Below are 70,849 nucleotides of genomic sequence, written 5' to 3'. Positions count from 1 at the left end.
TTTATTTGCTTTCTCTAGGATTTGTACCCTTCCTCATCCATTTCCTTAGCTTAGATTGAAACCGTAGCTCAATATAAAACCTTAACTCAATTGAATCCTTAGTTCAATTATTTGTCCTTGATGAGATTCGAACTCATCGTCTTGCCTCATCTGATTCTTTAGCGTAACATTTGAGATCCTTGGCTCAATCTTAAATACTTAGCTTAACACTAGAACCTCATATAAGGATGGCAATCTGGCGGGGTGGGTGCGGGGAATACTCCGCACCCGCATTCCCAACACACTCTCCACACCCGCATTCGCATCCGCACTCGCGCGGGTAATAAAATTCCTACGTCATACTCGTCCCGCGGGGATTTTGTGGATGCGGGTAATACCCAACCCAAAATTTTAATTATTAATATTACACTTAAATCTAATAACAATTTTATACTACACTTCTAATTATCACATGAATTTTTTTTATAAGTTTGAACTTAACTCTAAAATTTAATAAGAGCCAATGAAGTTAATCCTTAATTGGAACTAAAATTGTGTTGGTAGTATAAATTGTATTAAGTGTTTACTCATTATGTTATTTATGTTGTTCCTATTCAATTTTTATTAACAGAAAACTAAGAAGTTTAATTCATTATGCATTTTTAATTATAAATATACATAAACTTATATAATAAATGAATACTAATAACAATATATATATAAGTGCGGTGCGGGGATACCTCCCCCAGCACCCGCCCCCATACCCACGCGGGTATACAAAATTCCCTTCATACCCGCACCCATTACTCAAATTGTGCATGTATTTTAAAACCCGTAGAGCCTTGTGTTGCACAAATGTTATATGAGCTCTAGTAGAACCATAAGATTATTGTACAAGATATTTACTCTAGTGACAATCCAGAAGATTTGTCAAATTCATCTCTTCAATTTTGAAATATATGTAGAACTTGAAGATTGTTATCTTCATAGGGAGACGGGAAGTACATTTACTCGAATCAATCCGGAAGATTGGACGTAAAATCCTAAAGATTAAGTCATAAAAGACTAACAGTTGCGCACCATTTGCAACACATAAATACATAAATATCATGTACTCTTTTCCTTACTAGTTTTCTCCAATTTGGTTTTTCTAGTGTGGTTTTTAACGAGGCATGAGTATGATATAATGATGTAATGGGGAAATGTTGCAAAATAATTGCTTCAGTAGACAAACCCCAAAATCCTTAATATTATGCCTTGAAGGCTTATTATCGTACTTTTTTTTTTCCTTAATTAAGCTTTTTCCCACAGAGTTTTCTTAAGTTAAGGTTTTTAATGAGGCAATCAGTACAATATATGATTTTACAAATATCATGCACTCTTTTCTTCAACTAGGTTTTTCCCACGTGGTTTTCCTAGTAAAGTTTTTAATGAGGCATGAATGTATTCAAATATGCTATCCATATACCTTGTACTCTTTTCTTGTTTAGGTTTTTCCCATAGAATTTTCCTAGCAAGTTTTTAATGAGGCAAGATCGTGGTGTTATAATGTCCAAGAGGGAGTGTTATAAATATAGTTAAGTGTGTATATTATGAGTTGATTATGTAACTGATGTAACGGTCACCTTTATGTCTACCATTATTACTTTCCGTTACAAATGTATACTAGTACTCCACCCGTACGATGCACGATATATATATATATATATATATATATATATATATATATATATATATATATATATATATATATGAGAAGAATAGTATAGCTATTTACAACTTCCAAACTATAAAATCAAATATTATTAATATTTTGTAAATAATAAACAGTTAATAATATACAGAGTAAAAATTTTATAGATTATTAAACAACTCTGATCTTTATATACAACATTTAACGTTGAAGAAACATAATCTCCATTGTCATTGCAAATAAGTAACTTAAGACAATTCGGATTGCTAACTCTAGACAAAGCAACATACAGTTGTCCATAAACAAAAACTGATTTTTTCAACAATAGTCCAACTATAGAAAGCGTCTGACCTTGATTCTTGTTTATTGTCATAGCATAAGACAACATTAGTGGGAATTGTCTTATTTGAAACTTAAATAGTAACCTTAGATCGAAAATGGTGTAAGCGACAATCGCGGGATCAAGACCTTTGTATCTACATTAGTTCCAACTGATATAATTAAAATAACATACCATTCTTATTTTACATTTTCACTATAAACCCAACAAAAATTATTAAAAATCATAGAACAATATAATATATTGAATTAAATAAATAAACACCCTATAATTCTGGGCCAACCTAAACATATATGATATATATGATATATCAATATAGAGGATATTTTATATATATATATGGCCCATTTCAGCTACCACACACTCCAATACGCCGGCCCAAATCAAGACCTGCGGCCCACGTATAAAAGGCCAAAATACCTACACTAATCAGACATTGTTGCCGATTTCCTCGGCAAATTATGCTGTGCATCCGTATGCACCAAGCATGGTGCATACGGATGCAAAAACGACGTCGTTTTTATAAAACGCGCGCCTCCCCTTAAAAAAAAAAATAGGTTCGAAACTCTAATTCCATAATCGATGAACTATAATTCCATAATCGATGAACTATAATTCCATAATTGATGAACTATAATTCCATAATCTAATCTATGAACTAAAATTTTCAGAATGAATGAACTAAAATTCCAGAATCTATGAACTAAAATTTCAGAATCGATGAACTATAATTCCATAATCGATGAACTATAATTCCATAATCGATGAACTATAATTCCATAATCCATGAACTAAAATTCCATAATGAATGAACAAAAAAATGTTGTTACTAGGAATCGAACTTGAAAATTCCATACAGATGCACAGCATAACTATTCGATTTCCTCTCTTCTCGGCTGTGTCTTTTCTCTCTACAATCTATCTAACGTTTCTGGAAACTTCACACACATGCATTCCTCAATCTATAACCCCTCTCCTTCAATTCTTCTGTCTCGAACTCATTTTTTCGCCATTTCCTTTCCTAACCGATTACCTCTGAGCTTCTATGTAATCGACTCACAACTCGTGATCGATTACCCAGAACAAAACCCTAACCTACTTTTCGTCTATTTCAGCTATATCAAACACTAACCAAGAAATAGATCGGTTGAACATTTTATACGATCGATCTGTAAAAAAGCAAACAACAGTATTCATCGAACACACACTACAACAGCTTTAAGGTAAAACCTAGACTTAGCTTGTATGATTTTGTATTAATTAAAGTATGTTCTTCTTGAGACATATGTATTCTGCGATTTTATGAATATTTTACAAATGGTTTATTTTTTAGATGTAGAAATTGATGTCTACATCAAGAAATATTTAGCACTGTTTTTTTTTTTTTTTTTTTTTTTTAAATCCCTGTTCTGGCCAATATTTTTTAATATGTGACTCTTTTACATCTAATTTTTTACCTGCATGTATATTCTAGGAAAAAATTTAGGATTTATTAAAGTATGTTTTTCTTTAGACGGACCTGTATTGTTCGATTTTACGAATATGTTAGAAATGCTATATTTTTCAGATGTAGAAATGTATGAGTATATCAAGAAATATTTAGCTCTGAAAAATTCCTTTTAAAAAAAAAATCCCTGGTCTGTCCAATTTTTTTTTTATGTCACACTTTTACATATAATTTTTTTATCTGCATGTATATTATAGTCCAAAAATTAGGATTTATTATTATAATGTCCATGTTTTAATCCACTTTTTAATACAAATTAAATCAAAGAAAACACAAAGAGATCTAGACTTCCCATGCAAAGGAAATTTAAAAAAAAAAAAGTTAAGAAATCAGTTTTGGAACAATGAATAATTACTGACACAAAAAATAAAATTAATAAAGTGAGAATAAAACACAAAGTAATCTTTCTATACTATAAACTATGCAAATTAGATGGAATGTCAAAGATTTATTGATGATTTTAATCTGTTTCAATTGCATTTTTTTTCCTACACTTAACAGTACTTTTATAAATATGCTGTAGATATGCCACACATGTGCAAAGCAAATCAGAAACACATTGCAAATGAAACAGTAAGTCAGTATTTGATAGAGTTGGAATGTAGAACAACAGGTATGCTTCAATAGTTCAATTGTAATTTTTTCTTCAACACTGTGTTTTCTTTTTCCACGTATGGTAGTTGACACCTTCAACTTTTTCATTGTTGTTGCAATTCTTAAGTATGCACTTGCAAATGTTCTCTTTTAGAATGGATATGCAGTGGAGATTTGTGTTTCTTAAATGCCATCTATATTTTTCAAAAAAAAAAAATGTCATCTATATATAGATACCAACTTGCAGAGATCTGAAAAGTCACTATCAAATATTAGTATATAGGAGTCAATGTTTACCATCACCAATTAATGCCTAGTAGTAGGGCTAGGTGTGTGGGAAAAGTAGTATTGAGGTGTGTGGATATTGTGTAACTTGTATTGTACTCAAGATTGAATATTATCACATTACTGTTATTTTCTAAGACCTCCTTATCACATACTAAATATACTATATACAACTAAATATACTATATACTGCAAGACTATAACAGATGTACTCTAAATATACTATATACAACTAAATGTTGTCTGATAGAACTTGGATTTTTAAGTTGTTCCTATATTATGATTTCTTTAATAATATGTGTATGCATTATACATATATCTAAGTACTACCTCTCTGTCTATTTGCATAGGAAAAGCACCATAAAACCATAAATAGCTGACTTTAACTTAAAATAACCATTACATTACAATGTCAAATGGTTTGCCACGGCAACAAAGGTAGTTTCTAAAACATAACCATCAAGCACACCAAACACATTCTAATGGTTAACAGTGCACTGCAACAAATGCAGTCTTCAAAACATAACTATCCAAAAACAACATTAAACACAAAAGAGAGACATAACACCTAGCCTTAGTACAATCCATTTCCAAACGCACAGTATTAGATTACTTTTCCTGCTTCACCGCCACCTCCTTAGCCTTCTTGGACCCCCAACCACCCCCCCCCCCCACACACACACACACACATATACTGCAATTATTTAACCCAGCTTGCAAGATCATACCTCCCAGTCAGTTTTATTTTCACCCAAGTAGTTTGTGAAAGGCTTCTGGCCCCAAAGACAGTTCACAGGTTTCACAATTGTAGCAGATGTTGACACTAACTGCAAATAAACAACAGTAATGTATCAACAAAAGGAATCCAAAAGTGTCTAAATCTCTTTCTGGATAGTGTTGGTTAACCATTTAGGGCAGCTTAACCATGGAAAACTATACCAAATGTGATAGGCACTTGACCCATTCCCTTCCTCGTGTAATTTCGTTCACACACACCATGTAAATGTAGTGAAGATGTCTCAAAACTGTGATTAATTAACACGTATGTATAACACACTTGACCCATTCCCTTCCTCGTGTAATTCCGTTCACACACACCATGTAAATGTAGTGAAGATGTCTCAAAACTGTGATTAATTAACACGTATGTATAACATGTTTTGTTGCAAAGGAAATGAGTAACCATTTATTTTGTTCAAGAACATGAAATTAACTTACCTTGTACTTGTCCAAGTTTTTGAGGTAGATTGTTAGTGCTCCATACCCACCCATTGAGTGACCAGAGATGGATGCCCTTGATGTATCAAGCTGAGGATGAAGCTGTGCACCACACTGCCCAGATTTCAGAAACTTGTATTTTCTTTTTCTTCGCTTTGTGTTTGCATAGACGATCAAGACTCTCAAACTTGTATTTTCTTTTTCTTCGCTTTGTGCTTGCATAGACGACGATCAAGACTCTCAATATGTATGTATTTATAATCGTGGAAGTCAAATTGTGTAAATATAAAATAATACAAAATCTTTGTACTCCCATACCCATGTACACTAAAATCACATGCTTCCTAGGCACATTAGGATACCAACTCTGCAATAGCCCACTCCCCTACTTTTCAGGCCTAAGAAGCTAAGATACACACTAAATAGACGGGAGATGGATGAGTTTGATTTGCTGAACAGTAAACCAAAAAAACGGCGTCGTTATAACTGGGCGGGAAAATGCTGAAATCTGATTGGCTGAAATCCTTTGGCTTTAATATATATATAGATATAGATATAGATTTTATATATATATATATATATATATATATATATATATATATATATAGTGTTGTAATATGTAATGATATATGGATGAATAAGAGATTCTCCCTTTCGTCCCTTATCTCTCTATTCTTTTTTTTTTTTTTAAGAGGCTTATCTATGAACATCTAAGCTGATTTGTAAAACCTTGCTCATCAATTTAATTTGTTCACTATGAGATTCGAACTACTTATCATTTTTCCTTGGCTCAATAGAAAAAAACGTAGCTCCTTAAATGCGCAAATTATGATGTGGACACGAGTCCAAGACGATGTTGTTTTTAGGGAAAACGCGGCATTTCAGTTTAAAAAAAAAAATTGATGTTGTCTTGCCGTTAACGGTGTTAACGGCGTTATTCATTTGTGGAGTTATGAATGTACAGTTATGGAATTATGAATGTATAGTTATGGAATTATGAATGTACAGTTATGGAATTATGATGGTAAGTTATAGAATTATAAACGCAGAGCTCTGACATTATGAACTTACAATTATGAACATATAGTGATAAAATTATGAACATAGAGCTCTAAAATTGTGAACATAGAGCTTCGAAAATTATGAATTTACAGTTATTGAATTATGAATGTACAGTTACGGAATTATGAATGTACAGTTATGCAATTATGAATGTACAGTTATGGAATTATGAACACATAGCTCTGACATCATGAACTTACAATTATGAATATATAGTAATAGAATTATGAACATATGCTCCTATAACAAAACGGTCTGAAATTTAAAAAAAAAAATGGTGACAGATAACAGTGTCACTAACAACACCGTTGATTGGCTCCATTCCAAATTTGAACATCTTCTCTTATTAAAAAAAAAAAAAGCCGTATGGTCATTTATTGCAACCTCATCTCATCTTTGAAACCTTGACTCATAATAATTCCTTAGCTCATTCCTTTGCTTTTGGAAAGCTTAGCTCAATAATTTCCTTTGCTCAATATTTTCCTTCAACGTTAACAGCTGCAAATTTCTTCTTCATTGTTCATCTTTTGATTGACTCAAAATATTTTCATTGGACTAATTTTCTTGGCTATTATAAAATAAAATTACCTTTAAAAAAAAATAAGAGTTTAAAATTACATCTTACCTCGTCAAAATCTATACAATTATTCCTAACAGCCTGTTTGCTCAATAGCTTGAGACCGATCAGGGCCGGATTTTAGGCTATGCAAACTGGGCTACCGCACAGGCCCTCAAATTTTAGAGGATTCAATATTTAATTTTTACCTAGCTAGTTTAGAAATAAAAACTAAAAGTTTTCAATTAAACTTTAAAGGTTCTATGGAGGAATGGTAGGAATATGTGTTTATTGTATTTTAATTTGGAGGTCAGAGGTTCGAAACTTGAGTGCTATTTTAACTTTGAACATTTTTTTTAATCTTTTTGCATTCCGAGTTGCGCACACTATTATTATTATTATTATTATTATTATTATTATTATTATTATTATTATTATTATTATTATTATTATTATTATTATTATTGTAATTTATTCCATAATATGTTTTTTGTTTTGTTTTTTTTCTTTGCGCACAATAACATTTTATCACCTTATTATTAAAAAAATACTGTACTGATTTTAAAGATTATGATTTTGGTAGGCCCCATTTATTTACTAGAACGGGACCACCAAAATCTAAAAACCGACCCTGAAGACCGATATGTAGAGCCTCGTACGAAGCCAGTATGCACGTACGTACTTGGCTCATATGAGCATCCCTATAGACCCGAGCAGTGGCCTTTCTTCTGCTTAAAACTCTTCCACCTCCAATTCTTGGTCAAAATAGCTTAGCTTGTGGGCAAGTCAAGGTATGAGAGTACTTGCATTTTCTCTCAATTTCTCTCTAGAAGTGTAGCTTCAAAAGCATATATTCTTCCCCTATTCCTACAACAAGGTATGTTGCTTTAGTCCCTTTGATTTAGGCATTATTTCATAAATTCTTTGCAATGTATGGATTATAAATAATTGCAATGAATGTCTATAATTCCTTGCTCAAGGGTAGCACTGTTCTTTTTGTTTTTTGTTTTTTTTTTTTATTTAACTGGTACGGTTGAAATTATGAAATAAAATTACTAGAGTTTACGAGTGACCAAAAAATACATTTTTACTGTATTAAAATTTACGTATTGTTATGCTTTAGAACGAGTGGTTGAACGGACGGAGCATGATTCTTATATCTGAAAGTGTAAATTTGATTTATTCTAACACTCTTTCGATAGAATATGTTGTACAAGATCTTTCTAGTAGTGGCTTAAAACATCTGTAATCTGACCTCTCTTTCTAGAATAACATTTTCCAAACTTATAAAAATAGACCGTTGAATATATAATTAATCGAATAATAAATATTATTTACCTTAATTGAATAAAGATAAGGTGGCTGAGGATAAGGTGTGCGGCGAAGGCTTATGATTAAAAAAATAATTATTTACATTATCATATTTGCAGAAAGATGATTTCGTTTGTGGGACAATGATGCTTAATTATGGTTTAAGGATTAGATGAATACGGATGTGAAACAAATGGATATTATTGTTTTCTACAAGTTATGAAGATAAGTCCAATATAATGTTAAAATAATTACAAGATCTTCTATGCATCAAATTCTAGAAGAAAAAAAAAAAAGTAAGGCAGCAAAATTAACCTTATTTTGTAATCAATATCAAAATTTTAATTATTGATGATTGACTTTATTAATTCAATTTTTTACAAATTTTAAATGGACAAAATCATCTGATTTTGAATAAAACTTAGTGATTTTTATTTATTTATTTATTTATGAAAATAGCATTATCTATGATCTAGTTTGTGACAATTGTTTATATTAATTGATCAATTTTAATACAAGTTTATAAGATAAGTGATTGTTATTTGAAATATTTGTAGACGACGTAGACAAAAGCAAAGCTAGGAGAGAAGTGTCTATATCTTTGTACTATTTAATTTGTAGCATATCTCGAGCAGTCCAAATGCGATATTTTTTTATGCAAATAATTGCTTGATAGTGAGGAAATTGGAATATATTTTTAGTCGTTTTAGAGAGACCAACAATATGGATAACGAAAATTGTTCTCACTTTGCTGAACAGGGTGACTTGGATGATAATGACGATGGTCATACAAGATAACATTAAACTAATTTTCATAATATTAAATTACTTTTGATAACTATATGATATATTTGGTCTGATTCTTTTTACAAGGCAAGCATGATATTAATTTACTCTACACACTTGTAATCACTATCTAAAAGTATGTATTAAGTAAACCTTATCTTGTGACACTAACCAGCAAAGAAACACAAGGTAATAAATCAGCTTAATTTGCCTATAATTAATCGGTTCAAACAAAAAAATAAAATTAAAAAAAAAAAAGAAATAAATGCGGCTCTCAATGCGAGTCAATCAAACTTAGACTAATTTCATTTTGTCAAGCCACATATGAGGTTTTAAATATATTGACTTGGCAGAGCTCTAGTAAACTTATTCTTCACCAGGTAGCTAGGCATCAATAACTAGCAAATTCTACTACCTAGACTCCCAAATCTTACTCCTTAAATTTTATTTTTTGATGTGACGCATTTTAATAAGTTACTTTTTTCATCTGAGTCCCAATACAAATATCTCCATCAATATGTTATGTGTGAGAATATAAGTTGAGAGTAAAAAATAAGAGTACACATAATATTTTTCATAACTAGCTAGCCTAATGTGGGAGATAGTGTCCCAAGACACAACTCAATTTGATGACTAATACTCTAGGGTAAGGGCAATGGGGCACTCAGAATTGATGTGTATTAATCTTTTTTTAGTATGGAAATATTTAAAGAAATTGTTATCCTTTTGTCATAATTGACATCTAATTTTTAAAAATAATTGCAAGAAATTTATCAATATTGAAATTTAATTGCACAAAATTAAGGGTGTGTTTGGTTCATGGGTTTACACACTAGGAATAGTAATCAAAATCATAGTTAGTGTTCGGTTGACAACTTTTTAAAATACAACTATGAGATTTGATTACTCCTTTAATTAAAAACCCCATTCCCTAATTAAAAAGGTATCATTCAATATTATTGGTAATATGATTTTTAAGTTTGTATTAGTACTTATAGATTTTTTTTTTATTTTTTTTGGTTCATATTGATACTGACTGTAATAACATTACCGGTAATAATAATATAATAATGCTATAAGAGAGTAACAATAGTTGTATTGCCTTTTGTCTCAGTATAGAAAGTACTGTGTCTTTGTCCAGAGTATTGAACGTCCCCCTCCAAGCTGAGGGGAGTCCCTACTTATACAAAAGCTGCTAACCATAACAACATGAAGCATAAATGGAGAGCTAAGCCTTTAATTCTCTCTCATCAATGGTGACATCAATGGTGGCTTCAATGGCAGTAAAGGTGACAGCCGTTGGAATTCTGCCCGTTGGAGTTTTGCCCGTTGGGTTTCCATGTGGTGTCGGGTCAGATGCTGCTTATGATCCGGGTCGGGTGCCAGCACCGTTATCCTGTCAGATACTTTGAATGTAATTATATATTAAGATCAATTGTCTTGATTTTTTGTTTTTATATTTTTAAAAACTTTATTCCCATTATAGGGTCATACATAACCAACATCAATATTGGTAATTATTCCAATTCCACCCTACTACCAAATATGTAAAATACTTTCACCAAAACTCATACAATTACCAAGTATTTAATTCTCATTCTGATTATGATTTTTATGTGCAACCAAACACACCCTAAGAATTTATGGTTATTTTTTTTAGAATAAAAATTTACAGGGTGTTTGGTTGGAGGGATTTTAAATTCTCTTCCCACTTAATTCCCACCTAATTCCAAAGGCTATTAAATTCCGTAGTTTGATTGGAGGGAATTGCAATTCCCCCATTTTCATGGAATTAAAATCCCATGTCCCCTGGGATTTTAATTCCGGGGAAAAAAATATAGTGATGAGTCAAAATTACCCCTTCCTTTTTTAACTTAAAATTAATGTCTAACAACAATAATAGACATTTTTGACTTTATACTACTTATTCCCTTTAAATTCCCATGTATACCAAACATTGGAATTGAAATTTTCAGTAATTCTATTCCTGTCAACCAAACACTGGAATTTAAATTCTCACTTTATTCCCAGTAATTCAACTCCCATAGAATTACAATTCTTTTCTCACATAATTCCCTCCCTCCAACCAAACGCCCTGTTATGGTTTTTTTTTGGGAATAAGAATTTATGGTTTTAATTGCACAATTTTCAATCGATATAGTGAATCTTGCTTTTGATAAGAATAAGATGACATATTCGATCATTTTGTTCCCTTTTTCGTTTGATCCTGAAATTGGCTAAGATTGGAATTGAAACTCAGACACTCATCATACAAACGTCAAGAATTTTATTTTCATACTAATCTTCTATGAGATAAGACGATTTTTCTTTTCATTTGTTTCCTTGTCCTTTAGTCAAGAATTGAAATAGCATTTCTCTTATGAGCTAGGAACCAAGTTGGGCAAAAATATCCAACAAAAAACAATTAATTTCCATCCAACCAATCATATCTTCTCTAGTTGCCAATATATGCCATCCATTTTCATTACCCCACTTCTATAAGAGAAATACTGTGTACTTTCCCTTTATACTCCCAACTTTTATTCTTATACACAAAATATTGAAATAGACACTTATATTGGGATCCACATAAAAAATATATTAATGTAGACACTTGTATTGGAATTCACATAAAAAAATAACTGAGCCCGTCACATCAGGAAGTAGAATTGAAAATAAGATTTGAGAGTACTACATATACAAGAAATCCTTCTATAAATGTAAATAACCAGCCCTACCCCCTCCCTCCCTCTCCCACACCCCATTAATTCCTCAAAGCTCATTTCCTTCATTTTCTGGTTTTGCAATTTAGGAAGCTAAGGTAAGCTCTCTGCAGATCTTTGTCTGTGTGAAAATGGGCAGAAAGTGTTCAAAATGTGGGATCACAGGTCACAATTCAAGAACGTGCACCACTGTCAAAGGTTGTATTATTAGTAACACTAATAATAATGTTGTTGTTGGAGGATTAAGGTTGTTTGGAGTTCAGCTTGAAATCTCTTCTTCTTCTTCTCTATGCTCTTCTCCTTCTTCTTCTTCAACCAACTCTTCTATTGCAATGAAGAAAAGTTTGAGCTTGGATTGCCTCTCTTCTTCTCCTTCTTCATCTCCCCACTCTTCCACGCTAGTTTCTGTTCATGAAAACTGTGAAATAAAAACATCCATTAATGGATATCTCTCTGATGGTCTCATTGGCAAAGCTCAGGAGAAGAGGAAAGGTAGTATTATTCAAATTCATTTTGTTTTTTTTTTTTGTTTTGTTTTTTTTGTTTTTTTTTTTTTTTTTTTTTGTTTGTTTTTTTTTTTTTGTTTTGTTTTGTTTTGTTTTTTGTTTTTTTTTTTTTTTTTTTGTTTTTTTTTTTGTTTTTTTTTTTTTTTTGTTTTTTTTGTTTTTTTTTGTTCTCAACCTTTATATTATTAATTTTGGAATTTTATATAGGAGTTCCATGGACAGAAAAGGAGCACAGAAACTTCATGAATGGACTAGAAAAACTAGGAAAGGGAGATTGGAGAGGAATTTCAAGAAAGTTTGTAAGTACAAGGACTCCAACCCAAGTTGCTAGCCATGCTCAAAAGTATTTTCTTAGACTAGCAAGCCTCAACCACAAGAAGCGTCGTGCAAGCCTCTTTGACATGGTATATATGCATACTATTCTCATAATTTTAAATTTTCATTTTTCATTTGATTTGAGTGCTTATTAAACAATTTGACATAAATTGAGAACAAATTTGTATTACCTAATTTTGGGGAGGGGAGGGGATTAAACATAGGAGATGGACCATATGAGAACATGCACTCAACTACCATTGTGTTGATGTACACTACACAAAATTACAAAGTGCATCCGATGATATGTGTAGAAGTACAATTCAATATGTACACTTTATAGTTTTGCACAATATAATGTATTTTTGTATTTGAACGTTTGCAGCACATTCTCACTTGATGCAATACGTGTGTGTGTGTGTGTATAGGTATTGGATAAAATGAGAACTAATCCTTAAGAGAAAGCTAAGAACTAATCCTAGCCTTACATTTGGAAAAATCGAACGGATCAAATTAAATTTTAAAAAAATATATTGTGGCATTTCGTAATTATCATCAATTTTACTGTATATCTTTTAACACAGGAGTGCATTTTTAGTTGTTATAAAGTGCATTTTAAGTTGTTACTTGTGAGCATATAGCCATTAACGTGCAATCCAACTATCAGCTTAGGCTTTTAGTTGAGATGGAGCACATGTTTCAATTTGGTATCAGAGCTAGACTAAAGGTCATGGGTTCGAATCTCAACGCCACTCGTAAGCGACAACGATTTACCGGTCCACGTGTTGGTTGGAATCCACCGTACACCTGAGGGGCGTTCGAATCTCAATGCCACTCGTAAGCGACAACGGTGAGCATATAGCCATTAACGTGCAATCCAACTATCAGCTTAGGCTTTTAGTTGAGATGGAGCACATGTTTCAATTTTACTAAGTACAGTTTTAGTATTAAAAATTGGACTTTTGTAAAATGCAAAAGTGCAATGCGTTTACAGCATGTTTGGTTCGCGGAATGAATTTTGAGGGAATGGAATAGGTAAGAAATAGAATAGAAATTGTATTCTATTGTTTAGTTCGGTAAAGGAATAGATAAGAATGTTATTCCAGTGTTTGGTTGATTTAAGAAATAGAAATAGAATATATGTGTAAAAGACATAAATATCCTTATACAAAAAATATAATATTATTATGATTATTATTATTAGGATTTTTGTCCCTTTCTACAAACAAATCAGAATGTGGTTGTTCCCCGACAAGGCGATGATGATGGAGGCAATTGTACATCAAAAGGGATGCACATTGTCCCAGTTGACAATTAAGCATCTACAGGCTGGTGACGGTCTTCCGAGAGCATTTGAAATCCTCATCTTGCCGTCTGATGATCATTGCAATCTGCTATCTGAAGATCGGACGACAAGAGAGACGATTCGCAAAAACCCTACGTCTTCATCTCCCGCTCCTTTGCCGGCAATCCAACCGGCTGATCAACGATTAGGTGGAGGGGATGAAGTCAGGGAGGTGTTTAGTCCATTCGCTACTGATCGGAATCAAGATCGGAGGTCATTTGCGGTTTTCGACAATCTAGATGAAACTTCATCATTGGCGACTTTGCTGGCGACTGGGCCGTTGCATGAACGATCGGAGGGCATGGTTGGAGTTGGGGATGCGTCGAGGTCGTTCTCCAATGACCGGATTGTCGATCGAAGGGCTCTAGTGCTGTCCGACAATTTGATCGCACCTTCGTCAATGGAGGTGTTGTCGGCGTCCAGGTCAATGCAGGGAGGACTTGAAGGTCTAGATGATGTTAGGGATGCGCATAGACCACCTGCCGCTTCTCAAATTGATGATCGGGGGTTTTCGGGATTTAACACTCAGCCGGTCACCGTCCTGCGAACAGAGGATGGGTAGGTAGTGGCGGTCTCGACTTGGCCATGGTTTCATGTCCATCCAGGGTGGTTGTCGCTGCAACTGGCGATAAACTTGTTGACCGACGAGAGGACGCAGTGGCAACTGGAGGAGATGTTTCTATACCGGTAGTCTCATCGGCACTGCCTGAGTCTGTTGCTATGGCAGGGAATCAACAACCTCGATCCAGTTCTGACTGTTCGGATATAGAATCTGAAGCGTCGAAAGAAATGCAACGACAGAGAGAAAGAGAGAAAGGGTAAAATAGAAAATAAAATATAAAAAATATTCCTTAGAACTCAGGAATAGGTTAATACCAAGGGGGGCCCTAGTAATAGATATTCCCCTTGTAGGGGGAACGAGCCATTCCCCCTACATTGTTCTTGGGAATAAAAAATTTTACCAAACAAAAGAATATACCTATTACTGGGAATGCTATGACATTCCAGGCCTATTCCGCGAACCAAACGTCCCATTAGTGTTTGGATTTTAGAGTTTGTGACTAAGTTTTTTTTGGTTTTATTTTGCTTACGGGTTCACTTTTTATTACTAGGGGTTTAGTATTTATGATTTAGGTTTAAAATTTAGTTTTTTTACTGATTTTAAAACATTATCCAGAAAAGTACTTTGTAACAACTAAATTTGCAACTTTGTAACAACTAAATTTGCATTCTTATAATACATACTGTGTTACAAGTTGCAATGTAAAGTTAGTAGTACATATTTACAAAAATATCACTGTATTTTTTAAAAAATTTGATATGATCCGTCTAATTTTTACAAAATGTATATATCTATATATATATGTATATATGTAAATATAAATACATATACATATACATGTGTGTGTGTGTGTGTGTGTGGCATAGAAAGTGTCTATTCTGTGGTACAAATATATGTGGGGTCCACTTCCGATTTAGGTCAGGTCAAAGTGGATTCGGGTTCTTCGCTGTGAGATGAAGAGATTGATATATTGTACGTTCAAAATAGATAATCGGTGAATGAGAAATTAATTCTTAAATTTGTTCCATTTGAGTTAGAAAATGGAGGTGAAAAGGCTTTAAAGTAGCCTTTGTCCCACATTGGTTTGGGAAGTGGGTTTGCACCACTATATATACAAGAGCCTTTTAAAGGTATATTGAATTGTATAGCATAGAGGCTCTCTTTCACATTATGTGTAACTTTAATTCCCTGAAAGTGTGTGTGATCCACATGACATCGCTCATGTACTAGTTTTATTATTGGGATTATTTTGTAAATTATAAATCCTATTGTGTTTGAATTATATATATTTATATATTTTCAAAATTATTAATTTTTGTGTATCTACTTTTTCACCAACACCAACAATATATGCCACTAGATAAGGATGTCATTGGTTTTGTTGGTTTAAAAAAAAAATAAAAAAATCTATGGTAACAATGTCTTCGGCCATAATTTGGGATTTTTAATGATATGATATAGGTAAGGAGCCATAACCACAAAGCAAACCATGAAGATGATCAAGAAAATGTGCATTCGTTGATAGACCTCAATTCATTTGGAGATGATGATCAAGAGATGAGGGTGATGATGATGACAACTATTAATGATGATGGTGATCAAGTTAAATGCAAGACTTCATCAAATCATCACCATTCTGCAGAGGCACTTGACTTGGGGCTGGCACTAGGTGCTCCAAAAGATGTGGATAAACCTAAGCCATCTTCCACTTCCACGTTGTTGGGACCAATTAGTGTTACTTGACTCAGTGTTCATATATATCATCATAAATTAAAGACAAAAAAAAAAAAAAAAAAAAAAAAAAAAAAAAAAAAAAAGAAGAAGAGGAAAGTAGCTCCTTTTTAGATGAATAGTTTAATGGATGTATTAATATATATATAATATTTTCAATATTATAATCGTCAATATATATCCTATATATTAAGCATAAATTTATATTTTCTACAAAAATGAATGTTGGTTTCATGACCAGGGGTAGTCACTCGGCAGGCCAACATAACCGACTGAATCCATGAAAGATAAATAATCAAGAGGAAAAAAAAATAAGAAAGTTAATTTTAATGTAGAAATCGAAAGTTAAAAACTACGGACCTTTTTGGGCGGTGACAAGCAAAATTTCACTATCTTTGTAGGTTATTTGTGTACATGTACCGCGGACTCATGTAGTGCTTATCTATAGAGAAAATGCCGATTGGCTATCCCTTTCCACCCCACACCCCACCCCCCCCCCCCCCCGCCCCCGTTCCCCCTTTTGTTATTCTTGATTCTAGCTTTTATAGTAGTAGAATGAGTAGTGTAGGCTCCCTATAGTAATTATATATTTAATGTGTGTCTGCATGGGCAACTCAGTTGGTCATAAGGGTAAAATTTGGGAAGAATGGTCAAGAATCGAGTCTCACCAACGGCAGTGTGGGAGCAACCTCTCAAAGTGAGGAGGGTTCCTTGTGCGAAGTAAGCGAATTTCTAGCCTCTGTGGTTCAGCTGAGTTACCATGATTTACATCCTCCCAGATGCTCTGTCGGGCCGGGGTGTAGGGGGCCCTTGGGGTTGGGGATTCAACCTTTTGGAAAGAATATTTAATGTGTTGATAAGTGCCAAAGAACACATTATTTGAGGGTCAATTTAGGGGTTGATTGTGCCTAAGTAAGGTTATTTGTGAATGATTCATGCTATAAATGCTATTAGAATGCTAATCTGCTGTAAATGCCTATACCTGTGTTCATTCAAGTACTTTTGAAGGCTTTGAGCATAACCAGGGGCGTATGGATCAAATCGCGAAAAATCGGAGACTAGTGCAAGGGAGAAAAGCGTCCGGAGGCCACCCACGAGTGTCCAACGCGCGTTGGGCGATTCCAGAAAGTTCAACTCAAGGAACCAACGCGCATTGGAGAGGAATTAGGTGGACGTACGCACACGCGTACGTGCATACGTACACTCGTACGCGGGCCAGAGCTGAATCGCGAAATTAAAAGGGCAACGCGAGATTTTGATTTAGAAATTCCTTTTTCATTTTCCACTTTACATTCTCTGCATTTGCAGAGCTCTTTAGACTAGGGTTCATGTACATAGGCTTAGATTAGAGGTTAGATCTTCAATTTCATGTAAGAAGTTTGCAATTGAGGATTCAAGCTTGGTAAATTCTCTATTTCATCTTTCAATTCATCTTTTAAGCTTTCCATTCCATTGTTCATCTTTGCTCATCTTGAATTACTTGATTGTAATCCTAATTCATGATGCTAGGTTTTCTTAGGAATTGGATGATTGCCTTGTGTTGTATGCATCTATGCTTTGTATTGTTTGATTGATGAGTTGCGCGATGTGATTGCTTGACCTAGAATACCTAGGTTGTGGATGAGTGCATAGTGATTCTCTCTTCATAAAGGGCCCCTATGGGAGAGGAGTAAGGGAGTGTGGAAGTAACAAGAGATTAAGCTTCCATTAGTCCTACTCATCCCAATCACCGTCCTTCGATCCGTGAGGGCAAGGCCCGAGAGGAGAAGGTAGACCGCCCATTACGTGTTTGATAGAATGCCTCCACCGACTTAGGAAAGGAGAGACTAGGTTCTACGTAGCCTAGTGTTTGTGCCATTAGTTATTCCTTAGGATAGTCTTGCAATTGCCTCCTTACTTGTCTACCTTAGACCATTAGATGCATGAACACAAGTCATATATATCCAATTCCTATTTTCTACTTGTTTGTAGCTTTTTCATTCGCATTCCTTGTTCATTCTTCTCTCCACCATTATACATGCTCTCTTCCATGTTCTTAGCTTGCACCTAACCCTCTTGTCAATACATTGTGACAACGAATTGTCTTGCACTCTATTCACTCCGATTTGCCATCCTTGAGTTTGACACTAGGTGGTTACACTTCTCCACAATCCTCGTTTAGACTTCACAACCTACACATTCCATCCCACTAATACTATACACGTATCATGTGTAACCAATGGAATTTATGGATAATCAATGGGAAGTTACAATTAATGAGATTAGAGGTTATGGAAGGATAATTAGGGAGCTAGGACTGACTGGTCACGTCCTGAGTGCTGACTACCGAGCATGAGTGCCCTGCCCGACTGCTTGCTAAGTGGTACCGACTGGGTACGCATGTTGGCTATCCATCATCAGCCCCTCACTTTCCTGTGTCTCGCGAAGCATGGCACATGAAAGTACATTGTCGCGTCTGAAAAATCAACTCAATAGTAGAATTACGAATCAAAATTTGATGAGTCCTTTTACAAAGCCATTTACAGGCCTCCAGCCAACCACAAACACATAATTTTACCAACTCCTTTTACAAGGAGGTACGGTTAACTGAGTGTCAACTCCTTTTAAGGCCTCCAGAGTCCAGCCAACCCTAACACTAACATTTTTTCCCGACTCCTTTTACAAAGAAGCGTGATTGACTAAGCGTCAACTCCTTTTACAGGTCTCCAACCAATCCCAAACCCCCAATATTATCTCGACTCATTTTACAAGGAGGCGCGATTGACTGAGTTCTGACTCCTTTTATAAGCCTCCATCCAACCATAACACCTAATATTTTACCGACTCGTTTTACATGGATGTGCGAGATGATTATGCACTAACTCCTTTTACATGGAGGTGCGAGATGATTAAGTACCGACTCTTTTTTCTTGCCATATTTCTATGGCCAACTACTTAGACTAACTACTTGCAGAATCTGTGATATTAATTCATTAATTAAATAAAAAGCATCTGCACAAGATACGTCCCCTCGAAGGGGTATGTTCTGGACCAGTTAGGGTGGTTATCCTAAGTTAGTTGACTTCTTCCTACTTCTAAGCGGTAGTCCCTCAGTATCTCGCTTCACGTTCTCAAACCTGCTTGGATTCAAAGAAGACTAGTAAAAATCAGCCAACTGTCTCGCGTCCAAGGAGTGCCTGACTACTCAGATTTACTGCACCATTTAGGGGCTAGCCGACACCCAAGCTAAATTGTATCATTTAAAGGGCTGGTCAAGACCCAAGCTCAATTGTACCATTTAAAGGACTGGCAGAAACCCAAGATTAACAGTACCATTTAGAGGGTTGGTCGATACCCAAATTTTTCGTACCACTTGAGGGGCTAGCAGACCACCCAATTTTATTGTACCATATAAAGGGCTAGTAGACCACCCGAATTTGTCGCACCACACAAAGTGCTGGTAAACCACCTGAATTATTTTGAGCACTCTTTCTCTTTTTTTTTTTTTTTTTTTTTTTTTTTCGAGTACGAATATATATATATATATATATATATATATATATATATATATATATATATATATATATATTACAATACAATAAGTACACATGTAAAATAACATATAATATCACTCCTATTCTTGGGTTCTAGATCGACTTTTGGAAAGCCTACTGGGGTCCAACACAACCGGAAAAGATGAGAAATAAGAGCTATGCTTTATCAGAAATTCTTGTGTATATTAGAAAGCTTAACCCGGTTACTTGAGAGGCTTTTTATAGGAGTTCGAGTGACCCCCGGACTCTTGACACAACGGAATACAATTAATGAGCTAAGAATGAGTATTAAATGCTTTTAAATGCGTATTAATCATGGATGGCCACTATTTTCCCCACGACTTGGCTCTTAATGGCTGCTTAATTCTCCATTAATCACGAGTTTTAATTGATCTCAACGGTATCCTTAAGACTCTTCATCTTTTGACCCCTCACCGCCGACTCCTTATGTCACTCGATCTCGGACGTCTCCCTTACTTATCCCCACCGGTTCCTAGTGGCCTTCTTCCCTCGAGTCCTTGGAGTCGGCTTGATTAATGGAAACGGCTCGTTCGGAATTGATGATTCTAGCAAGATCGGTATTAACCATTTTAGGTCTACATATCCCTTCTTCTTCTCAGCGGTAATCTCCGTCACCGGTTGACCAATCGTCGTCGCCGTGTGGTCTCCGGGGTGCATATCCCATCACATCTAATACTATTCTAATTTAAGAGACGAGAGGAAGAGGGATAAAGATAGTGCACTAGAGAATAGCAAATCAAGCTACCCAAATTTATACTAGCAATGAAGGTTTTATTCCCAATTGTTATACCATGGGCCACAATTCACCTTGCATAATGAACTCTGGTTCAAAAATTGTGTATGCAATTAACACATATGTTATCTACATATTATGTGCATATATTTAACATATTATATGTCTTCAATTTATTTACAAGCATATAATCTATTATCTGCACACACATAATATGTTAATAACAAGCACATAATTTGAAGGTCATTTTGAACTAAGGCCTACAATATATGGTGAATCTTAATCCATGGTATAATTTGCATTTTATTCCTACTTGGATCATCATTTATAAGTTTAGAAATGATTTAAATGTGTTTACCTTTATTTCGTGCTAGTAATCCATTTTTGCCACCCAATTTCATTTTGAATCCAAAAAAGATCCATGATGACATTTGTTGCGTTTGAGGATCAGCATACTACATCTCACTACCTAACTCTGTGTTGTTCGGCAAATTATACGTTGCGGTTCACAATGCATTATGGTCCAGACATCAAACATGCACTATAGTTTTATTTCAACACAATTACAGTATCATTTTGATATAATTATAGTTTCACTAGATAATATACAATAAAATATGTGAAATTGTTATTCAGTTTATTTTGTATACACTACAGTTTAATTTCAATTCAATTGCAATTTCATTTGATAATATAATAAAAATAATACATGAGATAGTGTCAATTTAGATATAATATAGTGTCTGTCGTTTTGGACCATGATCCAGAAAAGCTTTGTGGACCGCATAATTGCTGGTGTTGTTCATCTGTATCTTCTATCCTCTTGGACCATCCATAATCACATTTCTTGGGCTCCAAATTAAAGTATTATCTAAAGCAAACTAATTTGCAAAAAAAAAAAAAAAACAATTTATGTCGGTCAATTGAAGGACAAATTATATTGTGCCATATTGCAATATGGGCTCAATGTTAATATATTAAATGTACTCATTCTTAACTAGTATACTTTAAGAAATTAGTACTTGGGATCCCCATATCTTATCTGATATTTTTGACCTCTAAGATGTGATTCGTATTTTTAAGATTTCAATCAGTTCAGATTACGATGATTCATGGTTCTGGTATAAGGATTCTAGAGGTTGCTACACGGTGATGAAAGGAGGTATAGGCATATTATATTATTATTGATAATTATGAGATACTCTGGGTTTTGATAAATGAATTTCTATCTGGAAGCTACATGTTCCCCTAAACGGAAGACTTTTCTCTAGAGAGCTCTTAATGATATTTTTCCTACCACTATGAATTTGATTTTAAAGAGAGTATACATTGATTCAACTGTCCAAAATATGGTCTTGATCATGAAAATGTTATGCTTGCTTTAGTTTTGTGTGAATACTCTAATCTTATTTGGTATGAGTCTTCCATCCCCAACACAAATTATGTAGCCGATTCTTTTCCCATGTGGATGCGAAATATTTTGTGTACATTGCCTAAGGATCATGTTGAACTTATTGTGGCAGTGCTATATCAGATTTGGTAGGCCAGGAATCAGTCCGTGTGGGAGATGTCTTTGTCGCTGCCGAGTACGATTTGGAGGAAAACATCATCGGCGCTGTTGAGTTGGAGACAAGTGCATCAGCGAAATCAGCAGGAGCCATGCACTGTCGTGCCGCCGTAGCCTTCGCTCCGTCCCAGGTGCTATGTCGATGCGGGCTTCAGGCATGCTACAGGGACGACTTCCGGAGTGCTTCTCACTTCTTATGACAAAATCCCTAGTCTGCAAGGAAGTACTATCTTGGTTGAAGGATCAAAATGTGGTTGCAATTGACTTATTCACGGATTGTTTGGAGTTTCGTAACAACCTATTATCAGCACAGGTGTCGACGCTATGTCGGGATTATTATTGATCAGTGTAGAGCGGCTATGGCCTTGTTTGATTACTGTTCTGTTAGTTTAATTTCTAGAGCTTTGAATTTACATGCTCATACTCTTGCTGCAACAGCCTTTGTTCAGGCAATTTCGTTGTACTGGGACTCTAGAGCTTTGAATTTACATGCTCATATTAAAAATAAACTTGTATTAGAGTTCATCTTCTAGGGTTAAATTCATGGAGCACGGTATAATTTGTCGTAAAATATAAGGGTGTTAATATAGTTGAATATGAATATTCAATACATTCAAAATGAAAAATCAAAAGTTAATAGTTTACCTGAGCCATTAGTTCATTAAAGCAAACAATTTCTTACATGTACAGCATACTTGTGCTATTTCTCTTCCAAAGGCTTTATGATCGAGCAGCATAGTTGTGACCCCTCTAATGAGAGGTCTCAAGTTCGAATTCCATTGTGGGGGCATTGACGATTTAGAAAGTATGTATGAACAAATACTACATTGTAATAGTTTCCCTTTTTCATATTTTACATTGCGCACTGCTACAAAAGCTACCATGAACCTTATTACACTCTGGGTGAAGAATCGAGAGAAAGCAGCCCTGAAATAGATTACATCCCGGGTCAAGAACCGGGTGTAACTCTGATGCAGTTCAGAAATGATAATGCAGCAGCTAGAGGATACCTCCTATCACAAATGAATGACAATTTGTTCGACATCTATGTCAAACAAGACCTGACAAAAGTCATTTGGGAATCACTGTCAGAAAAGTATGGTGCCAATGATACTGAAAATCAAAGTGTCAAAACCGTCTACAACAAAGGAAGATGTTTTATGTGCGGAAAGCAAGGACACCGAACATACCAGTGCTACCATCGCAGGAGCAAAACTAACAAAAGTCAATCTAACAGAGCAAGATGAGTATTGAGTCTCTTTAAATAAGTAGTTATTTTGAGTAACTATAATTGCTCTAGCTCTAAGGGCTCGCATGAAGTATGATTTTCTTAGTACTAAATACTAGTTGGTTGTCTAGGTTTTGATTACTTAGTAGTACTTATTTCTTTAGTATGTTGAATACTAATGACATTGATTGAAATGATTTGTGCATAGATATTGCTCAAATATTTTTACTAAAATAAAATAAGAGCATATATCAAAGGCTTCAATTGCAATTTAATGAGAACATGAAGATGTCATCATTCTTGAACAGTCTGCTTATGAAGATGGTTTTTTAGTAAACTTCAATTTCACCACTCGACTTGGGAGTGCTTAAGAAGTAGGGTGTTGATCATGAAGGCTAGTTATAGGGCCACTTGATCTCCACCTGAAATTAGGCTACCTTTCATATGTTGTTAAATAATCAAAGCCTTGCAATAGAAATTGTTGAAGTAATGCAATAGTAATATTGATCTGCATCATATGAATGCTTTATATGAGTTTTAATTTACTCAAGCGAAGGAAAAGTTGTGCAGGTGGCAACTTTGAATTCTCCTTGTTGAGAGATATTTCTTAATAAATGTTAGTTTGAACATATTCTTTGTATATGAGATTAATTTCTTGTAAGAATATGATGTGAAGTTTATGATTATGCTGTTCAACTTGAAATAGCATGAGGACAACACTATCTCTATAGCTTACTAACAATGAATATTTGTATATAATATCATTATTTAAATTTTTGGTTGAGTCATCTTGAAAGACCTATAATTCCTGTTTAAAGAGAAATTATGATGGGTTGAGATAACCAAGTTTGTTAAAATATATTCAACTATTGAGTGTACATCAGACAAAGTGCGAAGCTACAATAATGCTCCACAAAGTAAATCGGCAAAACTCAGTCTACAAAGGAGCTAATGTTAGGCACCAAAGATCAGTCTGGGTAAGAGATCAAATACATTTGACAAAAATATTTGTAAGTGTTGCATTGTAGGGGTGATTAAGTCCTTATATTTTCACTAAAAGTTTCCCTGTGGTATTAAAAATAATGATAAAAGAAAATGTTTCATGTTAAGCATGAAAATCTCAAGGGATTATTCACGAGTAAACGAAGTACTCGTCAAAGTGCATGTAAGTTTGATCAATAGAATCAACTTACTTGAAGGCTAAGTATGAGGATTAGTCATTAGAAGGACTTAAAGTCCAAGTGGTAATGAATTCGTAGTGGATCCCACTTTTGTGGTCAAACGAAGCCATGAAAAGAATTACAAAATAGTACACTAGTTGGTCATTCCTAAAATGTGTACTTGTGAGGCTGAGCTACAACTCTTAATGAATTCATAACTCTTTGAGAAGGGCGGTTTTGTTGAGACAAACTTAATGAATTCACCGCATAATGACTTGAGTACAAAAGTGCTCTTAATGTCTTATACTCAATTAGGGTGGTCTATTTCGAGGTAGACCTAAAGAGATCCCTGACTTAAGTGGAAAATGGTTAATCGCCTCTTATGAAAGATAATAGGGGTATCCCAATAAGCTGAGTGGCTAAGAAATATGCTGATAAACATGTAGTTGTGAGAGTGTCTAGCTAACACCTTCACTACATATACATTGTGATTCACAAACTGTCGTTTGCATTGCAAAGAACAATGCTTATGATAGAAAGAAAAAGACTTGCAACTGATTTATGTCCTTAACTACTCTATAAGCCTTTAAAAGTGGTCTATACTGAGATAGACTTGATAGAGTTAAAAGTCTATATTGAGATGGACTTTACAAGACATAAAAAATTATAATGCGATAAGACTTGTCAGAGTTAAAAGTCTATGGTGAGAGAGACTAAGACAGGGTGAAAGTCTATATTAAGATAGACATAACAGACTTGTATAAGCTAGATCAACAATGGAGAATGAATTTATACTTCTTGACTTAGTTGGGCAGGAAGCCGAGTGGCTGAGAAACTTACTGGCAAACATGCCATGGTGGGGTGTGCTACACCGCCTGTGCCCATACACTGTAACTCACAAAGAAGGCATATAAGGGTCAGACATGAGTCTGTAAGACGGTTGATTACGACTGGATCACTCACATTAGAATATACGGAGTCCAAGAAGAATATTGCAGATCCTCTCACAAAGGACTAAATAGAAAGGTCGTCCACAATACATCGAAGGAAATGGGCTTAAAATCAACAAAGTCAAGCTTACATAAAGCAACTGAACATGAGATGTTCTAAGTTAGAGTCAAACATGAGATATATATATATATATATATATATATATATATATATATATATATATATATATATATATATATATATATATATATATATATATAATTCCGTGTCTGCCTATTAAAGTCTGAGCAATAGTGAAGTTCGCCTACGTGATTGCTAGTGCAAGCTGTCCATAGTAGGTCTGTGTAGCCTATCGAAAGCGTGTCAGGTTCTAATTGCACCGTTACCGGGCAAATAACGCTTTTAAGGTAGTGTTATTATAACACGACACAGATTTCTCTTCTACCATACACCCGTTGTGTCCGTGCTTCTTAAAAGGTTTCTCGCCCGTGCGTTGACGTTGCGAATATTCTCCAACATTAATTACCCCTTTAATTGAAAAATTCATTCCATAATAAGATAAAGATTTTTCATTCTATTATTCCTCATCATACATAATTAAACAGCAATATTGATAATTATTCGCATTCCATCCTACAACCAACCATGCAAAATTCTTTCACCAAAATCCATTACCATTATCATTACCAAGTATTTGATATCCATTCCGATTCTGATTTTCATGTGCGAACCAAAGACACCCTAAGTAGTAATTGTAAACTTGTCCCCTCCCCCAAAAAAAAAAAAAAAAAAAAGAAAGAGTAAAAGTAAGAGAAGAAAGGTAGAAATGGTATTGCTTTCCCAAAATAACCACAAACCACAACTAGAAATCAATTCAACCAATTCAATTTAAGCATTTACCCCTTGTTTTGATAGTTAGCATATACTCCGTAATTAGTTTTGAGCAGACAAAAGCTAGGGCTTCTAGTATAACTAGGGCATGAGCAATGGCCAGTTGACTACTTAGTCATAAAAAGTAATGATTCACAGTTCAGCCACCAGAGAATATAATCCCAATTTTCTTCAATAAGGTTGGTCTGAATGACCCACAAGCATTAAATCCTTTCCAATGTGCATAAACTGCCCATAGTTTAGCAAAACCAATGGCCTTATATTATGAAAGGAATTTAAGCAAAGTTTCTCATTATTAGGTTAAGACATAAAATAATTCCAAGTTGGCATGTAGAAATATATAGAGAAAAGGAAACTCACATGAAAGGAATTCTGGGGTGTAGAAGCAGCCAATCAGGGAAAATTAATGAAGTTATTAATTTACAATCTGACAATAATGTTTCCTTAGTTCAGTAGATTGTGCATGCACTTCCATTATACTTTGCATGGTACATGCCTAAAAGAAATATTTATCATTATTATGTGCATCATATCATTAAAATTATAAGTTATGCTCATTATAATACAGTAATAATGTACTTGAATGAAATGAAGGTTATTCGTTTACAAATTACAATTATGATGAACATACCCCAATCACATGGTTTATCAGGAACTGAACTTGGACATATTAGGCTATTACCTATTTCCAATGCACCAAATAATTTCTCTTTTCTTAATTTGCAACTACCATTTCTTCAAATCTAACTGAGTAAGAATATTCAACCAACTTGCTTATAGCTATATATATTGCATTTGGACTATGCATATTCATTCATTCATTCATTGCTAGAGAAAAGGTGATGGAGATACCTGTAATTGACTTCAGTAAGCTTGCTGGTGAGGAGAGACCTGAGACTATGGCTCTCCTCCATCATGCTTGTGAGAAATGGGGATTTTTTATGGTAAGCAATTGTGACTATTTTGTATTTAAGTTTAGTATTTGGTAAATACATCTTGTGGTTTGATGGCATAACTGTTACCATTCCAAATGGAAGGTCACAGGATCCCAATCAAGGATGTTAGCATAATCATGTTGAGCAAATAAATACTATAGATAGGGTTAGATTGTAGTTACCAAAAAAACAAAAATGTTTAGTGTTTGGTACATCTTCATTCCCTAATTCAAAGATTTTCATGAATGCAGGTGGAGAATCATGGAGTCGAGAAAGAGTTGATGGATAATGTGAAGCAAATGGTGACACAGCATTATGAAGAGAACTTGAAGACAAGCTTCTATAATTCAGAGATTGCTAAGAGTTTGGAGAAAAAAGAAAATACCAGCAAAGGTGACTGGGAAAGCACCTTTTTTCTTTGGCATCATCCAAATTCCAACGCCAATGCATTGAGAAGTCTCCCAAATGGCTTTTGGTAACTCCACCACCTGATTGGATACTGCTTCAATGCTAGAAAAATAAATAAATATAAAATTCACATCAGCTATTATTAAAATATTTCATCACTACTGAGAAAAACTCTGCATTATGGTCAATGTATCTTATCTAAAATGTATGTGCATATGCAGCAAAACAATGGACAAGTACATTGAACAACTGATCGCCCTAGCAGAAAATCTTGCTGAACTCATGTGTGATAACCTTGGTCTACAGAAGACTCACATTAAAGAAGCATTTTCGGGAAGCAAGGGTCCTTCTGTTGGAACGAAGGTGGCAGTATACCCTCAATGCCCTCACCCCGAACTAGTTAGAGGACTTCGAGAACACACTGATGCTGGTGGCATCATTCTCTTGCTCCAAGATGACCAAGTCCCTGGTCTTGAGTTCTTCAAAGACGGAAAATGGGTACAAATTCCACCCTCCAAAAACAACAGAATCTTTGTGAACACAGGAGACCAGATAGAAATACTAAGCAATGGAAGGTACAAGAGTGCTTTGCACCATGTCCTGGCTACAACTGAGGGAAATAGACTTTCTATTGCCACCTTCTATAATCCTGCTGCTGATGCCATAATTTCTCCAGCTGCAAAGCTCTTATATCCAAAACAAGTTCGCTTTCAGGATTATCTGAACCATTATGCCAAAACCAAGTTTACAGACAAGGGCCCCAGGTTTGAGTCCATGAAAAAAATTGTCAATGGGAATGAAAGAATCTGTGCCTGAAGGGGAAACTCATTACCATACTATTTGTACTTTTCATTTACTTGTGTGTTTTGCCTTTCAAGGCTGAGTATAAGAGATGCTAATGTATTACAAATATTCAATAAAATATACGTTTAATCATATGCAATTCAGATGTAGAAATGGAATTAATTCAGAAATTATATAGGAGTTTGTAAAGAAGAAAAACTATTTACCAGCATCAAGGAATATTCGCAGCCAAGATGATGAAGACTAGTTCAAACAACATAATAGGCAAATCTATTTCCAGATTCTATCCTGAGTGACTAAAGCTTGTAGTTAGAAATGTTTAGAAACTCATCATCACTCACAAGCTAGATAGCTTTGATAGTATAGATTTGGTTACAAGTGTACTTGTGTGTCGAACAGCATCAGTCAGTGCTAGTTTTTGTGACTTCAACAAAGGTGCACACTTGTTCACAAAACATAATAAGAAGTTGCAAAATTTCAAAGACTTTGAAAACTTTTCCGTGGACTTGCAAGACCAATGAACAAGTTGATCGACCGAGTCTTGAGTCAAATGGATATTATAATTCAAGATATTTTGCATCAAGACAAATAATGACTCTGTCCATACCAATTCTTTGCCAATCAAATATCGGTGACAAGGAAGGCAGAAAAACTTAGGTGCATCTTTCTGTTCACATAGAAGTCTCTGAACGAGGGCAGAAGCGTGGCCAGGGTGCAAGCATTCTTTCATAATCCTTGTAATGACATCACAAATGGGGTTGTTTATGCCTCCAACTTTTAGTATCAATGGAGACAACAGAGCATACTCAGCAGCCTTCTGATGAACCTTGCAGTATTCCACTATTGCTGTCATTAGCACCCGAGAAGCAGGTTCTAGGAGACTTAAAAGTTTGGGAAGAACAATTGAGCAAAGAACATAACTTGGCCAACCAAGCTCATCCTCCTCCCCATCCACCAGGTGAGAAATTAAAATTGAAGCAGTCTCATCATCTGCTTCCCATGGTTCAGTTATATGGAATAATGCCAAAGCATTCCCTCCCCTGCAAAGCTGTTGAACTTCCCTGGCTAATTCTATGGTTTTAACTGTAGATTCAAAGTTTAGTATCCTGACTTTCAGGCAAGCTGCCATTTTTTCAACTCCAGGGTCTAAAGAATAACCATCTTCAGAAAAACCTGCACCAACTTCTTCCATTCTTTCATCTAAATCTTCTTCTTTATTCTCTTCAACTCCAACCAACAAATCATCATTTTCACCATAACTACTGAGTTGCATTCCAGAAATGGGTTTGCTTAGTGACATAGGCAGCCAAGGAAGCACTAAATTATTCTTACTAGCTGCATCTTTAAGCCAATCCGGCAAAGACCCAAATTCATCCTCCATTTTCTCTTCTTCAGCATCCAAGTGTAAGCAAGAAACCCCCTCACATTTTGGTTCTGACACTACATCAAACAACTGCTGTGCAGCCCTCTGTACCCAAAAATCAAGCTCCTTTCCCTCGTTCAAGATCATCTCAGCAAGCTTACACAAGTCTCTTTTAAAAAACATCCTGCTATCATATAAAAGAAACGACAGTATGCGAGCTTGAACTGCATTGGGCAGCGTCCGTATCCACATAACCCTGGTCACAAACAAAAGAAAAAAGTGAATCTTGAAAGCACAGCATAAGAAAATATAACAAAGAAATTTCAAAAGAAAAATTACCTTTTCCTGTGGTTAGATGGGGGTGACGATGGAGAGGAAGGGTCTGTGAGATCGATGTCAATTGCCTTTGTGAGTAGTGAAATGAAAGAAGTTGTTGAAATGGATGAAGAGGCGGGATCGAAAGATTGTTGTAGCCAAAGAGAGGCGTCGGCTTCTGGGCATGTAGAGTTCAAGAAAATCTTGAATAGGGGAACCCAAAACTCCATTTTCATTCGCAGAGGTGGTGACTGAGGATCGATGGGAGTGCTTTCGGAGATCGATAAAGCGCGGGAAAATGTTGTGATAAATTGCACTGCGGTCCCTTGAACTTTACGAACTTAGAAATGTGTCGCAATTGTATCAATGCCGACAATGCGGAGTATATAAGTATGTTTACAAAATATAAGTCCACATGGGTAGCTCAACGGGTCATAGAGATGAAATTTGAAAGAATGACAGGATCAAGTCTTACCAGTTTCAGTGTGGGAGCAACCTCTCAAAGTGAGGGGACTCCTTGTGCGCAATGAGCAAATGTACCAGCTCCAGTGTAGGACCTTTAGGGTTGGGGTTCAACCTTTTTGGAAGAATGTTTACAAAATATAATAAAAGAAATATAATAAATGAATCAGTGATATAATAAAAGAAATATAATAAAAGAATCAGCGTTCGAGAATACATTTTAAATTGGATTCTAATATGGAATATTTTGGGAAGTGGATAAAACAAAGAAAAGCGGCTCTCAGGAAGTCGTGTTATTCATTTTTTAAATTGTGTAACACGGTTTCAAAAGAGTTGTGTTATGAAGATATGAAAGATGTCGAAGAAATATTCAATCTCAGCAAGCTCTTCAGCTGCCCAAACTCTCTAGGAATCGGACCGGTGAAAGAATTAGATGCCAAAATCATCTCCGAGAAAAAATGAGCTGAAGGAGTGGAAAAGAACCTCTAAATCTCCCAACAAGAGTTGATTTGAAGGTGGGTTGGTGTTTCGAAAAAAAATTGGCCAAGTTATGACTTTGGGTGATTTATTAATCTTTTTGGTTTGAGATAGTTTATTTTATTTTAGTTTAGAAATTAGTTGTTTTTTCTATAGATTTTTTAAATTTTTTGGTGACAAGAAAAACTCGGAATTTGATGCCGCACACTCTTTTCAAAAAGTTGAGCATAGGCATCCTCAAGCCTACCCATATATGCATCCAATTGGCTGATAAATCTATCAACTACCCTTGTGGTATTGTGGAGGATGTCTTAGTGAGGGTGGATAAGTTTCATCTTCCCAATTGATTTTGTTATTCTAGATATTGATCCTGGCGTAGAGGTGCTGCTCATTCTAGGGGGCCATTTTTTGCCACCACTTGGGCCCTCATTGGTGTTGGAGAAGGCAAACTAGTGATTCATGTCAGGGACTAATCCGTTAATTTTGACGTATCTAGATTGACAAAGTACCCCATGGAAGGGGACAATGAGTGTTTATATGTTGATGTTTTGCATAAGGATGCGGATTATTTTTTTAATTTGTCATGTGAGAAAAACATGTATTCTACGACTTGTAATTTTGAGTGCCCTATTGAGCATGATGATTCCCAAATAAACAAGGATTTGCATGAACTATTTGTTAACTAGAATTGTGTGGTTATTTTGATGCATGTGACAATTTGTGTGATACTACTTGTGTTGATAATGCATGTAAATGCTCTTGGTGAAGTTGAAGAGGAAATGATTTGCGGTGATAGGGTTGTTTTTTAAGAATATTGTGAAGAGAGATCAGAGGTGAGAGTGAAGGTGAGAAAAAGAATGAAGGTGAGAAAAAGAATGAGGGAGAGTTGAAACCTTTGCTCGAACAGTTGGAGTATGCATACTTGGGGGAGGATTCAACCAAACTGGTGGTGATTTTGGCAAGACTTAGTCTGGATCAAAAAGAAAAGTTGGCGGGAGTGTTGAGAGAGAAATGGGAAGCCGTGGTTGGAAGTTGACTAGTTTGAAGGGTATAAGTCCCACAATATGCACCCAGAAGATTTTGCTTGAAGAATGATCCAAACTGGTGGCACAATCGCAACGAATGCTAAATCTGAACACATATGAGGTTGTGAAAAATGAAGCTATCAAGCTTCTTGATGTGGGAATGATCTATTCCATTTCAGATAGTTCTTGGGTGAGTTCGGCACATGTGGTACCAAAGAAGGGGGGATCACGGTAGTAGAAAATGAAAAGCGTGAGTTAATACCCACAAGGAAGGTGACCGAGTGGAGAGTTTGCATTGACTACTAGAGGCTTAACGATGTAACTCACAAAGACCATTTTCCACTAGACCACTACTTTTTGTGGATCAGATGGTTGAGCAGGTGAGTAGTTATGGCTTCTATTGTTTCCTAGAAGGGATGAGCGACTGATTTCAAATCCCAGTAGCCTTTGTAACACCCCAAAATTTTAACTTATTATACTTTCTTTTATTAATATTAACATACATCCTGAACTTACCATAAATAAAACTTACCAAAAATAGATTTTTGACATTCATTTCTTCTAAGTTCGATAAAAACAAATCATAGTTCAATACCTCAAATTCATCTAGGTGTTACCGCCACATCTAACCTACAAAAGACTAAATGTAAGGCTAGTCTAACTTTATTCAACAATAAAGAAAAATTTAAAAATTAATAAAAACAAAGTCTTAGAGAAAATCACAACATCCCTTTTATTTCAAAACTTTTCCAATCGGGAAACTGTCGGTATTACTTTATTGATTCTCTTCATCAAACACACTTGTTCAATCCATGCTTTCATCAATCCCTGCTAAATTTAACAAGGAACTTATAACAAAACAACGAGGATTAGCAAAACATGCTAAGTAAGAGTTTACTTGCCCGAAAACAAAAGTTAAAATATAATAAGGTACATTTACTTTCAAAAATAATTTTCTTTCAAATTTACTCACAAAACTTTCTTCACTTCTCCATGAACCAATCACCATATCAATATGTACCTTTAAAGATTTAAATTCATTCCAATGTAACATAGACATATTATGGAAAAACACAAATCACATAAATGGGCAGGGTCCTTTATACTTAGGCGCTAGTGAACAGCATCACGCTGAACACTCCACAAAATCCCATTTCTAGTGGAATCTGGACCTAGTCTTGCTAATGTAGTCAACTGCGGACATGTCACCTTGATGAAGTGTTTGTAACTGTTCGAGAAGGTTCAGGTCACGAGAGCGAGAAAACGATGCAAGTGCGCTAACGATGGCAGTTCAGACAGCCCGGCTGGTACGGTGTCCAATGGTGAGCAGCACAACTTCATTAGAAAACGACGATATTAACATAGATAAAAGGGCTTGATCTTTCCGAATCCATGCAAGGTGCGCAGGGTTGGGCTGTGTTGCTGTCGCATCGTCTCTGTCATCGGAGAGAGAGGCCGGCGGATACGGATTTGTTTTGTCAACGAATCCAAGAAGATCATGACCATCAAGAAACGGGACAACCTGAGCTCTCTAAAATAGGTAGTTCTTGTAAGTCAATTTAATGCTAATGAAGTTCCGCCAGTCATTGGAAAGAAACTCTAGCTTAACTAATACCAGATGAGAACTAATAGAGTTGTATTGAATGAATGTGATTACAATTGTACAGATTACAGGTATTTATAAGGAGTGAGTCGGAGACTGAGATAGGGAATCATAACCTAACTCAAATACATAGAGTCCTAATAAACAATGCAAATCAATTGAAAAAGAAATCAAAATAGGAAAGCAATTAAATTTTACCAATTAGAATGTAAAATGTTGTCTTCTTCTACAATGGATCTTGAATGGAAGGTTGTCAAGCTTCTTCTCCAAGATCTTCAAGCTATGTGACTCTGGAACCCTAAATTCTAGAGAGAGAAAGTTTGTAATATGAAAATTATCTATATCAAATGAAAATGTATCCAAAAATCCCCTTCCTAATTCTAATCCAAGCCCTTAAATAGTATTTCCTTCCATTAAACTTCAAAGTTACCGAGTTGTCCCGTCCATGCATCCGATCCACGTGCGTGGATCGATCACTTAAGCTGTCTTCGGCTCGTTCCACACACGTCGGTCGGGTGCGTGGAAGTTTTTGTTTCCCTTCCATGCACCATCCCATGTGCGTGGCTGGTCGCCTGGAACTTTCAGTTCCACTTCCACGCATGCCTCCATGTGCGTTACTAGTCCCAGCCTGGCTCCGATTTTGCCCTTTTCTTGTGATGTTCCGTTTCATGCTCATATGCCTCCTTTTCAAGCAAAACCTTCATAAATCATAGAAACACGAAGTAGAGTGGTGTTTTGAAGCACATTAGCAAATACAAGCATAAACAACCATAAATCCTGGACAAAGCTAAGGATATCAAATGAGTATAAAATACCCCTTAGACCCTAAAAGATGTGTGTCCTTAGCACTTATCAATAAGCTCTACCTGCGCTCCTACAATAGCACGTTATTGAAATGTTTATACCTGGATGAATCTGAGCTAATGATGAAAGAAGTACACAAAGGGGTGCGCTCCGCGCACCAGGGGGCGTACACCATCGCGTGACGCATCATGCTGCAAGGGTTCTTTTGGCCCAAAATGTGGAAGGATTTCACTGAAAATGAAAGACGGTGTCTTAAGTGCCAAGAATTCCAAGTATTACCGGGCCGACCTGTAACCAACTACACCCTGGTGAGTACCGCAATTCCTTTTTTAAGATGGGGAATTGACCTGGTAGGGGCCCTTCCCACAGGATCCGGAAGCAAAAAATACATCATTGTGGACGTCGACTATTTCACTAAATGGGTGGAGGCCGAGCCCCTAGCAAACATCACCGTAGTCAAGTGCAAAGAAAAAAAAATATTTTGCGTCGCTTCGGTGTCCCCCTCCAGGTAATCACATATAATGGTCGTCAGTTTGAAGTGATGATTGTAGAAAGCGGTGGATGGAAAGAAGGTTGGGAATGAAGATTCCTGGGATGTCGTTCTCAAAGTATAGACAATTTGGAATTGACTATTGTGTTGTCAAGCTCAAACACACGTTTGCAATGGGAAACTAATTGAGAGCATTCTATGGGGGAGAGAATGCAAGTAAGCAAAGAATTGAAGTTAGTAAGGTGGAGTTAGGTGAATTGGATGACTATCAACTAGTGGTATATAGCCTATGTGAGATGACTTCCAATACCGCTCACCTCTCGGTTTACTAGGCATTTCCTTGGTATGAAGCACCTTTAAGTGACCATGGTCCTAAGGAGCATTTCATCAAACATCGTGTCTACATCTCATTCCCAACTTAGGCCCCTCAGATCTTAAAGAAGCGAAATGCAAGAAAGATGAGCTTAGGATTAAACTGCAATCTCTTGTTAGCTTAATCCTTCTCAAACCTACATGTATGTGGTGCACTCACATACAATGATGAGTCCATACAAGGTCCTCTTACAACAAGGCAACAACACATATAAGCATAAATTCATAGATCAATACACATTCACACAAGAGAATAGGATCCAATTCATAAGGGATTCTATCCAAGCATAGCTAAGTAACATTGCAATATGAAATCAATCAACAATTAAATAATGAAAGCTATAAGAAAATACCAAATTAGATTGCAATAGTTGATTACTTCTACAATTGCTTCTTGAATTGAAGGTTGTCAAGCTTCTTCTCCAAGAGTCTTCAATAATGAGATTGGCTAGAGATGACCTAGAATCTAGAGAGAGAAAGTCTAATCTACCTAACTCTAATTGGAAGAATGAAAATGAAAGAATAGATTCAAAGTTAGATTGTAATTGTTAGCTTCACAATCCCACCACAAGCCCTTGTTTATATCTTGAAATTTCCGCGCTGAACCAATCCACGCACGTCCCACGCGTGAGACGGATGTATGGGACTTTCTGCTCCCAATCCACGCACGACCCACGTGCGTGGGATGGATGCATGGGACGCTCTGATGGGAATTAGCCATTTTTGTCTTCATCAACGTTGTAACCCTTGAAGTTGTCGTTCCATAGCCACATAAATCACTTCATTTGGACACTTCTAGCTCAATATATGCCCAAGTTACCGAACTGTCACCGGAATGCCCTATAAATGACAATGTTTTGCTCATTTATACAAAGGCAACCACAATTAGTCTTTGCTCCTATTTTTTTTTTCAAAGTAAGCTATTCTAAACATGTAATAGGGTCAAAGGACTCCAATTATAGCACAATATGCCTCACAAAATGTAGCATCTTTGGCACTTATCATGAAGCAAGGGAGTTCTCAGAGTTCTTAGTAGGGTGGGGTATCAAGCATAGCCTAGTAGTGGTCTTTTACCCTCAAGCGAACGGACAAGTGGAAAACGCGAACAGAACCATCCTTGATGCTCATTGGTGGAGCTTGGGTGGAAAAACTTGACAGCATTCTTTGGGCCTATCGCACAACACCAAGGAGAGCCACCGGAGAGACTCCATTTGTACTCGCTTATAGATTTGACCGGTGGAGGTGGTCATACCTATTAGGAGGGTGGAGGAGTATGAGTCAGGGCAGAATGAACTCCAACAAAGGGTAAATATGAATATCTTGGATGAAAAGAGAGAAACAACATTTTGTAAAATGGAGAACTATAATCGTCAGTAGGGGTGGAAATAGGCCGAGCCGAGCCGAGCTTTGAAAAATTAGGCCGAGCCGAGCTTTGGAAAAATAGGCCGAGCCGAGCCGAGCTTTAGAAATGTACCTAATGCAAAACTAATACATAATTACATAAGTATATCACCACAATGCAAACATAACAGTATTAAAATAAAAAATAAAATAAAACAAGTCACGACTTCAGCATACTCGTTAACTTGTTTAGAAATAAATTCAATTGTATTATTGTTTGTTATCCTATATAACAATTAACAATCAACTCACATAATTAAGTAGTGACATTTCATTAAATATTATGATAGTTAGAACAGTTAATAAAAAAAATTACACAATAAAAACACTTATAGCAGGATTAACATCAATGTTTATAGTTGAATCAAAATTTAGAATGAGATTTTGGGGGTGAAGGGATAGAGTTTGGTAATTATATATACTTGGGGTTATATTGTAAATATACAAATATTAGGTATCATATATATATATATATATATATATATATATATATATATATATATATATATATATATATATATATATATATATATATACACACACACACACACACATATACATCTACTATACTAATAAGAGCCTAAGAGAGTTAGGCCTATAATGGGTAGAAAAATGGCGGTCAAATTTTTTAATCAAATGAATGGCTCAGATTGATCAAATTTTTATTTTTCTTTGAGATTTACTAATTTATCCTTAATGAATATGATTATCCGTTAACTTTTCCGTTAAATATTATCTTTTCCGTTAATCTCTGTTAGTTCACTGTTAACTTACTCATTGATTTCAATAAGAAAGGTCTTAAGTTCGAACCACATCCCAATCAAAATTGACATAATTAGTACTCTGTTTTACTCTTATTAAATAAAAAAATAATAATTTAGTAGCTACAACAAAAAATAATACATATGTATTTCTTTAATTTAGAATTATGTGTCTAGAATGTCTTTATTCAAAAAATATTATTCATTATCAATAAATTAAATAAGTGAAATAATTTCATTAGTTATATTGTCTTTATTTTTCTCAAATATAAAAATTCTTTACATTCAAAATTCAAATTCATCAATTGATTATATTCGCTACATTATCCTATAATGTCTTTATTAAAAAAAATTATTCATTATCAATAAATTAATTAAGAGAAATAATTTCATTAGTTATATTGTCTTTATTTTTCTCCAATGTAATAATTCTTTACATTCAAATTCATCAATTGATTATATTCATTACATTGTCTATTATCGTTTTTGTGCACTATTTTTTAATTAAATATCAAAGTTATAATATAAAATAATGATATATATTTATTTACCAAGTATTTTATTAAAACCATGAAAAAATTTAAATTAATAAAGCCAATTATATTAACTACTTGAGTGATTTGTTGACAAAGAGAGCATTCAAATCACACAACAAATTGAAGTGAGAAACTACCTCTCAATGTCCTTGTTTGACAATCAGCAATTAGCGGATTATATTAACGAATTTGACAAGCGAATTATATCAATGGTTGGTAAAAAGATATTTGAAAAAATTAACTGTTTAAATTAACATTTAAAATGACCTAAGGGTATAATAATAATAATAATAATAATAATAATAATAATAATAATAATAATAATAATAATAATAATAATAATAATAATAATAATTGTTTTAATAATAATTTTTAAAAAATATATATATATAGATGTGTTTTGGGGAAATCATTTTCAAAAACGTTAAGTGAAAATATTGTAAATTGCAATGTTTGTATTTTCAGTGGTTTGGAAGAAATTGTTGCTTTAAACTGTTGAATAACCAAAACACTTTCTTTAGCATTTTGATCTTTGGGTTACATCATATTTACCAATCGTCCAATATCTTTTTGTTACATTATAATTAAAATTTTTAAATTTTTACTACATCTAAATTCCTTAAATTAGGAATTTCTTTATCCATAATAATTTATGCAATAATAATGGTTGAACTAAATGAACACTGAGCAAAACACCTAAAGGACTGGTACCGTTGATTCATTCATTGATCTTGTATATATTTGCATTCATTAAATATATTAGAACCCTTTGCAACAAAAATACTTGGTTACTATTTAAAAAAAAAAAATTAGTACCAATTATAATGAATCTCATATATATATTCATATTTTATAAATTACATATTTAAATAAACAAATTAGACATTAAATTACTTATGTTGAACTTCTCATATATAATCTTGTATTTATATACTTTCAAATATTTATTTAATTATAAACATTGGGTAGAAAAAATGACCGTCAAATTATTAAATCAAATGAATAGTTTAGATTGTTCAGATTTTAATTTTTCCGTGAGATTTCCTAATTTATCCTTAATTATATGATTATCCGATCCGTTAACTTTTCCATTAAGTACCGTTAATTCACCGTTAGTCTAATTCTAATATTAAAGTCTAATATAAAATTATAACTACAACATTAATCTAATTCTAATATTAAAGTTTTAGAACTCTAACCACAAAACCTACCGCCGGAATCTTCTCAAACAATATTAGTATATATTTAATATTTTATGCTTTAATTTTTATTTACTCTCCCTTATGTCCCGTATTTGGTTTCAACCATACCCATGCATACAATTATTTTATTGACAATTATAATCAATCTTGACTATATTATTTTGCATTTGTAAACTTAGAATTACCAATTTAAATACACAAATTCAAAATTCAATTATCTATGCATGAACCATTCTAATATAATCTTGCCTTGATATACTTTAAAATACTTATTTAAGAAAAACATTGGGCATTATCGCAATGCGCGTAAAAAACTAGTATACATATACATATACATATACATATATATATATATATATATATATATATATATATATATATATATATATATATATATACATATATATATACATATAATATATATATATATATATATATATATACATATAATATATATATCTATATATATATATATATATATGTATATATATATATATATATATATATATATATATATATATATATATATATGCTAGGCCTAAAGGCCGAGCCTGGTATATATAGGCCTGGCCTGTTTAGTTTAATAGGTTTTGAAATTGACTCAAGCCTGACCTTTTTACTAAACGAGCTAGGCCTAACTAGGCTTTAATTAAACTAGGACATAGGCCCCTACAAGGGGCCTGGCCTATTCCCACCCTAGTCGTCAGCTAAAATCCTATCATGACGCGAGGGAGTCACTATAGTAATAGTGTGCAGAGAAATGGTCGAATCAATAGAGAATTGATAGTATATATGCAATTTATAATCTTGAAATTAATTAACTCGATGATTCAAAGTACTAAAAACAATTGCCAATAATAAGAAAATGCAAAACAATTAAGATTAAAGTTAAGCAAATGGATAAGTGAATTAAAAGTTAAGAAAATTAAAAAGTAATTTACCAAATATTACTAAATAATCAGAATTGGGAAAAAAAACTAAAGACATGAACTCAATATCACTATTGATTTTGCACTATCTAATACTACCAATCAAAAATATTAACCCTTAAAATCAAATTAAATAAAACTTAGCAAATTAATAGCAAATAAAATAAAGCTTAATAACAATTTGATACTAAAATCAATTAGCAGATTTAATAAAACTTAAGAAAACAACCATTAAAAGCACTTCGAATAAAACTAAGCATTCTAGGACTTAGTGTCCACAAAGCAATTCATTTTACAAAATGGGAATTGAAGAATAATAACAGGCACTGCAATTTGAAGAAAAAAAGAAGCAAAAAGCAGGAAGTATGCTGCGGCTTTAGAATTAATCTACTGCTAAGAAGAGGGTGCTGTCGATCGAAAAATCTCTAAGCTCGCCACCGGACTTGTTGCCGCCCGGACCTTCGTGAACAGAACAACGCCGGCACCTGGACCAGAATTCAGAATCTCCGATAGAATTTTGGTGGAGTTAATACCATATGAGGTCCTTCGAGTATAGTGGTTTTGTCACGTTTAGTCCTAAATTTTCAAATTGACCATCTGTGGTCCTTCAACTTTCAAATTTAACCATTCGTGGTCTAAGTTAACCACCCATGGTCCTTCAAGTTTCAAAATTTAACCAGCCATGGTCCTCTTGAAAGGACCATAACTGGTTAAATTTTGAAACTTGAAGGACCATGAGTGGTTAACTTGGACCGCGAATGGTTAAATTTGAAAGTTGAAGAATCACAGATGGTCAATTTGAAAATTTAAGACTAAACATGGCAAAACCACTATACTCGGAGGACCTCAGGTGGTATTAACTCAATTTTGGTGAGAATGGTGATGGAGAGACGACCGGAAACCTCCACGAACCACCAGAAATCTCCGGGGTGAATATGATGATCAAGAAGATGAATCTTGACCTTCTTTTATACAATTCCGACCCAACCGTTTTCCAAATTATGAGTTTCTCCATGGCCGAAGAAAAGTTCTGCAAGTCGCCTCCATAACCGAAGAAAGCTCTTAGATCTCTTTTTTTCTCGTTCGGTTGATACGAGCGATTGGCTGGCATAATGATAATGATAATGATAATAATAATAATAATAATAATAATAATAATAATAATAATAATAATAACCTTATTAAATTTATGTTAAGAGATTATTGGACTAACAAATTTATTAACAAAATCAACTTAATAATAAAAACGACTCTAAAAATAAACAATAACTATAAAAAGTTTATTAAAAATAGCAATAAAAATAATGCTTATCAGTCCGAACGGTATTTCCAAGTTGGCGACTTCGTGTTGTGAAGGAGGGAAGCTAGCCAACCCTTAGAAGGAGGAAAATTCACGCAGAAATGGGAGAGACCCTATATCAGTGAGGAAGCCATTCGCACAGGAACATACAATTTAAAGACAATAGGAGGGAGGATGGTCGATCGAATATGGAACTCGGAGCACTTGATTAGATATTATCAGTTACATTTTGTAATCATGGTCCGCCCATATCTATGAATAATATTTTGTAATCATGGTCCACCCAGATTATTTACTTAAATAAATTTGTTGAAATCACTTTTGCAATCCATTGGAAAGTTAGAATCAAGGCTCAGCAACCTATTAAAAAAAAAAAAAAAAAAAGATTACAACAAAAAATTGTTTATTTCAAATATAAGAATTCTCGAAGTAATTATCTAAAACATTATTTCAAGTTCTCGGAATATAGCTAAGGGAAAACGCAAAGGAACTACTCATCCCCAGTAATGTCTTCAATAAATATCTGCTCGAGTGGAACATCAAGGACATTGCTGGTGTCAATGTGAAGAAGGTCAGCAATAGGAGAACATTTGCGGGTGGCATCCTTCTCGGCAGTAACACCATCGACTGCACCATTCTCGGCATCGGGATCAGGATTTTCTTCTATCACAGGCAAGCCCATGGCCACTGGATCGAAACTTGAAACTTTTTCGCGTAGCACCGGAAAAATTTGTTGTTGCTTCGTATACATCCCAACCTCAAAAGCAATTTGAGCCTCTGCTTCAACCGCTTCTCGGCCCGCTTTGGTCTTGAGGAATTCACAAACAGCTTCAGTGTTGCTCATATAGCTCATCACATCCTCCTTGTACTTGGTGGAATGCTTATAGATCTTCTCCGCCTCGCTAAGGGCAGCAGCATGGATGGCACGAGCCTTCTCATGATCTTCTTGCTCCTTCTTCAACGCAACTGTAAGTGCTTCACGGTCCTTCCTCAGCACCCCAAGCTCGCCCTCCATGGTGCTTAGAGATCCCTCTCGCGCCAATAATAGCCCCTTGAGGCGTTTATTGTCCTCAATGAGGCCTTTATTATCCTCAAAGAGGGCGTCCGCCACTCGTCTGTGATGGGCGTGAATGACTTGTCCTTCCTGCATAGCCTATAGTGACGGATAAGGTGAGACATATCGAAACAGGGAAATAGGAACTTAAGTGTAAGAAATTAACCTCAAAAATGTGTCTAAGATACTGCTCTTGTAGCAAATTCACATCCATGGCGGCCAAGTAATTCACATTCGCAGGGGGAGCAATGCGAGAGGCATACTCAACCGCATCAAGGTTACCATTTATTATAGATGCTCCGGGAAGCACGTCCGCTCCTAGTCGAATCAAATTGGTCCAGACACGTGAACTTTGGTCTGCAAAATTTTCTCCCTGCTCAGGGGGCTGGGAGGAAGGAATAGAGGCCCTAGGTGGAGTAGAGGTTAGAGTTGGTGGGGGCAGCGTCACACCCTCAGCAGCTGCAACCTGATTCTTCTTTCCATTCCCGCGAGAATTGTCAGTCTTATTACCTTTCTCTGTTTTACTTTTCTTGGGCGGAGGATTTTGTGACTGCGACTGGTATCGGTCGAATCTTGAAGACATAGCACCTGCAACAAATGGAAACATTGTTAAAAGGCAACATCAATAGAAGGATACCCGTCAGTTTTAGGGCAACTGGTCGAGTTCTCATAAAACCCAACTTTGCAAGCTCCTACTCAGTGGTATAATTAGTGACCTTTAAGGGGCTACCCCTCGTTAGCTCAACTACATCCTTACACGCAGAAGGACGTTTATCTACAAGTGGGTGACACCGCACTTGAGATCCCCACGGCGTTAAAAGGGGGTGGAAAGCCGAGAGAAACAAAAATAAATTTTAGTTTCAACACCTTATTAAAAGTGACACGGTGATAAAAAAAAAAAAAAAAAAAAAAAAAAAAGCTTGAGACGGGGTCTACTAGAGACAACAACGAAACATTTACCCTCTCCTGACGACCTACCAACTAAAAACAAAGTTTGGAAAAGACTTAATGTAGGTTTTATTCCCCTCTCTCGGCATACAAAAAGAAAGCCAACAATCGCTTGGTGGCCATTAGGAACAAACTGACCCGGGACTATCTCGTAATAATTTAAAAAGTCTACTAGAAAGCTGTGAAGAAGAAACCAAAGTCCTAGTTGCATGGATAAAAGATGGATCCCAAAATACATATCTTAAGGAGGATTGGTGATATTGGCGTGAGACTCAGGAAGGATAGTCAAAACATCAAGACCCGCAAGTCCTTGGATTTCTTCCCAATCATGGGAGTCTAATTGAGAACGTATGGATATGATAAGAGAATTGTCGAGAGGGAGTGCAGTGTAACACCCCCATTTTTATAACCAAAATTTCCTTAAATATTTTTATTCCTTAATTGAAAAATTACTAAAATCATAGCGGAAACATTTACTAACCAAAAAAAATAGGTGTTACCGTCACGCTCAGTTATTTCTCCTATACCCAAATGCTAAGGCTAACATTACAACATCGGAATAATATCTCAAAATCAACTTAATACATAAAACTAAAATTACTATACAACAATATTTTCCTCAAAATAACAAATAAATAAACTTTATTCCTTCTCAACTTGAATTCATCCCAAATTCCTATCCATGTTCACCTAAATAAATAATTTTACACAAAAACATAATGTAGACAAAAATTAGCATAAGCTAAGTAAGTTCCACTTCACCCCGTAAAATATAGGCTTGGATATTTATATTTTTAAAACTCAAATATTTTTGTACTTTTTCCAAAATTTATGTGGAGATACACTTTACCTTGTAAGGAGAATTAATATTTATTTATGGAGAAGTAACCAATCCTTTTTTTTTTTTTAAATTCACTTAGAAACTGGATTAAACACTACTGGAAATTCTGAAATTTCCGACCACCTGAAAATGATCTTAAATTAAGTTGATACCAAAAAGTCAAAAAAGTGGTCAGAAATAGCAACAAAGATTTTTCCAGATACCAAAAGTGGTCGGAACAAGACTTTCAACTTGATTTATAATCACTTTCAGGTTGTCGGAAATTTCAGAATTTCCAGTAGTGAAAATCTATGTGCACACCCCAAGGGATTCTGAGCCACTGGGTAGTATACGATCCAAGTAGTCAAATTTTCCTACTTATTACCACTCAAACAATTTGGAAACTGGATCATAACCTGTGTGTACACCCTCATGGCATTCCAAACCCAATGAGTAGTAAATAACATAAGTGAACAGTAATTCTCTTTACTGAACACCCACACAATCATAATGGTTTCTCTAAAATCACATTATTTCTCCGCAGATATATATACTATTCTTCAAAAATAAAATTTTTCTAAAATATACTTTTCTCCAAATATACAATTCTCCAAAATATTTTTCAAAACATTTTTTTTTTCTCCACATAATTTCTCAAATAATCATTTTTAGTCCACAATACACAGCAGTAGTACAAATTTCACCATACAAATATATATATTACACAAAATCATTCCAAGCCATTTTTTTTTTACACAACACACAGATTTGACACGTAGAAACCAATTCTCGATATTTCGAGAATCACCACTCACAATATTACCATTTATTTATAAATGTACTTGTGTTCACATACATAACATATATCATGTAATACCACATATAACATCAATACATACAATACTTGAGAGAAATAGTAGTGTTTGGTGAACATAAAATCTTACCTTTAAAGTCCAAAATTTCTATCAAACACTTAATTGCATCCTAACCACCTTGATTGGAGAACTGTGAATCACACAAATCTAATAATATATTACTAGCTAATACTACTACTATAAATTATTATTATTAATATTATTAATTATTAATTGCCGTATCCTCACTATCCATCCATCATTATCTCAATTCATTATCAACGTAACATTTCCTTATCATCTTTATCATCAACCAAAAGAAAATAAATATCCAAATTAAATCTCACCAATAACCTTGATAAACTTCGTTGGCCACCACACCGCCGCACCACTCGCCAAACGTAAAACTCCGCCGTCGACTAAGGAAGCGAGAGAGAAATGGGTTGAAGAAAAATGGTGAGAGGGAGATCACGAGAGAGCTAGAGACGAATATATATATATATATATATATATATATATATATATATATATATATATATATATATATATATATATATATATATATATATATATATATATTTTGTCGGAGAAATAAGGAAGGCCGAGAGGGATGGAGTGAGAGTCTAAGAGAGATGGATTGTTATATATATATATATATATATATATATATATATATATATATATATATATATATATATATATATATATATTTTGTCGGAGAAATAAGGAAGGCCGAGAGGGATGGAGTGAGAGTCTAAGAGAGATGGATTGTTATATATAGCAGTGTATAACGTATGTATATATATAGTCTATAGTTATATTAATTAGGATTATGAATTGAATGTTTACATATATATAATACGTTACTAAAATAGAATAGGAAATAGAATATAGAATACATATATGTTAGGAAATAATACATATACGTGTGTGTATATATATATATATATATATATATATATATATATATATATATATATATATATATATATTAGGAGTATAATAAATAGAATAGGAATCATAGTATCCATAAAATAATATTGGTCAAATAATCTCAAAATAATTTTTGGTCAAAATATAACAAAATAATTTATAAGTAAAATAGTATAATTATGGATGATATAAGATCATATAAGTAAAATAGTAATGGGGATTGCAGGAAGATTTGATGGGAAAAGCCCTCTTGACAACAAAACTTTATTTGCTAACACTTTACTGGGCGTTTGGTTGGAGGGGGGGAATTATGTAGGAAAGGAATTGTAATTTCATGGGAGTTGAATTACTGGGAATAAAGTGTGAATTTAAATTCCAGTGTTTGGTTGACAGGAATAGAATTACTGGGAATTTCAATTCCAATGTTTGGTATACATGAGAATTGAAAGGGAATAAGTAGTATAAAGTCAAAAATGTCCATTATTATTGTTAGACATTAATTTTAGGTTAAAAAAGGAAGGGATAATTTTGACTCATCACTATCTTTTTTTCCCAGGAATTAAAATCCCAGGGGGGAACATGGGATTTTAATTCCATGAAAATGAGGGAATTGCAATTCCCTCCAACCAAACTATGGAATTTAATGGCCTTTGGAATTATGTAGGAAGGGAATTTAAAATCCCTCCAACCAAACGCCCTGTTATGGTGGATTTGGAGATGGAAAATCGAAGCCATCTTCAATAATGTAGCAATCGTTATACCCGGCCTGCACCACGGCGCACACAACACTGTGCGTCCCGCGCCTCCCAAAACGATATTGGATCTTGGAGGCATGGCTTTGCATATAACATAGGGAGGTGCTCACCACTGGAAGCAGAGGTATGGTCTCTCCTAAAGGGGATCCAGCTAGCCGCTTACCTAGGGCACAAGAAAGTGATTTTTGAAATGGATGCCAGTGAGATTGCGAATCTCATAAATAATTCCATGCCACCTATAATATCCTTCTTGGCGGGTAGAGGTGATCAATCGAGAGCAAAATTGTGCAGCAGATTTCATGGCTCACCTGGCCAGAACCTTCTCCAGAGGCTTGCATGTGTTTGCTTCACCTCCAGAGGATATAAGGGGCATTCTGGAAGATGACATGTTTGGTTTGCCTTGCTGGCGTTTTGTAAATAATACTTAGAGGACTATATTTTGTTTTACCTGGGTTTCCTCCTACCTGATAAATAAATAAATAAAAAATATTAAGAGCCTGAGGAATAAAATAAAATAAGGTAACAAGGATATGATAATTTAATAAAATTAACTCCGCACGCACATATGGTTCTCATATAGTGTCCAGAAAATATGAGGTATCACATGCGGGGCTTACACCTCTTCTTTTTTGGACATGTTCTAGGCATTGATGAATTAGAAGACGATGGGTCAAGAGTGTTGGGTAATATGGTTGAAAATTCCCAAAAATAATAATCCTACGAAAAGATTAATATTATATGGGAAAACAGAAAGAATTGGGAAGGAAAAGGTTGAGTTTTTGGGTAGGGATTTAGCACGAGTTCGAACTCGAAATTCTTTTCCTTAAAACCTTATTTGCTACCTCCCACAAGTGCTAGGAGCGTTGTAGCCTAGGTTTCCCAGGATAAAACGTGCTACGATTCCTTGTTTAAGCACCTAAACAAGGAACCCGGCAAACAAAGCAAAGCTGGAACACAGATTAGCTAAAGAAGAGAGTAGAAGCAGAAGTTTTGAGATGAAAAGTTACTGGAATTCCTTTGTTTCTCACTGTGTGTAAAATGCTACTGCTTCTACCTCTCTTTATATAGGGATGTTGGAGTGATAGCATTCAACATGGCCATTAAATTGGTGTTAAAACAAATTGTGTAACACCTGTAACGGTCACCACTAAGTAGGATTAAACTCAGAATTTAAAAATTGGAATTAAAACAGTATTAATTCCGTAACAGATGAGTTTAATCAGACCGTTGGGGTGCATGGAAAATGATACCGAAGTTAGGCATAACTTAGCCCGCAAGGCCAGCCCATTTCCGGACGACATTCGTGCCCGTAGGTGCCGGCGCACGCGAGCTCGGACTTGATTCCAAGCCTTTTTCATGTCCTCTAGTTGGATTTTGATTTGCACCCCGCCCCCCCCCCCCCCCCCATCCCCCCGCGCGAGAGAGCCTCTATGCTATACAATTCTACAAACTTGAAAAGAGCTCATGTATATAATGGGGGCAAATCTTGTTTCCAAACCAATGTGGGACAAAGTCCTACATTTTCCCTTCATTTCCCAACTTAAATGGATCTACTTTGAGAATCAATATCTCATTCACCCATTATCCGTTTTGAGCGTACAATATATCAATCTCTTCGTCTTACTACGAAGAATCCGAATCCACTTTGACCCGACCCAAATCGGAAGTGGACCCCACTGATAATTGTACCACAAAATAGCCACTTAATATGCAATTTTATGCCATTTTAAGCTAATTTTTCCAACAAAGAGTACACAAGGAACTTGTAGAAGATTATCATAGATGGGAGAATGGTCATAGTCATCAAGAATGTATTCCTCGTCATCAAAAGGGAGGTCATCACCATCAATCGAGTATACGACATCGATTAAATATAGAAAAACTAACATGGTCAACAAACAAGCCCAAATACTCAAATACAGGAACGCTCTGTAAAAAAATAAAATAAAATAAAATAAGATTAATTAAAATTATTATTGTTAAAAAAAAAGTTTAGTCAAAATAATCATGGGCCTCAGCCAGGCCATATGGCCGAGGCTGCCTCGGCCAGATTTTGGTCGCGTTAAAATAATAATTATAAAAAAGGAAAAAAACCAAATATATATTTTAAAAAAATCCTGGCTGAGGCCTCGCCTCGACCAGGCCAAATTGGCTAAGGTTGGCTAGGCCGAATCGGCCAAGGACGCCTCGCAAGGCAATTTATATCCTACACCACGGTGTGCGTTGCACTATGCGCCCAGATGCAAAACGACGTCGTTTTAATTTTTTTTTTTTTTTTTTTTTTGAAATTTCCTGCCCCAGTGAATGGCAGTAGTTTTTTCTTAAAAAAAAAAAACTCCGTTGTTCAAGAATGTACATAATGGTATACTAGAATACACATAATTGTATACATGAATGTACATAATTATATAACAAAATATACATACTCTTTTTAAAAGATAATACACATAATCTAACATAATACATAATAAACATAAACTTTTAACGTAATACACATCAACTATTAATATAATACACACAAATTTTCTAATTCGAATGTACATAATTGTATAAAAAGAATGTACATAATTGTATAAAAAATGTACATAACTGTATGAACCAATACACATAACTATATGAACAAATACACATAATTGTGTGAACAAATACACATAATTCCAACAACTTCTTACCGCGCCTCCCAAAACGACCCCAAAACAATGTCGTTTTGTGAGGCGCGCGGCGCACAGTGCTATGTGCGCCGTGGTGTAGGGTATAACGATTGGCCTCGCTCAGACTATGCTAGTTGAGACTGCCTCAGCCGCTCAAGTCTTAAAAAAATTACTATTAAATAAATAATGAAGAAGAAGACAGAAAACTTACAGGTGGAGACAAAGAACTGGTGGCAGGATGGTCAGAATTACTATGTATATGTTGAAGGTTTTTATTGAGGGGAGACATAAAATTAAAATAAAAAAAAAGTAAGAAAATATTTTGAAATAAACAGAAGGCAGGAAAATATTTCGAAAATAAAAGCATACATTCTAGGATACTTAAGAATCTTTGATGCAGGATTAATTTGATAGAGTTTTACTCATAAGCCAGCTCAAACACATTCGCAGACTCGGGAGTAGGGGGGCTGGTGACAGAATAATGGGACAAGCACTCGATCCGGGCCACCAACAAGCACCTCACCCGAAACTACCTAGAAGTCCAACGAACAGAATTATTTACTACGGGTCATTATTTACTACCGCTCATTCAGGACAGGGAAATAAGTGCTCGACTCCTCGTTATAATGTAACAGTTATTTACCGTTAGGAGACTAGTATAAGTAGAGGATTCTTTGCTGATCAAGACACGTTCTAATTCTTATACCAAAATACTTAGCAATACAACTTGTTACTCATATATTGTAATCTCCGGTAACTTATTTACGTCAATATATAAATTATAGACATACATAGACGGTAATTATTATTATCTTATTATATATTATATATTGTTTATTTTTAACAAAAAAAATATACGTATACAGCAAAATCCATTTATATGTTTTTTTTTTGTTTTTTTTTTTTTATTTCGCATAAGATTTCATATATATCAAAACTAAAATTTTAAAATTATATATATACTAGTTTTTTACGCGAAGAATGCCCAATGTCTTTTTTTTTTTTTTTTTTCTAAATAAGTACTTTAAAGTATATCAATGCAAGTTTATATTAGAATTATTCATGCATAGATAATTGAATGTTGAATTTGTGTATTTAAATAGATAATTCTAAGTTTACAAATGCAAGATTGTAGACTTTTTAAAATAAAAAAAATTGATAAAAATTTATAAATATTTTTAAATAGACTTTTATAGAGTCTTACAAAATTTTAAAAAGTTTTGAACGACTATGTGAAAGTTAATAAAGCTTTATTAAAATTTATCATTTTAAAAGTTTTTAAAATTTACAAAGTCATAATTGAATACACCCTTAAGTAAGGTCGAGGAAAAAGAATTTGCAAAAAAAATTTGAATCAAGAAATAAATTTAGGAATAATTTTTAAGAATCAAAGTAATAGCACCTCTGTCTATTGTTATGTTAATCGTACCGATATTCTTGGTTCGTGTTATTGTGTTAATGTTGTAAATTTTTTGTGCACCGAGGAATTGGAGTTGCAGTTGGGGCATTGGGGTGAACGCGGACGGTCGCTATCGGTTTGCACACGGTGTCACGTGTAGTTGCCCACCGTCCTTAATAATCAACCATTATTATATATACTAATTTTTTTACGCGTATTACGCGATTGGGATGATGTCCAATATTTTTTTTAAATAAGTACTTTAAAGTATATCAATGCAAGATTATATTGAAATTATTCATGCATAGATAATTGAATATTGAATTTGCGTTTTTAAATAGGTAATTTTAAGTTTACAAATGCCAGATAATATAGTCAAGATTGATTATAATTGTCAATAAAATAATTGTATAGGTATGGTTGAAACCAAATACGGAACATAAGGGAGAGCAAATAAAAATTAATGCATAAAATATTAAATATATACTAATATTGAAGACCTAACTGTTGATTGCCAAACAAGGACATTGCGAGGTAGTTTCTGACTTCAATTTATTGTGTGATTTGAATACTCTTTTTGTCAATAAACCCCGAATTAGTTAATATGATTGACTTAATTGTATTTTTTTAATTTTTTTTTATTTTTTTTTTAAAAAAATTATTATTATTATTATTATTATTATTATTATTATTATTATTATTATTATTATTAAATATATGTATACCCTTATGTCAATTTACATGTTAATCTAAACAACTAATTTTTTAAATATCTTTTTACTCATCGTTGATATAATTCGCATGTCAAATCCGCTAACGCTAACCCCTAACTGCTGACTGTCAAATAATGACATTGCGAGATAGTTCTCACTTTAATTTGTTGTGTAATTTGAATACTCACTTTGTCAATAAATCCATCAAGTAGTTAATATGATTGGCTTTATTAATTATTTTTTTTTCTATTTTTTCATGGTATTAATAAAATACTTGATAAATAAATATATAGCATTATTTTGTATTATAACTTTGATATTTAATTAAAAATATAGTGTACTAAAAAGATAATAGATAATGTAATTAATATAATCAATTGATGAATTTAAATGTAAAGAATTTTTACATTGGAGAAAAATAAAGACAATATAACTAATAAAATTATTTCTCTTAATTAATTCTCTTAATTATATTTTTTCTTAATAAATATAATTAATAAAATACTTGGTAAATAAATATATAGCATTATTTTGTATTATAATTTTGATATTTAATTAAAAAATAGTGTACAAAAAAGATAATAGACAATGTAGTGAATATAATCAATTGATGAATTTGAATGTAAAGAATTTTTACATTGGAGAAAAATAAAGACAATATAACTAATAAAATTATTTCTCGTAATTAGTTTATTGATAATGAATAAATTTTTTTTTTTAAAATAAAGACATTGTAGGACAATGTAGCGAATATTATCAATTGATGAATTTTAATGTAAATAATTTTTATATTGGAGAAAAATAAAGACAATATAACTAATGAAATTATTTCTCTTATTTAATTTATTGATAATGAATAATTTTTTTTGAATAAAGACATTGCAGATACATAATTCTAAATTAAAGAAATGCATCTGTATTATTTTTTGTTGTAGCTACTAAATTATTATTTTAATTTAATAAGAGTAAAATAGTGTACTAATTATGTCAATTTTGATTAGGATGGGGTTCGAACCTAAGACATTTTTTATTGAAATTAATGAGTAAGTTAACGGTGAACTAACAGAAATTAACGGAAAAGATAATATTTAACGGAAAAGTTAACGGATAATCATATTCATTAAGGATAAATTAGTAAATCTTAAGGAAAAATTAAAATCCGATCAATCTGAGCCATTCATTTGATTAAAAATTTGACCGCCATTTATAGTATATATATATATATATATATATATATATATATATATATATATATATATATATATATATAGAATTAAGTTCCAATGCATTTAAGTGCTTCCTATGCAGTTGTGCGATTTTAACGTGTGTCAGTTTTGTACTTTAAATGCGTGAATCTTGTGCTTAATGTGCGTGAGGTTTGTGCTTAATGTGCGTGATGTTGTGCTTAATGTGAGTTGTTGTTGAAAACTTAAGTGAGTGAGTTTTGTGTTTAAGTGCGTGAGTTTTGTGCTTACGGTGCGTGAGTTTTGTGCTTAATATGCGTGAGTTTTGTGCTTAATGTGAGTAGTTGTTGAAACTTAAAGGTGTCTGAGTTCTGTGTTTAAGGTGCGCGCGGCTTGTGCTTAACATGCGTGAGGCTTGTGCTTAACATGCGTGAGTTTGTGTCCTGAAGGTGTTTTGTTTGTGTGTTTAATGTGCGTGTGTTGTGTACTTAAAGTGCGTCAGTTAATGTTTAATGTGCGTCCAACCGCACAACCGCACGGGAAGCCCCTCTCGCACCTGAACCCTTCCTATATATATATATATATATATATATATATATATATATATATATATATATATATATATATATATATATATATATATATATATACTAGTTTTTTACGCGCATTGCGCGATTGGGATAATGCCCAATGTTTTTTTTTTTTTTTTTAAATAAGTACTTTAAAGTATATTAAGAATTAAGAATTTGCGTATTTAAATAGGTAATTCTTCTCCCAAAGGTTGAGTCCCCAACCCCAAGGGCCCCCCAAACTCCGACCCGACAGAGCATTGTGGGAAGTTGTAAATCACGGTGACTCAATGGTTCAGCAGACAGGACCAAATGCCGATGCGAACAAGGAATCTGCCCACTTTGGACATAATTCCCGCACTGCCGCCGCCGAGGTTCCGAGGTTCAAACCTTGGTCTCTTCTCCCAAATACTGCCCACTAAACCATTGAGCTAAGCCCGTGCGGGTTAAATAGGTAATTTCTAAGTTTACAAATGCAAGATAATATAGTCAAGATTGATTATAATTATCAATAAAATAATTGTATAGGTATGGTTGAAACCAAATACGGGACATAAGGGAGAACAAATAAAAATTAGGGCATAAAATATTAAATATATACTAATATTGTTTGAGGAGATTTCGACATTAGGATTTGTGGTTAAGTTCTATTAAGACTTTAATATTAGAATTAGATTAATGGTGTAATTATAATTCTATATTAGACGTTAATATTAGAATTAGACTAACGGTGAATTAATGGTATTTAACGGTAAAGTTAAATAGATAATCATATAATTAAGGATAAATTAGAAAAACTTAAAAAAAAATTAAAACTTGAACAATTTGAACCATTCATTTGATTTAATAATTTGGCGGTCATTTTTTCTACCCAATGTTAATAATTAAATAAATTCGTTGGTCAAATCCGCTAATATAATCCGCTAACTGCGAATTGTCAAACAAGGACATTGCAATGTAGTTCTCACTTCAATTTGTTGTGTGATTTGAATACTCTCTTTGTCACAAAAACTCTCAAGTAGTTAATATGGTTGGCTTTATTAATTATATATTTTTTTTAATTTTTTCATGGTATTAATAAAATACTTCGTAAATAAATATATAGCATTATTTTGTATTATAACTTTGAAATTTAATTAGAAAAATAGTGCACAAAAAAAGATAATAGATAATGTAGTGAATATAATCAATTGATGAATTTGAATGTAAAAATTTTTACATTTGAGAAAAATAAAGACAATATAACTAATGAAAATATTTCTCTTAATTAATTTATTGATAATGAATAATTTTTTTTTCACTGAATTAAGACATTGTAAGGACAGTGTAGCGAACATAATCAATTAATAAATTTGAATATAAAGAATTTTTATATTGTGGAAAAATAAAGACAATATAACTAATACAATTATTTCTCTTATTTAATTTATTGATAATGAATAATTTTTTTTTGAATAAAGGCATTGTGAACACATAATTCTAAATTAAAGAAATGCATATCTATAATTTTTTGTTGTAGCTACTAAATTATTATTTATATAATTTAATAAGAGTAAAATAGAGTACTAATTATGCCAACTTTGATTGGGATGAGGTTCGAACTTAAGACTTTTTTTTTTATTTTTTTTTATTGAAATCAATGAGTAAGTTAAAGGTGAACTAACGGCAATTCTTAAAATTTTAACGGAATTAGTAACGGTGTGTGGGTATTTTAGGAAATTTTAGTGTAAAATTTAAATCTTATCAATCTTTTAATTAATCTGAGCCATTCATTTGATTAAAATCTGTGACCGCCATTTTTTCTTCCCATTATAGGCCTAACTCTCTTGGGCTCTTATTAGTATAGTATAGTATAGTATATATATATATATATATATATATATATATATATATATATATATATATATATATATATATATATATATATATATATATATATATATATATAGAGAGAGAGAGAGAGAGAGAGAGAAAGAGAGAGAAATTTTCAATTTTGCTCCACTGACTATTGAAGTTATGTTAATTGCAACACTTGACTTTCAAAAATGTTAATTTAGTACCTTGACTATGCAATTCTTATCAATTTTGGTCACGCCGGCCAAATTACCGGCCAAATGTGACCGGAAAATTTTAACTCATTAAATAAAAGGAGCAAAAACGTCATTTCATGTAATTCAAACCTCCTCTTTTCCAACCTCCTTCTTGCTTCTTCTCCGATCTCATTCTCCTCTTCGCTGCCGGCTTCTAACTCATTAAATCGGATGACTCTTTCCTCGTCAAAGGCGTCCACGACGAGCTCGAGATCACAAGCTCATCATTTTCTTTCTCCTTCTTTGCTTCTTCTTCCGAAAACGCAAGTACAGTCACATGAAAATCGATTCCGTCTGATTCCACATGATTCTTCACTCTGCATGCCTCCGGCGACTGAATTTCCGGCTATATGGGGTTGAGGTGCTTGAGATATGGCTAAACATGGCACCACTGTAATATAATGTAATCCTTTCTAGCCCACTAGCAACAATATAATCAATAATATCTAGACAGACAAACAGACAGAGCAACTCGATCTAAACAACTTACTGTCCATTATTGCACTACAAATTAAACCAAACTAAGATAAAAGTAAAACAACTATATATAATGAATGAATGAATCAATCAATCAATCTTGATAGATGAGAAAAGACGATGCCCGAACATGAAGGTGGTGAGGAAGCTGATGGCTCCCGTGGCGAGCATGATAGCCAGCGCCATCAACAACGGGTAACCCAAGTAGAGAAGCTCTAAAACAGGTCCACTGTGGCTCTTGAGGTCGAAAAATAGGTAGTTTATGGAGTAGAGGAAGATATAGAGTGCCACCGAACCCGACGCAAAGAAGGACTTCCACCACCACCTCCAGTCCTCCACACATAGCTGCATGTAAGTGAGGACCAACAAAACCTCAGCGCACACGAGCACAAGGAGGATGAGGACAATGAAGAGGAACCCAAAGACGTAGTAGACATGTCCTAGCCATATGCTGTACATGATGAAAAAGAGCTCAATGAAGAAAGTCCCGAAGGGGAGTGTTCCTGCTCCTATCACTAGAAACCATGTTGGGAATCTCTGTGCCGGGATTTCCCGAGGGATTTGGTTGGTTTGATGGGGTATTCCAAGTGGGGAACCCAGGCTCAATCAATCCACCCATTAGAGTCAATGACACCGAGATGCAGAACCACAAGAGAAGTAGAATAATGTAAGTGAAGAGCGGGATTGCCCCAGTGCTTTGGCTTCCCCAGAGGAGCAAGTTGAGGATTATGAGTATTGAGAAGGCAATTCCAGAGAAGAAACAATGAACTCTCTATGAAATCGAGAACCACCCCAACATAGCCTGCCACAATCCCCAACAACAGGTAGAATGACAGCATCCATGTGATCAAGCTGCCCCGTGAAGCCGGTGACATGAACCCAAGAGCTGCAAAGAAAATGGTGGCAACAGCCATTCCCAAAATCTGGCACCCATATCCCACCACCATGCACAGAAGCTCCACGCTCTCTGGAGCCCTGAACACATTCCCAACCACTAGTTTCCACCCAGATAGCTCCTCATTCATCTGATCCTGAGCCTCCTTGCATTCCGGAAGTAGAATCAAAGATGGAGAAAGCAAAGGATGAGCTTGTGATCTCGAGATCGTCGTGCACGCCTTTGACAAGGCAAGATTCATCAGATTTAATGAGTTGGAAGCCGGCAGCGAAGAGGAGATGGAGATGGGAGAAGAAGCGAGAAGGAGGTTAGAGAAGAGGAGGTTTGAATTACATGAAATGACGCTTTTGCCCCTTTAATTTAATGAGTTAAAATTTTCCGGTCACATTTAGCCGGCGTGACCAAAATTGATAAGAATTGCATAGTCAAGGTACTAAATTAACATTTTTGAAAGTCAAGTGTTGCAATTAACACAACTTCAATAGTCACTGGACCAAAATTAAAATTTTCTATATATATATATATATATATATATATATATATATACTAGTTTCGATTGGGATAATGCCCAATGTTTTTTTGTTAAATAAGTACTTTAAAGTATATTAAGGCAGGATTATATTGAAATTGTTCATGCATAGATAATTGAAGGTTGAATTTGCGTATTTAAATAGGTAATTCTTCTCCCAAAGGTTGAGTCCCAACCCCAAGGGCCCCCCACACTCCGACCCGACAGAGCATTGTGGGAAGTTGTAAATCACGGTGACTTAATGGTTCAGCAGAAAGGGCCAAATGCTGATACGCACAAGGAATCTGCCCACTTTGGACATAATTCCCGCACTGCCGCCGCTGAGGTTCAAACCTTGGTCTCTTCTCCCAAATACTACCCACTAAACCATTGAGCTAAGCCCGTGCGAGTTAAATAGGTAATTCTAAGTTTACAAATGCAAGATAATATAGTCAAGATTGATTATAATTGTCAATAAAATAATTGTATAGGTATAGTTGAAACCAAATACGGGACATAAGGGAGAACAAATAAAAATTAGGGCATAAAATATTAAATATATACTAATATTGTTTGAGGAGATTCCGACATTAGGATTTGTAGTTAAGTTCTATTAAGACTTTAATATTAGAATTAGATTAATGGTGTAGTTATAATTCTATATTGGACTTTAATATTAGAATTAGACTAACCGTGAATTAACGGAAAAGTTAAATGGATAATCATATAATTAAGGATAAATTAGAAAATCTTAAAAGAAAAAAATTAAAACCTGAACAATATGAACCATTCATTTGATTTACTAATTTGACGGTCATTTTTTCTACCCAATGTTAATAATTGAATAAATTCGCTGGTCAAATCCGCTAGTATAATCCGCTAACACTAACCGCTGATTGTCAAACATTAAAATTTTCTATATATATATATATATATATATATATATATATATATATATATATATATATATATATATATATATATATATATACTAGTTTTTTTACGCGCATTGCGCGATTGGGATAATGCCCAATGTTTTTTTAAATAAGTACTTTAATGTATATAAATGCAAGATTATATTGGAATTGTTCATGCATAGATAATTGAATGTTGAATTTGCGTATTTAAATAGGTAATTCTAAATTTACAAATGCAAGATAATATAGTTAAAATTGATTATAATTTTCAATAAAATAATTGTATAGGTATGGTTGAAACCAAATACGTGACATAAGGGAGAGAAAATAAAAATTAGGGCATAAAATATTAAATATATACTAATATTAAAGAGCTAACTGCTGATTGCCAAACAATGACATTGCGAGGTAGTTCCCACTTCAATTTGTTGTGCGATTAGAATACTATTTTTTGTCAATAAATCCCCCAAGTAGTTAATATGATTGGCTTAATTATTTTTTTTATTTTTTCAAAACAATTATTATTATTATTATTATTATTATTATTATTATTATTATTATTATTATTATTATTATTATTATTATTATTATTAAATATATGTATACCCTTAGGTCATTTTACATGTTAATCTAAACAGCTAATTTTTTTAAATATTTGTTTACCAATCGTTGATATAATTCGCTGGTCAAATCCGCTAATATAATCCGCTAACCGCAGATTGTCAAACAAGGACATTGCGAGATAGTTCTCACTTTAATCTGTTGTGTGATTTGAATACTCTCTTTGTCAACAAATCCTTCAAGTAGTTAATATGATTGGCTTTATTAATTATATATATTTTTTAATTATTTCATGGTATTAATAAAATACTTGGTAAATAAATATATAGCATTATTTTGTATTATAACTTTGATATTTAATTAAAAAAATAGTGCACAATAAAGATAATAGACAATGTAGTGAATATAATCAATTGATGAATTTGAATGTAAAGAATTTTTACATTGGAGAAATATAAAGACAATATAACTAATAAAATTATTTCTCTTAATTAATTTATTGATAATGAATAATTTTTTTTAATAAACACATTGTAGAGATAATGCAGCGAATATAATCAATTGATGAATTTGAATGTAAAGAATAGAGAAAAATAAAGACAATATAACTAATGATAGGGCGAGGGTCTTTAATGTTCGGACTGACTCGTCAGATCATTCTGCTTTGTTTCTAGATTTGGGAGGGGTGGATCATGTGGTGAAGCCCCGGGGTTTCCGGTTTGAGAATGCGTGGTTGCTGGATGGTGGTTGCAGGGAGGTGGTGGAGAGGGAGTGGTCTAATACACCGGGTTTGGCTTTGCAGGCAAGGCTTGGTGTGTGTGGCCGGGGTTTGAGGAGGTGGGGGGGGGGGGATCGCCATCATAAGTACGGGAAACGGGCAGAAGGGATTAAAAAGGAGATGAATATTTTACGGGGTAGACGGGACCCTGCTTCTTTGGCCCGGTTTAGGTAGCTTGATGAGCATTTGAGTGTGGTGCTAGCACAGGAGGAGGTTTTCTGGAGGCAGCGTGCTAAGCAGCACTGGCTTCAGGGGGCTGACAGAAATACTAAGTTCTTTCACAGGTATGCCACGTACCGGAAGAAGAAGAATGTGATTCAGAAACTGAAGGATGGGGGTGGTGTTTGGAGGGAGGGCAGTGCCTTGGATGCAGTAGTCACGGACTATTACAAGCAGATTTTCACCTCGGGGGGAAACCCAGGAATGTTTAATGTTGATACCCTGCAGTCGCGTGTGTCCAGAGAACAGAATGATGATTCGTTGCGCCCCTTTGAGCCGGAGGAGGTGCGAAGTGCCTTGTTTTCTATGGGCAAGGATAAATCTCCGGGACCGGATGGCATGAATCCGGGCTTCTATTAGGCCTTCTGGGATGTCATAGGTAACGATGTTTCTGATTTTGTGCTTAATTGCTTGTCTGAGAAGTCTTTTCCTGCAAATTTGAATGATGCTAATATTGTATTGATCCCAAAGAAATGCTCTCCTGTGTCTGTATCTGATTTAAGGCCGATAGCTTTGTGTAATGTGTTGTATAAAATCATGGCGAAGATGATTGCAAATCGTATGAAACCGCTACTTGAGGGGTTGATTTCTGTTTCGCAAAGTGCTTTTTTGCCAGGTAGGTTGATTTCAGACAATATACTTATTGCGTCTGAGGTTGGCCATTATTTGAGGTGGAAACAGTTGGGGCAGGTGGGGTGGGCGGCCTTGAAGCTTGATATGGCGAAAGCCTATGACAGGATGGAGTGGCCTTTTGTGCAACGGATGATGACTGGATTGGGCTTTGATGATAGATGGGTCCAGTTGGTAATGTTGTGTGTGCAGACAGTGCGGTACAGGGTGCTTGTCAATGGAAAGTCAACGGAGGAAATAGTGCCCACGAGGGGGCTGAGACAGGGGGATCCGTTGTCTCCTTATCTTTTTATAATTTGTGCTGAGGGCTTATCGTTGTTATTGCAGGATTCTCAGGCAAAAGGTCTTTTACATGGGTGCAGAGTAGCAAGAGGGGCTCCGGCTATCTCACATCTGTTCTTTGCAGATGATAGCTTGCTTTTCTTTAAGGCTAATATGCAGGAAGCCCAGGAGGTAAAGAAATGTTTGGGGATTTATGAGGCGTTCTCTGGTCAGGCTGTTAATTTCCAGAAGTCCAGTATTACGTTTAGTCGTAATACACAGGCGGGGGTACGGGACCAAGTGGCAAATGAGTTGGGGGTGGGCCAAGCAGAGGATTTCGGAAAGTATCTGGGTTTACCTTCGGTTGTGGGCCGTAATAGAAGGGCAGTATTTGCGTATGTAGAGCAAAAGTTGAAACAGAGGTTCGGATCATGGAACAAAAAGTTGCTGTCTAAGGCTGGAAAAGAAGTACTCTTAAAGAGTGTAGCGCAGGCAATGCCCACTTACACAATGAGTATTTATTTACTTCCTGTGACTTTGTGTATGGCTCTTGAAAGGTTGATGAACAGGTACTGGTGGGGACAGAGTGGCTCGCAGAATAGTATACACTGGATGTCATGGGATCGAATGTGTGTCCCAAAGAAGTTTGGAGGTATGGGTTTTAAACGAATACGTGAGTTTAATATTGCTCTGTTAGCCAAGCAGGGGTGGCGGTTGTTAACCAGTACGGAGTCCCTTGTGGCTCGTGTGTTCAAAGCCAGGTACTATCCTACATCCTCTTTTTATGAAGCCACAATTGGAGGCAACCCGAGTTATGTGTGGAGGAGTATATTGGCAGGGCAGGCGTTACTAAAGTCTGGTTGCAGGCGTAGGATTGGTAACGGAAGGGCCACGAGAGTGCTTAATCATCCGTGGTTGCCTGATGCTACAGATCCATATGTGGCCTCGACCCATCCAGAACTGGGGCAGGAGCTGCTGGTTTCGGATTTGATTGATAGTACCACGGGTGGATGGAATAATGGTCTGCTAGTTGAGTTGTTTGCCCCACGTGATATTATGTTGATTAAGCAGCTGTCTGTGTGTTTGGATTATGATGATGACTGGTTTTGGGACAGGGATCTGAGGGGTTGCTACTCGGTTAAGGATGGATACAGGAGGATGGGAGAGGTCAATGGCCCGTTTATGCCAGTGTGGAGTAATTTGTGGAGTTTACAGGTCCCCCCTAGATGGAGAATTTTTATGTGGAGAGCATTGTCTAATATTTTGCCCACTCTAGATAATTTGTTGAATAAAAGAGTGGAGATAGTTAATATTTGTCCAGCTTGTGGTATGGATGAGGAAAATATCATGCATGTTTTATGTACTTGCCCTTTTGCATCACAGGTGTGGAATATCTCTCATCTGCTAATCCCTGCTTTTGACAACAGGAATTTCACCCAATGGACTGATCTCTGGCTTGGTTCTACGAGTCCTTACAATGCTGATCAACAAGGGAGGATTTGTGGCATGTTATATGTCATCTGGACTGCTAGAAATGAGGCTGTTTGGGATGGCTTTTTGCCAATGCCATGTGTGGTGGTAAGGAGATTCACAGTGAAGTGGAACTCTTGGACTACTGTTGAACAACAACGTCGAAGCACCCTCAGTGCCCATCAACCCGCCACTACAGCAATGTTAGACGATGGTGTAGTATGTCATGTTGACGCAGGCTTTAATGGACCGGCACAGGCGCCGGCTTTCGGTTTTGTAGTGCACGAGTTAGATGGAACCTTTGTGGCGGCAGGGAATGTCCCGATTATTTGCCCTTATGACCCTCTCCTGGCGGAAGCAATGGCTATGCGTGAGGTCTTATCATGGCTAAGGGAGAATGGATACTCGAGGATTTCTGTGTGTTCCGATAGTCTCGTTTTAGTTTCCAGTCTGAAGCATGCTAGTTCTTTTCGTACTTATTTTGGTAGTGTTTTGTTAGATTGTAATCGTTTGCTGTCTGCTATGGCTAGATCAGTTGTTATTCATGTTCGTAGGAGTGTTTTACAGGATGCCCATGTTATGGCTAAGCATGAAACTGCCTCTATGGCGCGAACTGTCTGGAGGGATTTTCCTCCTTCTTTTCTTGAGCCTGGAATGGCTAATGCATTATAAATTGGTTGGTTTTCAAAAAATAGAGAAAAATAAAGACAATATAACTAATGAAATTATTTCTTATTTAATTTATTGATAATGAATAATTTTTTTGAATACATAAATTGTAGACACATAATTCTAAATTATAGTAATGCATATGCATTTTTTTTTTTTTGTTGTAGCTAGTAAATTATTATTTATACCAACTTTGATTGGGATGGGGTTCGAACCTAAGACCTTTCTTATTGGAATCAATGAGTAAATTAACGGTGAACTAACATAAATTAACGGAAAAGATAATATTTAATGTAAAAGTTAACGGATAATCATATTCATTAAGGATAAATTAGGAAATCTTAAGGAAAAATTAAAATCTGATCAATATGAGCCATTCATTTGATCAAAAAATTTGACCGCCATTTTTTCTACCCATTATAGGCCTAACTCTCTTGGGCTCTTATTAGTATATATATAATATATATATATATATATATATATATATATATATATATATATATATATATATATATATATATAGTAGATATATTAAATCCTTACGAAAAGGAGTTTTCCTAGACAAGGTAATTTAGTTCTCACGTCATTAAAACTTCTTAAATTATCGACAACAAAATTTTAACAAATAATAATTTATTTTTTGAATACTACTAACTCTGTTATAATGTGGTATCTGTTCACAGTGTTGCAAAAATTCTGCCAAGACACCGATTAATCGGCACCTAGGCGCTAGGCTCTAGTCAAACGCCTAGCGTATCACCATAATCGGTGATCTAGGCGGTTGACTGGTGATAGGTTATATACCCCTGGTCCGTGTTAGCGTTTATAGTCGGGTCGGGTCGAACGGTTCGGGTTTTGGCCTATAGGTCGGGGTCAAAGGTGACGGGTCAAACCCGAGATGAGTCAAACCCGAACCGTTCGACCCGACCCGACTATAAACTCTAGCACGGACCAGGGGTATATAACCTATCAGCCGGCTAGGCGGTCGACTATGCCGCCTGGGTCGCCTAGGCGCTGACTAACTAAGCCTTCTATGCGCTTACTAGGTCTCCTAGGCATCGCTTAGGCTGCCTAGGTAGACGATTAGCTATTGTTGTTGTTTTTTTTTTTTTTTTTTTTAATAGGTTGTTTCACTCAAAACGACATCGTTTTGAACGAATAATCCTAATAAATTGCTCAAACTCTAGATGCTTTTAAGTTAATATTTAATATTTTAGTATTAACTATTAAAGTATTAAATAGTTTATCATTATAAAGTTTTAAACAATTAAAAAATTTTAAACAAATTTTTTTAAAAAATTAAAATATACATGGGCGCCTAGGCGTCGATTAATCGCCGCCTAGGGCCTAGGCGCCCCCGAGCATCCAAAGACCGCATAGCGATTTTTTCAATCATGTCTGTTTATAGCTACTTTCTCAATTTACTGTAGCATTAAGAGTCAATACTACCCCAATGATAATTTATTAATATATTTATTATTTAAATTTAAATATTAATATAACAATTCTTACATAAAAATATATTAATCAAATTGTCTCATTTTACTTGTCATACTGACTATTCACCAGCCAAACTAAATATTTCTTATTTGATTATTTTTTATTTGGGTCACACTTGTGCGAGACCGTCTCACAGATCTTTATGTGTGAGACGGTCAGATCGATATTTGAATGTAATACTTATACTAGCAAATGCAATATTAAATTAGCAATAAAATGTTTGATACATATAAGGGAAAACATAATACTTTTGAGGACAAATGCAATAGTTTTATATTTTGATATAAAAGTATTACTTTTTTTTTTCATCAAATTATTATGTTTTCCCTTATAACTAATGTTGCACTTATAAAGAAAAATGTAATACTTTTACAGAGAAAATTTCAATTTTGGTCATATGACTATAGGGGCTTTGTTAATTTCAGCACCTGACTTTCAAAAGTGTCAATTTAGTACCTTGACTATGTAATTTTTATCAAGTTTGGTCACTCGGGTTAAATTGCCGACCAAATTTCACCGAAAAATTTGAACAGTTAAAATAATGAGGATATTTTAGTCATTTCACATCTCTTTCGTTCTTCTCCGACGAATTGATCTTTTCCGGCGGATCCGAGGATGAGGTGGGCTACGATGCTTTCAACATTATCCAAAAAGAGAAGTATTTATTCAACATCAATTTTAGCATAATGTTGATATAGAGAAGTTTTAGAATAAATAGGCACCAACATCAGTTTTAGCATTTCACTTTCTTCTTCGAGCAAGCCTTTTTTTTGGCCGTAAAAGCTTTCAACCGGAATTTTGGCAGGAAATGCGCTGGACGAGCACAAAGAGAAGTGCAGTTCAAAGATTTTTAGGTCTACCGATATCTCAAGCTCCCCTTACACAAACAGTCAGATGTTTTCAACCGGAATTTTGGTCATCTGAACACTAATAAATCGCCAGCGACGGCTTGGACGAATGAGTTTAAGTATGCTTTGGAAGGTGTGCTGTTGCGACGAATTCGCCGGAGAAGAAGGAAGAGATGTGAAATGACTAAAATACCCTCATTATTTTAACTGTTAAAATTTTTCGGTGAAATTTGGCCGGAGTGACCAAAATTGATAAAAATTGCATAGTCAAGGTACTAAATTGACACTTTTGAAAGTCTGGTGCTAAAATTAACAAAGCACATATAGTCATATGACCAAAATTGAAATTTTCTCTACTTTTACATCAAAATGTAAAAGTTTTACATTTATCCTCAAAAGTATTACATTTTCTCATATAAGTAATAAACATTTTATTCCTAATTTAGTATTACATTTGCTAGTATAAGTATTACATTTCATATTGACCCGACTCATCTCATTGACAAGGATTCGTGAGACAGTCTCAAACAGATTCGTTTTTCAACAGATTTTAGATTGTACACAAATACAACAACCATTCACAATTTATATGAATGACTTTTTCACGAGCCATGTATCACAATTTTGACTTCAAAAATTCCAAAATATTGATTTTAAGTATACCAAATTAATTAATTCAATAAATTCAAGGGGTTAGTAGTTTTTGTCTTTTTATTTGAAATGTTTTTATGATTTAATTTTGTTTATGTTTAATCAGGGGCGGGTCCATAATGGGGGCAGCTGCCCCTCCCCCCGGCGCCCCACCCATCCCTTTGTATGTACAGTTTAAACGTGTATGAATATTAGTGCGTGATGATGAAGTATCTATTTATGGAGTCAACCTCTAGACCATTGAGTATATTCCATATGGATTTGTTTGGGCTAGTTGACCTTGTAAGCTTAAGTGGAAGAAAATATACTTTATTGGTAGTAGATCACTACACTAAGTATACTTAGACTCTATTCTTGAAGAAAAAGAATGAGATCGAAAGGCTACTGATCGAGTTGTTAAAGCAGTTGCAAAATGAGAAAGGCACAAGCTAGCATTGTGAATATTCGTTCAGATCAAGGAACTGAGTTTGTTAATCATGTTATTAGATATTTTTGTGGAGAGTTTAGTATTCTTCATCAACTTTCAGCTACAATGATGCCACAACAAAATGGTGTTGCCGAAAAGAGGAACCAAACACTCAAAGAAGCCGCAAGGTCAATTATTGTACTTTTTGGATTGCGTAAGAGATTTTTGGCTGAAGATGTTAACACAACATGTTACACCCAAAATCACTCCATAATTCATAAAGTTTATGGGAAGACACCCTACGAACTATGGAAAAGCAAGAAACCAGTTGTGAGCTACTTCCATATTGTTGGTAGCAAGGGTTTCATTCACAACAATGAAAATTTGAATCTTAAGGCTTTTAACAAGAGAGCAAATGAATGATTATTTCTTAGATATTCAGTAGTCAGCAAAGCCTTACAATTACTAAACAAAAGAACCATGGCGGTAGAAGAATCCATCCGTGTAGTATTTGATGAGGGAAGCATCAACTGAGAGGTAAAAGACTTGTCCGAAAAGCTCAAACAGTTGGAAGTTTGAAGAGGTGATCAGTCAAAACAGAGACCTACATCTGAACAATCAGATCGAAGGGTAGATAACAAAGACATAAACCGAATAGTTGATTCTGAACCATCAGAGAATTTTACCGTTCGACTACCAAATCAGTTACATTTACTCGAACAATCAGAAGAAGTTGAAATTAAACCAAATATTTCTGAAGTAGATGAACATTCTCCTCCAACAAATTTTCAACCAAATTTAAGATGGTTAAGAGACCATCCTCCAAACCAAGTAATTAGATATGTGAGACAAGGACAAAAAAACAAGATAATCCATTCATGAAAGTATGATGGTTTGCTTTCTTTCACAAATTGAACCTAATGTGGTGGAAGAAGCATTAAGAGACCCAGATTGGATCCAAGCCATGCAAGAAGAGCTCCATCAATTCGAAAGAAATGATGTATGGGAGTTAATTCCTAGACCTTCGCTCTAAAATGCAATTGCGACGAAGTGGGTATTTAGGAACAAAATGGATGAAAAAGGAGTCATTGCTAGGAACAAGGCTCGATTGGTTGCTAAAGGATATTGTCAAGAAAAAAGTATAAATTTTGATGAAATCTTCGCTCTAGTGAGAAGATTAGAGGCCATAAGGATTTTCCTAGCATATGTCGCTTACAAGGATTTTAAAGTCTACCAAATGGACGTCAAGGGTGTTTTTCTCAATGACTTATTAGAAGAAGTATATGTTGAGCAACCACTGGGATTTATGGTGAATATGGGTGAGGATAAAGTCTACAAGTTGAAAAAGGCCTTGTATGAATTGAAACAGGCGTCAAGAGTTTGGTATGACACCCTCTCGTGTTTCCTAATCAATTGTGGATTCACAACATGTAAAGTTGACAAAACCCTATTCCGAATCAAGGATGATGACCATATCCTATTAGTGCAAATCTATGTATATGACATCATCTTTGGAAGTACTAACCCTTCACTATGTGAAAAGTTCTCCAAGCTAATGAAAACTAAGTTCGAGATGAGCATGATGAAGAACTTATTTACTTTCTCGAACTGCAATTCAAGCAAAGTAAAGAAGGAAGTTTTATAGACCAAACCAAGTACACTAAGGACTTAATCAAGATGTTTGGTGTTGATGGAAAGTCTTCCGTTAAGATTTCAATGAACACTTCGTCATGAATGGACGTTGATAACAAAGGAAAGATCCCTTTGTCTCCAGGCTACCAGACACGAAGCCCCCCCCCCCCCCCCCTCCCCCCACCCTTTTTTTTTAAATTTGGTTATTTAAATTATTAAAATAAAAATGAACAGATACTACAATGTAATAGAGCCAGTAACTTTCAAAAAAAAAATTATTAAAATAAAAAAATTTATTATTTTAATATGATAACCTCTACGTCAGCAAACTAACAGGTAAACAAGTCACTTTTGGTTCAATTGCATCATTTTGTATTGTTCAATGACCGAATTACTTGCTTTTTTAGTTCAATGGCCTAATTGTATTTTGGTGTGTAGTTCGATGACCTATTTGACATTTATTCCTTTATATGTTGACCCCTAATTATATATATGTTTTGAGAATGATTATATATATATATTGACCCCATTATATATTTTTTTAGTGGGGTCAATTTTAAGATTTATCAAAATATAAGTAATAAACAATCAAATTTGAGTGGGGTCAATTGACCCCACTAATTAACACATGCATAGCTCTGCCACTGGTCTCACGAATAAGAATTATTTAGATGGTCTCATACAAGTGTGTCTCAATTATAATATGTGCTTACACTTTTTTCATTATATTGACATCGTATACTTCGGTTGACATAATATACTTTTATTGGATTATGTATCTGTCTCGTGTCTTATTTTGATTTAGTGTCTTGTGTTTACGTTAGGAGTTGAGATTAGTGAACCAGATTGCTCACACGTTAATTAGGACAGCCAGGATTGTTCCATTAAAAATATAGGCCATGTCTAATAGTTTAATTTTGACCTTCATTATTTTTGTTCCGAGATGCAATCTAAATATAATACAGTAAACTGCAAAGACAATAATAGAGAGACAAGAACATAGGGAGAGAGAATTTTTTATTATTTAAATTCCGTTATAGTGATAGAGATTTCTATTAATAAAGGTAAGAAACATAATATCAAAAGACATCTGAAATATGAAGATAGAAGTCTAGAAGATCTAGAAAATCTCTACAACTGAGGTAATTGAGTTCAAATCCATTTGGACTCCAAGTTATTGTATTATATAACAAAAATAAAAATGTAATTAAAATTTTTTGTCCAAATTTTTTTTTTATATATATAAGAAGGAAGGGGGAAACCTAAAAAGACACAGAGTTTTACAGAGAGGTATGCACATTGCGCCAACTAGGAAAACCATACATATCATCGTCCAAGAGCTCTCTGATCTCGTCAGGAGGGTCGGTCAGTCAAGACCTCATCGTTGGAGAATTCAAGAAATCATTTTCTACCAACCTCAACTCAGGAGAAGAAGTTGATAGAGGTGGAGTAAACTCGAGGAGTTGAAAAACCTACGAAGGCTGTCCGGCTTAGTGATCAAGGAAGTCTTTGTGTATTTGTACTAAGAGTGATAGTGCAATCCTTCCAACTGTTGTGGAAGAAGAGTGGAGTAGGCAACATTAGCTGAACCACTATAAAATCTCGTGTCCTCTCTATCTCTTTACTTATGCTTTTCCTTTTTGCTCTCATATCATTCCTTTATTATCGTTACCGAAAGTTTGTCTAATTACGCAAACTCGTGCAAAGTATCTAAAATAAATCTCTTATCCGCTGCGCCAAGACACTGAAAGGTGACGTTTAGGGCTTCTAACGAAAAGAGTCTATTCACCCCCACCCCCCCTCTAGACTCTCATCTCATTCTATCGGGACCAACAAGTGGTATCAGAGCCAATACCTTGATCGGTAAAGGCTTTGCATTTACTGCCTGGTAGATCCCTATTCAAAAATCTCTTGAAAATCTTGCATATTTTCTTTGCACGTTTTTTTTTTAAAAAATGGAAAAAGGAACATGCTCATCGCTCCAAACAACTTGCATTTAGTCTTGCTAAATTTGATGACTGGAAGTTAAGAATGCAGGCTCTCCTATGCTCCATTCATGATGAAATGTGGGACGTCATAACAACCGGACCAATCACAATCATGATGGCGAATGCTCAAGCAGCCGCACAGGGAGCAGGAGCTCCACAAATGATACTAAAACCAAAAGACCAGTACTCCTCAGAAGAAAGAACAAGAGTGAATCTGGACAATGTAGCAAGAAATATTCTCTACAACTCTCTGGATGATTCCCTGTTTCCCAGAGTCTGAAAATGCAAGAATGCTATGGAAGTGTGGAATGTCCTAATGAGTTTGGGAGAAGGAGACGAGCAAGAAAAGGACAACAAGCTGACAATGGCTATAAAAAAATTCGAAGATTTCAAAATGCTGTCAAATGAATCAATCATGGATATGGAACTTAGATTCACCAGACTGATGGGCGATTTATCAGATCTTGGAAAAGAGCTCACTGAGAAGGAAATGAATCTGAAGATCCTTCGTGGTCTACCTAAATCATGGGAAATGAAGGTTATTGCAATGAGGGATAGTCGAGATATGAAAACAACAAGCACTGCCAAAATTTTCAGTGATCTCAAAGCTTATGAGTTCGAACATGAACCAAAAGATGCCGAAGATTCAGAAACAAGAAACATTGCTCTCGTGGCAAATCAATCA

General features: G+C 34.7%; 5 protein-coding genes and 1 pseudogene across 7 annotated transcripts; 3 read left to right on the top strand and 3 right to left on the bottom strand.

Annotated features, from left to right (window-relative positions):
• The first annotated feature begins 12,063 nt into the window (after positions 1 to 12,063).
• On the top strand, positions 12,064 to 16,552 carry LOC109171070 (myb-like protein J). 2 transcript variants are annotated; one of them, XM_019320202.1, is made up of 3 exons: positions 12,064 to 12,546; positions 12,783 to 12,964; positions 16,244 to 16,552. In XM_019320202.1, exons 1-3 carry the CDS (start codon positions 12,186 to 12,188, stop codon positions 16,523 to 16,525), a joined length of 825 nt encoding a protein of 274 aa, XP_019175747.1. In that variant the 5' UTR covers positions 12,064 to 12,185; the 3' UTR covers positions 16,526 to 16,552. The 2 variants fall into 2 exon arrangements, with proteins under 2 accessions (XP_019175747.1, XP_019175746.1); XM_019320201.1 differs by having other exon boundaries at positions 12,067 to 12,546; positions 12,768 to 12,964.
• Positions 16,553 to 27,351: 10,799 nt separating this feature from the next.
• On the top strand, positions 27,352 to 28,878 carry LOC109171074 (1-aminocyclopropane-1-carboxylate oxidase 1-like). Its single transcript, XM_019320206.1, has 3 exons — positions 27,352 to 27,541; positions 27,784 to 28,007; positions 28,162 to 28,878. Exons 1-3 carry the CDS (start codon positions 27,440 to 27,442, stop codon positions 28,754 to 28,756), a joined length of 921 nt encoding a protein of 306 aa, XP_019175751.1. The 5' UTR covers positions 27,352 to 27,439; the 3' UTR covers positions 28,757 to 28,878.
• Positions 27,967 to 30,797, bottom strand: LOC109171073. Of its 2 annotated transcripts, XM_019320205.1 has the most exons (3): positions 30,447 to 30,796; positions 29,352 to 30,363; positions 27,967 to 28,042 (listed from the first exon to the last, which is right to left on the bottom strand). In XM_019320205.1, exons 1-3 carry the CDS (start codon positions 30,656 to 30,658, stop codon positions 28,037 to 28,039), a joined length of 1,230 nt encoding a protein of 409 aa, XP_019175750.1. In that variant the 5' UTR covers positions 30,659 to 30,796; the 3' UTR covers positions 27,967 to 28,036. The 2 variants fall into 2 exon arrangements, with proteins under 2 accessions (XP_019175750.1, XP_019175749.1); XM_019320204.1 differs by lacking the exon at positions 27,967 to 28,042 and having other exon boundaries at positions 28,886 to 30,363; positions 30,447 to 30,797.
• Positions 30,798 to 42,265: 11,468 nt separating this feature from the next.
• On the bottom strand, positions 42,266 to 45,886 carry LOC109171117. Its single transcript, XM_019320247.1, has 3 exons — positions 45,808 to 45,886; positions 43,005 to 43,426; positions 42,266 to 42,937 (listed from the first exon to the last, which is right to left on the bottom strand). Exons 2-3 carry the CDS (start codon positions 43,419 to 43,421, stop codon positions 42,275 to 42,277), a joined length of 1,080 nt encoding a protein of 359 aa, XP_019175792.1. The 5' UTR covers positions 43,422 to 43,426; positions 45,808 to 45,886; the 3' UTR covers positions 42,266 to 42,274.
• Positions 45,887 to 56,321: 10,435 nt separating this feature from the next.
• On the bottom strand, positions 56,322 to 57,367 carry LOC109171084 (annotated as a pseudogene).
• Positions 57,368 to 60,646: 3,279 nt separating this feature from the next.
• On the top strand, positions 60,647 to 63,142 carry LOC109171082. Its single transcript, XM_019320214.1, has one exon. It carries the CDS (start codon positions 60,647 to 60,649, stop codon positions 63,140 to 63,142), a length of 2,496 nt encoding a protein of 831 aa, XP_019175759.1.
• The last annotated feature ends 7,707 nt before the right edge of the window (positions 63,143 to 70,849 follow it).

This window comes from Ipomoea nil, unplaced genomic scaffold (assembly GCF_001879475.1).
Source record: "Ipomoea nil cultivar Tokyo-kokei standard unplaced genomic scaffold, Asagao_1.1 scaffold3394, whole genome shotgun sequence".
Lineage (NCBI taxonomy): Eukaryota > Viridiplantae > Streptophyta > Magnoliopsida > Solanales > Convolvulaceae > Ipomoea > Ipomoea nil.
The sequence above is the reverse complement of the archived record's forward strand: the minus strand, read 5'-3'. Positions and strand labels throughout refer to the sequence as shown.

Bases quoted from the DNA above. Each gene is read 5' to 3' on its own strand.
- LOC109171082 (XM_019320214.1), top strand. From the start codon at position 60,647: ATGGCGAAGATGATTGCAAATCGTATGAAACCGCTACTTGAGGGGTTG.
- LOC109171073 (XM_019320204.1), bottom strand. From the start codon at position 30,658: ATGAAAATGGAGTTTTGGGTTCCCCTATTCAAGATTTTCTTGAACTCT. The intron at 30,364-30,446 runs GTAATTTTTCTT...GTTTGTGACCAG, and splicing joins CCATCTAACCACAGGAAAAG to GGTTATGTGGATACGGACGC.
- LOC109171074 (XM_019320206.1), top strand. From the start codon at position 27,440: ATGGAGATACCTGTAATTGACTTCAGTAAGCTTGCTGGTGAGGAGAGA. The intron at 27,542-27,783 runs GTAAGCAATTGT...TCATGAATGCAG, and splicing joins AGAAATGGGGATTTTTTATG to GTGGAGAATCATGGAGTCGA. The intron at 28,008-28,161 runs GTAACTCCACCA...GTGCATATGCAG, and splicing joins AGTCTCCCAAATGGCTTTTG to CAAAACAATGGACAAGTACA.
- LOC109171070 (XM_019320201.1), top strand. From the start codon at position 12,186: ATGGGCAGAAAGTGTTCAAAATGTGGGATCACAGGTCACAATTCAAGA. The intron at 12,547-12,767 runs GTAGTATTATTC...AATTTTATATAG, and splicing joins AGCTCAGGAGAAGAGGAAAG to GAGTTCCATGGACAGAAAAG. The intron at 12,965-16,243 runs GTATATATGCAT...GATATGATATAG, and splicing joins GTGCAAGCCTCTTTGACATG to GTAAGGAGCCATAACCACAA.
- LOC109171117 (XM_019320247.1), bottom strand. From the start codon at position 43,421: ATGTCTTCAAGATTCGACCGATACCAGTCGCAGTCACAAAATCCTCCG. The intron at 42,938-43,004 runs GTTAATTTCTTA...CCGTCACTATAG, and splicing joins ATCTTAGACACATTTTTGAG to GCTATGCAGGAAGGACAAGT.